Source organism: Arvicanthis niloticus, chromosome 3 (genome assembly GCF_011762505.2).
Source record: "Arvicanthis niloticus isolate mArvNil1 chromosome 3, mArvNil1.pat.X, whole genome shotgun sequence".
Classification (NCBI taxonomy): domain Eukaryota; kingdom Metazoa; phylum Chordata; class Mammalia; order Rodentia; family Muridae; genus Arvicanthis; species Arvicanthis niloticus.
Window position 1 is genome coordinate 130735714 of NC_047660.1, and position 72089 is coordinate 130807802.

At 35.1% G+C, this 72089-nt stretch overlaps 1 pseudogene; it reads left to right on the forward strand.

The window, feature by feature from the left end:
• Positions 1-29757: 29757 nt before the first annotated feature.
• LOC117705712 (ADP/ATP translocase 2-like) lies at positions 29758-42918 on the forward strand (annotated as a pseudogene).
• Positions 42919-72089: the final 29171 nt, after the last annotated feature.

Consider the following 72089-nt stretch of genomic DNA (forward strand, 5'->3'; position numbering starts at 1 on the left):
GGTAAGAAGAAGACAAAGAAGACATTGACAGATGCAGCTTGACCCCTATCCACCATGTGTTCTGACATATCCAGGATCACAGGTGAGACACCAAACCCTGCCCCAATACCTGGCCTAAGTGGGATCCCAGTTACCAGAGACCCACTAACCTTCCTGTTTATACCTGCACCCAGAACAGAAACTATACTTGGAAACTCCACCCATTCAGCCCACACTCAGATGTAGCATGTTCCACAGGAGTTCTGACACATCCAGGATTACAGCATCACAGGATCACAAGATCATAAGATCACAGACTCTCAGGCGAGACAGGCTCCAGTCAGAGCCAGTGAGGCCAGTTAACACCAGAGATAACCAGATGGCAATAGATAAGTGCAAGAATACAAGCGACAGAAACCAAAGCTACTATGCAGCACCAGAACCCAGTTTTCCCAGCAAAGCAAGCCCTGCAAACATAAGAAGAAAAATTCAGATCTAAAATTCCACCTCAAGAAGATGATAGAGGACTTTTAAAAGAACATTAATTAACTCCCTTAAAGAAATACAGGGGAATACAGGTAAACAAGTAGAAGTCCTTAAAGAGAAAACATATAAATCCCTTTAAGCAATACAGGAAAACACAATTAAACAGGTGAAGAAATTGAACAAAACCATTCAGAATCTTAAAAGGGAAATAGAAACATTAAAAAAAATGCACAGGGAGACAACCCTGGAGATAGAAAACCTAGGAAAGAGAGCAGGAGCCACAGAAACAAGCATCACAAAGAGAGTACAAGAGATAGAAGAGAGAATTTCAGGCATAGAAGTTACCATAGAAGACAATGACACAACAGTCAAGAAAAATACAAAAAGAAAAAATTCTTAACTTAAAATATTCAAGAAATCCAGGATACAATAAAAAGACCAAACATAAGAATAACAGGTACAGAAGAGTATGAAGATTCCCAACTCAAAGGGCCAACAAATATCTTCAACAACATTATAAAAGAAAACTTCCCTAACCTAAAGAAAGAGATTCCCATAAACATACAAGAAGCATAGAGGACACAAAACAGATGAGACCCAAAAAGAAATTCTTCCCATCACACAATAATCAAAATAGTAAATGCACAGAACAAAGAATATGAAGAGCAGTAAGGGAAAGTGGTCAAGTAACACATAAAGGCAGACCTATTAAAATTACACCAGACTTCCAACAGAAATTCTAACCAGCAGAAGATCCCAGACAAAAGTCAAACAGACCCTAAGAAAACAAAAATGCCAGTCTAGGCTACTTTACTAGCAAAAATATCAATCAAAAACAATGGAAAAAATATTCTAAAACAAAACTAAATTCAAACAATATCTAGCTACTAAAACAGCCCTACAGAGGGTTCTAGAAGGAAAACTTCAATACATGGAGGATATCTTCACCAAAGATAAAACAATATATTAATCATCTCACAACAAAGCCAAAAGAAGAGAACCACACAAACATAATTTCTCCTCTAGCAACAAAAATATCAGGAAGCAACAATCATTGTCCTTAATATCCCTCAACATTAACACATTGAATTCCCCAATTAAAAAAATAGGCTAACAGAATGGATACATAAACAGTACTCAGTATTTTGGTGCATACAGGAAACACACATCAGTGACAGAGACAGATACTACTTCAAAGTTAAAAGGCTGGAGAATGATTTTCTAAGCAAATGGTCCAAAGAAACAAGCTAGAGTAGCAATTCTAGTCGTCAGTAACAGTAAAATAGGTTTTGAACCAAAAGTTATCAAAATAGATGTAAAAGGACACCACATGCTCGTCAAAGGAAAAATCAACCAAGATGAGCTCCCAATGCTAAACATCTACACCCAAAATGCAAGGACAGCCACATTTGTCAAAGAATTATTACTAAAGCTCAAAGCACACATTGAAACTCACACAATAATAATAGGTGGCTTCAATACCACAGCCTCACCAATGGACAGATCATGGAAACAGAAACTAAACAGACACATAGTGAAAGTAACAGTAGTCATGAAAGAAATAGAATTACCAGATATCTACAGAAAGTTTGACCCTAAAACAAAAGAATGTAACTTCTTCTCAGTACCTCAAAATATCTTCTTAAAACTCAATCATATGATTGGAAACAAAACAAACCTCAACAGATATAAAAAAATTTGCATTAATCCAATGAATTCTATTGGATCACCATGGAATATGACTGGTCTTCAATAAAAACAAACATTAAAAAAAAGCCAACATATACATGGAAGCTGAACAACTATCTACTCAATGATAACTTGGTCAGGGAAGAAATAAAAAAAATTAAAGGCTTTTAGAATTTGATGAAAATAAAGGCACAACATTCCCTAACTTACAGGACAAAATAAAAGCAGTACTAAGAGAAATAAGCATGCACTGAGTGCCTTCATAAATAAATTTTAGAGATCATACTCTAGTAGCTTAACAGCACATCTGAAAGCACTATAACATAAAAATGCAAATATATCCAAGAGTATTAGATGTCAGGAAATAAACTCAAGGCTGAAATCAACAAGAAGAAACAAAGAGAACTATCCAAAGAATCAACAAAACTAGGATCTAGTTCTTTGAGAAAATGAACAAGAAAGATAAATCCTTAGCAAAACTAACTGGAAGGCAAAAGGACAGTATCCAAATTAACATAGTCAGGAATGAAAAGGGAGACAACAAAAACTTAGGTAATTTAAAAAATCATTAGACCTTACTATGAAAGTCTACACTCAACTATAACTTGAAAATTTAGAAGAAATGAATGTTTTCTAGACAGATACCAAATACCAAAGTTAAATTAGGATCAGATAAACCTTCTAAACAGTCCCATAACCTCTAAAGAAATAGAAGTCATTAGAAGTCTCCAAAACAAAAAAGTCCAGAGCTGTGGGAAGCCATGGCAAGGCCTTACTCTTGGCAAACACTTACTCTTGGCTCTCTTATCTACTATTCTTCTTTCTTCTTACCTTCCATGATTCACTTAGTTCTCAGAACTTCACATAAAGGCCTCATAGCAACCCACCTTAGTAATCCTTCCTCCTGAACTCTAGATTTAGCCAACATCCTGCTAGATAGATGTTTTTAGAACCCTTGGTAATGATAAGGCTTTGTGAGAACAACAGGCATAACTTAGACCCCACAGCTGAAACTAGCTTCCTTTACATGCAAAGCCCTCTTTCCTTTCCTACCCCTCCCCATATCTTGCTTTCAGAGTATATAACCTGTGTGAACAATAACATTTTTCCATCTAGATCAGACTTCTTTACTTGCTGTGCCTCCTTATATTCTCTCAGATCTCAGTCCTCTCCACAGGGTCCCACTTGATTTTCCAGCCATACTGGACACAGGGCCAGATGGTTTTACTGCAGAATTCTATCAGACTTCAAAGAAGACCTAATGCCAATACTCTTCAAAATATGCCACAACATAGAAACAGAAGGACTATTATCCAATTCTTTCTATCAATTCACAGTTACACTGATGCCTAAATCACACAAAGACCCAACAAAAAAGGAGAACTTCAGATTAATTTCTCTTATGAATTTCAATTCAAAAATACTCAATAAAATTCTTGCAAACCAAATGTATCCTATAACACTTGAAAATTACCATTCACCATGATCAAGTAGGCTTCATCCTAGGAATTCAAAGATGATTCAATATATGAAAATCTATCAATGTAATCCATTATATAAACAAACTCATATGAAAAAAAAAACACAAGATAAAAAACACATTAGCATTTCTTTAGATATTGAAAAAGCCTTTGACAAAATACAAAACCGCTTCATGTTAAAAGTAATGGAGAGATGAGGAATTCAAGATCCATATCTAACCATGATTAAAGCAACATAAAGCAAACCAATAGCCAACATCAAACTAAATGGAGAGAAACTCAAAGCAATCACACTAAAATAAGGAACTAGACAAGGTTGCACACTCCCCCCACCCATATATTCTATATAGTACTAGAAGTTTTTGTTAGAGCAACTAGACAACAAAAGGAGATCAAAGGGATACAAACTAAGAAGGAAAAATGTCAAGATGTCAGTGTTTGCAGATGATATGACAGTGTACATAAGCAAATCCAAATATTCCACCAGAGAGTTTCTACAGCTTAAAATTACTTCAGAAAAGTGGCTGGATATAAATTAAAAAATCAATAATCTTCCTCTACTCAAATGGGCTGAGAAAAATATTAAAGAAATGACACCCTACACAACAGTCACTAATAATATATTCTTTCTTGGTGTGACTCTAACCAAACAAGTGAAAAATCTGCATGATGAGAACTGCAAGTCACTGAAGAAATAAAATAAAAAAAAAACAAAACAAACAAACAAAAAAAAAACCTCAGAAGATGGAAAGATCTCCCAAGCTCATACTAAAAATGGCCATCTTACTGAACATAATAAACAGAATCAGTGCAATCCTCATCAAAATCCCAGCTAAATTCTTCACAGAGTTACAATGAACAGCTCTCAAATTCACTTGGAACAACAAAAAACTCAAGATAGCAAAAACTATTCTCAACAATAAAAGAACTTCTGAAAGAATCACCATCTCTGACCTCAAGTTATAGTACAAAGCTATAGTAATAAAAACAGCATGATATTGGTACAGAGACAGGCAGGTAAATCAATGAAATAGAATTGAAGACCTAGAAATGAACTCACACACCTGATCTTTGTCAAAGAATATAAAATCATCTCAAATTTTCAACAAATGGTGCTAGTTCAATTGGTGGTCAACATGTAGAAGAATGCAAATTGATCCATTCTTATTGCCTTCTACAAATTTCAAATTCAAATGGATCAAGGACCTCCACATAAAACTAGATACACTGACACTAGTAGGAGAGAAAATGAGGAAGATCCTCACACACACATTTTCACAGGGGAAAATTTATAAACAGAACACTCATGCTCTAAGATCAACAACAGACAAATGGGACTTCATAAATTTGAAAAACTTTAGTAAGGCAAAGGACACTGTCAATAGGACTAAACAGTGGCAATCCAGAAATTGGGAAAAGATCTTTTCCAATCCTACATTCAACAGAGGGCTAATATCCAAAGTATACAAAAAAAACTCAAGAAGTTAGACTCCAGAGAACCAAAAATCTGATTAAAATTGTGGTACAGAGCTAAACCTAGAATTAAAGACTAAGCAACCTTGAATGCCTAAAAGCACTTAAAGAAATGTTTAACATTCTTAGTCATCAGGGAAATGCAAATCAAACAACCAAGAGATTCTACCTTACACTAATCTGAATGGTTAAGATTAAAAATGCAAGTGAAATCAGATGCTGGTGAGGATATGGAGAAAGAAAAATACTCCTTCTTTGCTGGTGGGACTGCAAGCTAGTAAAACAATTATGGAAATCAATCTGGCAGTTCAGAAAATTGGAAATAATTTTCTACCTCAAGTCGCAGCTATACCACTCCTGGGCATATACCTAAAAGATACTACATATAACAAGGACTCATGCTCCACTATGTTTACAGCAGCCTTATTTATAATAGCCAGAGCTGGAAACAACCCAGATGTCCCTCAACTGAAGAATGGGTACAGAAAATGTGGTACATTAACACAATGGTGTACTAATCAGCTATTAAAAACAATGACTTCATGGAATTTGCAAGGAAATGGATGGAAATATCATTCTGAGAAAATATCATTCTGAAATTCATAGAAAATATCATTCTGAGTCAATTTTTTTGTAACAATTATTTTTTGTAACATAGTCACAAAAAAACACACGTGGTATTCACTCACTTACAAGTGGATAATAGCTCAGAAGCTTGCAATACCTAAGATGCAAGTCATAGAACACATGAAGCTCATGAAGAAGGAAGACCAAAGTGTGGATGTTCTTAGCAGTGTGGATCTTCTTAGAAGGAGTAACAAAATATTCAAGGGACCAAACATGGAGACAAAGTGTGGGACAGAAACTTAAGGAGGGGCTGTCTGGGGACTGTTCCACCTGAGTATCCATCCCATGTCCAGTTACCAAAGATAGACACTGATGTGGATACGTGCTTCTCGGCCATTCGAGTTTTCTCTGTCTAGAATTCATTGTTTAGCCCTGCGTCCCATTTTAATTGGATTATTTGATTGTCTGGAGGCTAATTTCTTGAGTTCTTTGTATATATTGAATATTAGTCCTCTATCAGATGTAGGATTGGTAAAGATCTTTTTCCAATCTGTTGGTTGCTGTTTTGTCCTATTGACAGTGCCCTTTGTATTACAGAAACTTTACAATTTTATGAGGTCCCCTTGATCATCATTGGTCTCGGATACAGGGAAAGCCTCAGCATCTCCCTACTCTGGATGATCTATGGTAAATCTTAAACTAGGTGATAGAGTCTGTCTTTGGACTCCTGGTTTAAGAACACAAGGAGCTGGGGGATTTTCACAGTTTACCTCTGGAGACATCTTCCCTGTCTTTAATTTTTGTAGCTGATTAATTAAGTCCTGATACTCTTTTTCTAACTCTATTTGTTGTTTAAGAACATATTTTTTTTTTCTTGTAACTCCCATATGGGATCTATAGCCACCTTCTCCATTGGGGGAGCATTTGGAGTCAGAGGCACACTGGGAGAGGGGCTTTGGGAAGAGGGCCTTTCAGGGTCATGATGTTCAGCTGCCTCTTCCTCTAGGTTAGCACAATCTGGCTCTGACAAATCATCATCAAACTTTGGTTATATTTTAGATCCTAATTTTGGATAAATACATTTCTTTTTGTTTTGAACATGAAAAACAGCATTCAAACAATGAAACAAAAGCAGACAATTAACACAGGTGAGCAGCAAACAACAAAACAAAAACAGAGAGTTGAGTTCAGGCTGACTTATTTCTTGCCCCATTTCCATTAACATGACTTACCTTTCTCGAAGCAGCAGATTCCTGCAGTGATCACCTTCTTTCACTTCTGAATTTTCAGATCCTTCTTCCAGTAACGTCTCTAACTGGGTCTCTCGTTCTTGCTGCCCCATATTGGGTGCCAAAAATGTTGCGGCCCGAGCTGCCACACACTTGGGCTTCAAAAATGTTGAGAATTACTCTAGCCCACGCTTGGGAAAGAAATATCTTGGACCGTTCTGTCAGTGTTGGAACCTACACTGCTAAAAGCCTTGTGGGCTAAACTGTTAGAGCCTACACTGCCCCAAGCTGCTCAGATCTGCAGGTCGGGGTTCAGCAAGAGAGAGAGTGAGGACAGATGAGGAATGGAGACCAGACAGAGTGTGATTCAATCCCGTTTATTCTTCAGTCTCTCTTCTTCTCTACAAGTCCCAAGTTCCTAGTCCAAGTTCCAAGTCTCAAGTTCCTCCAAGTTCCAAGTTCCTTCTTCCAAGTGCTAAGTGCCTAATGTCTAATTTCAAGCTGTACTATAGGTTGTACTCTCTAACCTAATTCCTAGTTCCAAGTTATACTCCAAGTTGTACTCTCTAACCTAATTCCTAGTTCCAAGTTGTACTCTCTGATGTGTCTGAATCTCTGTTACTCCAAATTGTTCAGAACTCTCCTGTCTGCCTCTCAACTTTTATATGTTTCACTTCTAAGCCACACTTTTAAGCCACGCCTTTAAGTCATGCCCTTGGGTCTTATCTCTAAATCTGATCTCTAAGTCCCACCTTTTTTTTTTCAATAGAGAAATCTTTTTTTATTTACATTTTATTTACATTTCAGATGCCATCCCCTTTCCCCATTTCCCTTCCCTAGAAAACCCCTATCCCATGCCCCTTTTCCTTTTTGCTTTTATACACTTTTTTAAAATGTTAATCAAAGGCTTTATAAGTTTGGTAATGCTCGATCAGAAGTGTAACCCAATACCCAACCTAGATATATGAACTATCTTTGACTGGTAGAGACCCATGAACATCTGCCTCCATGCCCCCACCTCTTTTTCTCTCTCATCACCTAGCTTCTTCTCTCCTTCCTCTTCTCCTCTCCTTACTCCTTCTCTTCCTCTCCATACTACTTCCCCCTTAGCTCCTCCTACATATCACCCTTTCTGTTAAAATAAAACTTTTTTTTCAAAATACAATTAGAGCATACTTATTCCTAATTGTACCAGTGAGGTACAAGATAGTCCTAATACCCAGTCCATCATTTTGTTGAATAACCAGAACCTCTGTTATCTCTTCTAACTAAAACACTTAGTTTTGAACCTGGCTTTTTTCTTGGCTTTAGAATGAAAGGCAGCTGAAAACCATCCACTCAGATCTTTTCTCTCAAAGTAAATAGCCAGGATTGGCTATGAGACTATAGATCTTCAACCCCGTCAGAAATCCAGAATGACTGAGTTAACTGAAATTATGCGAAGCACTAAACATAGCTTCTAAGACTTAGCCAATTTATAGAGACTGCTGAACACCTGGAAAGCCCCTATACTACTGAACTTTGGAGCATCAAATCTTCAGTCTTCTGGCCCAAAATCATCTGACAGACCTTAGTGATGCAGAATTATTAAGGGCTGATTACTTATTCTAGGCAGATATAATCAGTCGACTATTCTGCAAGTGTGTCCTTTTCTGGACAGTAATTTGTCTGTAGATGGAAAGAGGCAATTCTTGCCTAGTGGCTGTCACCACACAACTGGAGTAATTCCAAAGATGCTCAATTTCTTCTTAGAATCCAAGACAGGAAGCTGTCAGGAGCAGACAGGTCTCTAGTCAAATTGAACATTAATATATAAATATTTGTAACGTCAATTCTATGGACTTCTGACATTTTGAAAACTAACTATCCATGTACGGTAACCTGGACTGTTGTCTGTTCACTCCTCTCAGCTATTTCTAAATAAAATACGGAAAACACCCTAACATTAAACTAAAAGCCTTGAATATGCTCTTGTCCCTTAACTCATAGGCTAACCATCCCAAATCAGTTAAAAAAGTTAAAGAAGGACTGGGTCTAAGCCTTGTATTCCTAAATGTGTTATACAGGCACAATGCCCATGAGAGTAAGAATATTCATCTCACTTTTATATCACTAAGAAGCTCGTACCAATGAAAACCTTAAATTTGAAATCAAAGTAAATTTTGTACCATTTAAGAAATTATAGCTTCATCTTGATATTAATTATACAAATTTCTACCAATAGGTTATGGCTATGCAATAAGTCCTAGCTAGTCCTCCCTGTTCCAACAAAATCACTACTTTTCCCTAGAAAGTCAAACGAATATTAACCACCTTAGTCCCCAAGCCCAGGGAATAGGGGCGCTGACTCTTCTTTAACTTCTTCAAGCTGATTGAGGGCATTGAGATATTAGAAGGGGGAGGGGGAAGAGTAAATTGATAAGCCTCTGATGCTGTGTCTTCACTGCATCCAGATGGAATTCCAGGACATCAGAGGTTTGGGCAGGTCTGCTCAGTATGCTTGATTAGTAGATACACCAAGGCTGTGTATTCTGCAATATACAATTCTCAGAACAAGTTTTAGTATCAAGAAAAATTGTTTTTTTTCCTAGAGGGCTGACATTTTTTTTTAAGATGTTGGTTCTAACAACTTTTCTTTTTTTTTACCTTTTTAAAATTGGTTGTAATATTTACACTTCAAAATTTATCCCCTTATCCCATTCCCCCCACCACCCAGGAACCCCTTATCCCATCCCCGGTCCTTGTGTTTCTATGAGGGTGTGATTTTCCAGTTTCTATGATACTGTTTCCATTAACATAAACTGCCTCCTAAATTTCTAAATCCTTCCCTTTGTGTTATTAAATCTCCTAATTTTCTTTTCTTTCTTTCTTTTTTTGTCTTTTTTGCTTTTTCCCCCTTTTTTCATCTCTTTTTAAAAATTGGGTATTATATTTACCTTTCACATTTTATCCCCTCACCGCATGCACTTCCTCTCACAACCCAGAAACCTCCTATCCCATCCCCCCTCCTCATGCTTCTATGAAGCAGTGCCCGCACCTACCCCCCACTACTCCCTCTGCACCTTCACATTCCCCCCTGCCCACTCTGTGTTTGTTTGTTATGGGACCAAGAAATTCCTCTCCCACCTATGCCTGACAAGGCCATCCTCCCCTCATATACTGCTGGAGTCATGGGTCCCTCCCTATGTGCTCCCAGGCTCCTGGTTTAGACCCTGGGAGGCTCTGGTTGTTTTGTATTGTTGCTTTCCTCCTGGGGTCACAAACCCTTTCTGCTCTTTCAGTCTTCTCTCTAAGTTCTCCATTGGGAAATCCTTGATCATATCAGTGGTTAACTGTGAGCATCATCCTCTGAATGTGTTAGTCTTTGGCAGACCTCTAAGTAGACAGCTATATCATGTTCTTGACAGCATGCACTTCCAGCCATCCACATCAGTGTCTAGCTTAGGTGACTGTACATGGGATGAATACCCAGGTGGAATGATTTCCTGATGGTCCCTCCTTCAGTTTCTGTCCCATGTTTTGTTTCTATATTTGCTCCCTTGAGTATTTTTGTTACTCATTCTAAGTAGAACCTGGATCCTCAGGTAATGCTATGTCCAGTTTTTTGAGGAACTGCCAGACTGATTTCCAGAGTGGTTGTACTAGCTTGCAATCCCACCAACAATGGAGGAGTGTTCCTCTTTCTCTGCATCCTGGCCAGCATCTACTATCACCTGAGTTTTTTATTTTAGCCATTCTGACTGGTGTGAGTTGGTATCTCAGGGTTGTTTTGATTTGCATTTTTCTGATGACTAAGGATGTTGAGCATTTCTTAAGGTGCTTCTCAGCCATTCAAATTTCCTCTGTTGAGAATTCTTTGTTTAGCTCTGTACCCCATTTTAAATAGGGTTATATGGTTGTCTGTAGTATAGTTTCCTGAGTTCTTTGTATATCTTGGATATTAGCCCTCTATGGGATGTAGGATTGGTTAAGATCTTTTCCCAATCTGTTGGTTGCCATTTTGTTTAATTGACAATGTCCTTTGCCTTACAGAAGCTTTTCAATTTTTTGAGGTCCCATTTGTCAATTCTTGATCTTAGAACATAAGTCATTGGTGTTCTATTCAGTTCCCCAGTGCCTAGGTATTTGAGGGTCTTTCCTATCTCCTCTTCTATTAGTTTCAGTGTATCTGGTTTTAAGTGAAGGTCTTTTATCCACTTGGATTTGAGCTTTGTACAAGGAGATATGAATGGATTGATTTGCATCCTTCTACATGTTGACCTCCAGTTGAACCAGCACCATGTGCTGAAAATGCTGTCCTTTTTCCACTGGATGATTTTAGCTCCTTTGTCAAAGATCAAGTGACCATAGGTATGTGGGCTCATTTCTGGATTTTCAATTCTATTCCATTGATCTTCCTGCCTGTCTCTGTACCAATACCATGCAGTTTTTATTACTATTGCCCTGTAGTATAGTTTGAGGTCAGGGACAGTGATTCCCCCAGAAGTTCTTTTGTTGTTGAGAATAGTTCTCCCTATCCTGGGTTTTTTGTTGTTACAAATAAATTTGCAAATTTCTCTTTCTATCTCTATGAAGAAATGATTTGGAATTTTTATGGGGATTGCATTGAATCTATGGATTGCTTTTGTAAGATGGCCATTTTAACTGAATTAACCCTGCCAATCCTGGAGCATGGGAGATCTTTCCATCTTCTGGGATCTTCTATTACTTTCTTCAGAGTCTTGAAGTTCTTGTCATTCAGATGTTTCACTTGCTTGGTTAGATTCACTCCAAGATATTTTATATTATTTGTAACTATTGTGAAGGGTGTCATTTCCAGAATTTCTTTCTCAGCCTGTTTATCTTTTGAGTATAGGAAGGCTACTGATTTGTTTGAGTTGATTTTATATCCAGCCACTTTGCTGAAGTTATCAGGTTTAGGAGTTCTCTGGTGGAAGTTTTAGGGTCACTTAAGTATACTATCATATCATCTGCAAATAGCAAAATTTTGACTTCTTCCTTTCCTATTTGTATCCCTTTGACTTCCTTTTGTTGTCTAATCACTCTAGCTAGGACTTCCAGTACTATATTGAATAGGTAGTGTGAGAGTGTTCAGCCTTGTCTAGTCCCTGATCTTAGTGGGATTGCTTCAAGTTTCTCTCCATTTAGTTTGATGTTGGCTACTGGTTTGCTGTATATTGCTTTTACTATGTTTAGGTATGGACCATGAATTCCTAATCTTTCCAAGACTTTTAACATGAAGGGATGTTGAATTTTGTCAAATGCTTTCTCAGCATCTAGTGGGATGATCATGTGTTTTTTTTCTTTGAGTTTATTTATGTAGTGGATTACAGTGGTGGATTTCCAGATATTGAACCATCCCTGCATCCCTGGGATAAAGCCTACTTGATCATGATGGATGATTGCTTTGATATGTCCTTGGATTCGGTTTGCAAGAATTTTATTGAGTATTTTTGCATCCATATTCATAAGAGAGATTAATCTGTAGTTCTCTTTCTTTGTTGGGTCTTTGTGAGGCTTAGGTATGAGCGTAAATGTAGCTTCATAGAACAAATTGGGTATTGTTCCTTCTGTTTGTATTCTGTGGAATAGTTTGAAGAGAATTGGTATTAGGTCTTCCTGGAAGGTCTGATAGCATTGTGCACTAAAACCATCTGGCCCCGGAAATTTTTTGGTGGGGAGATTTTTAATGACTGTTTCCATTTTTTTAGGGGTTATGTGACTGTTTAGATAGTTTATCTGCTCCTCGTTTAATTTTGGTACCTTGTATCTATCTAGAAAATTGTCCATTTCATCCAAATTTTCTAATTTTGTTGAGTATAGGCCTCTGTATTGGGATCTGACGATTTTTTTCAATTTCCTCTGTTTCTGTTTCTGTTTCCTCTGTCTCCCTTTTCAGTTCTAATTTTATTAATTTGAGTACTGTCTCTGCTCCCTTTGGTTAGTCTGGCTAAGGGTTTGTCTATCTTGTTGATTTTCTCAAAGAACCAGCTCCTGGTTTTGTTGATATTTTGTATAGTTCTTTCTGTTTCTACTTGGTTGATTTCAGACCTGAGTTTGATTATTTCCTGCCATCTACTCCTCTTGGGTATATTAGCTTCTTTTTGTTCTAACGCTTTCATGTGTGCTGTCAGGTTATTAATGTATGCTCTTTCCAGTTTCTTTTTATGGCCACTTAGAGCTATGATTTTTCCTCTTAGTACTGCTTTCATGGAGTCCCACAAATTTTGATATAATGTGTCCTCATTTTCATTTAAATCTAAAAAATCTTTAATTTATTTCTTTATTTCTTCCTTGACCTAGTTATCACTGAGTAGAGCATTGTTCAGTTTCCAAGTGTATGTGGGCTTTCCGTTGTTTTTATCCATGTCAAAGACAAGTCTTAGTCCATGGTGGTCTGATATGGTACAAGGGATTATTTCAATCTTTTTGTATCTGTTGAGGCCTGTTTTGTGACCAATTATATGGTCTATTTTGGAGAAGGTACCATGAGGTGCTGAGAAAAGGTATATTCTTTTGTTTTAGGATGAAATGTTCTATAGATGTCAGTTAAGTCTAATTGTTTCATAACTTCTATTAGTTTCATTGTGTCTCGGTTTAGTTTCTGTTTCCACAATCTGTCCATAGCTGAGAGTAGGGTGTTGGAATCTCCCACTATTATTGTGTGAGGTGCAATGTATGCTTTAAGCTTTAGTAAAGTTTCTTTTATGTATGTGGGTGCCCTTGCAGTTGGGGCATAGACGTTCAGAATTGCAAGTTCCTTTTGGTACATTCTTCCTTTGATGAATATGAAGTGTCCTTCTTTATCTTTTTTGATTACTTTTGGTTGAAAAATGATTTTATTTGATATTAGAATCGCTACTCCAGCTTGTTTCTTGGGGCCATTTGCTTATAAGATTGTTTTCCAATCTTTTACTCTGAGGTGGTGTCTGTCTTTTTCACAAAGGTGCACTTCCTGTATGCAACAAAATGTTGGGTCCTGTTTATGTATCCAATCTGATAGTCTATGTCTTTTTATTGTAGAATTGAGTCCACTGATATTAAGAGATATTAAGGAAAAAGGAATGTTGTTTCCTGTTATTTTGTTATTGGTAGTGGAGTTATATTTGTATAGCTACCATCTTTTAGGGTTGTTGGAAGATTACTTTCTTGCTTTTTCTAGGTTGTAGTTTTCCTCCTTATGTTGGAGTTTTCCACCAATTATCCTTTGAAGTGCTGGATTTGTGGCAAGATATTGTGTAAATTTGGATTTCTCATGGAATATTTTGGTTTCTCCATCAATGTTGATTGAGAGTTTTGCTGGGTATAGTAGTCTGGGCTGGCATTTGTGTTCTCTTAAGGCCTGTATGATATCAGTCCAGGATCTTCTGGCTTTTATAGTCTCTGGTGAGAAATCTGGTGTAATTCTTATAGGTCTGATTGTATATGTTACTTTGCCTTTTTCCCCTCACTGCTTTTAGTATCTTCTCTTTGTCTTGTATATTTGATGTTTTGATTATTATGTGACAGAAGGTATTTCTTTTGTGGTCAAGTCTATTTGGGGTTCTGTAGGCTTCTTGTATATTTAAGGACTTCTCTTTCTTTAGGTTAGGGAAGTTTTCCTCTATAATTTTGTTGAAGATATTTACTGGCCCTTTAAGTTGGGAATCTTCACCTTCATCTATACCTATTATCCTTAGGTTTGGTCTTCTCATTGTATCTTGGATTTCCTGGATGTTTTATGTTAGGAGCTTTTTACATTTCACATATTCTTTGACCATTGTGTCAATGTTTTCCATGGTATCTTCTGCACATGAGATTCTCTCTTCTATCTCTTGTATTCTGTTGGTGATGCTTGCGTCTATTACTCCTGATCTTTTGCCTACGTTTTCTATCTCCAGAGTAGTTTCCCTTTGAGATTTCTTTATTGTTTCTACTTCTATTTTTAGATCCTCGATGGTTTTGTATAATTTCTTCACCGGTTTGGTTGTTTTCTTGCACTTTTTAAAGGGCTTCTACCTGTTTACCTGTGTTCTCCTCAAATTCTTTGACAGTGTTGTTTATGTCCTTTTTAAAGTCCTCCATCATCATCATGATTAGTGATTTTAATTCTGAGTCCTGCTTTTCTGGTGTGATGTGGTGTTCAGGACTTGCTATGTTGGGGGAACTGGGTTCTGGTGATGCCAAGTAACTTTGGTTTCTGTTGTTTATGTTCCTGTGCTTGCCTTTCGCCATTTGGTTAGCTCTTATGCTACCCTCTCTCACTGGTTCTGACTGGGCACTGTCTTTCCAGTCATCTTGCTTGTGTTAGAACTCCTCAGGGTCCAGATGTCTCTGTGATCCTGTGATCCTGAGCTCCAGCTGCCCTGAGTACAGTGTCTCCTCTAGGATTTCTCAGGGTAAGGTGACTGCTGTTCTGGGTCAGTGGCTCCTCTAGAATGACTCTGGGTATGGTGTCTCCTGCTCTGAGGTCAGTGGCCTCTCTAGGATGTCTAAGGATACAGTTTCCACCAAAGTGCAGACCCACTGGGTGTCTGCCTCTCTGAGGACACTGGGCTGACTCAGGATGCAGTTTCCACAAGGTTACAGACCTGCTGGATACCTGCTCCTGCCACTGGGATCTGAGAGGAGTGGAAGGGGAGTGGAATTCCACAAGGGCAGGGTTTCAGTATCTGGGGGGAGGGGGTCCTGAGAGCTTCCTACTCCCAGCTGTGGCTCTGGTGAGTAGGGTGGTGTACAGCTGGCACTACCTGTCTCCCTGAGGACACTGGCCTCTCAGAGATGTCTCAGGATCCAGTTTCCACAAGTGTGTAGACCCTCTGGGTGTCTGCCTCCCTTAGGACACTGGCCTCTCAGGGATGTCTCAGGATACAGTCTCCCCAAGGGAGCAGACCCTACTGGGTGTCTGCTCCTGCTACTGGGATGGATCCAGAGAGGAGCAGAACGGGGGTGGAGTTATGCAGGGGTGGGGTTGGATACCTGTGGAGGGGTCCTATGAGCTTCCTACTCCCAGCTGTGGGTCTGGTGCATAGGGCGGTGCACCACTGGCCTTACCTGTCTCCCTGAGGGCCCTGGGCTTCCAGGGATGGCTCAGGATACAGTCTCCCCAAGGGCACAGACCCCACTGGGTGTCTGCTCCCACTACCAGGATGGATCCGGATAGGGGTGGAAAGCTAAGTCACGCCCTTAAGTCACACACCTTTAAGTCTCACACACCCAAGGAAAGATCCTGGGTATATAAACCAAGATGTTATCAGAATGTGCTCAGCTGTTGTAGGCTGATGTAATCAAGTCACTTATCAGGGTATATGGCTCAAGATGGCTGCAAGGATGATAGCTGCCTTCTGTCGGCTCCCCACAAAATATCTTCATCCTTTACTCTTATATATTGTTTCCACTTCATAAAAATATGAAAAACTAGAATGAAATCTATTTTATGAATCTGAATATGACAAAATGATCTAAACCTTTAGCTTAGAGGTTTAGTTCATTTTGTCACATGTTAGCATGTACAAACTGGAAAAGAATTCCTTCATCTCTGGTTTTCAGAATACAGTATCATCTAGAATTTTATATAACTATCTTTTACTACTCTGCAAGCTACTGCAGTATAGTATTGACTGCTGGGGATGTTAATAATTGTGCAGAGATTTTTTTATATACCTATCTATTATGAAACACACTCTATAGAATAGAGTATATATTATGTTCTCTTCTTAGTATTCTTAGAGCAGAAAATCCATCATCAAGTCACAATGTGTATAAACTTGGAATGCACTATGAGGAAAAAATAGACTGCAGAAACAATTAGAGAAACACAAATTTCCTTTTCAAGTATACAGTTTATGAGCAACAAAGTGAAAACCCTTCCCAAGAGGTGACATTAAATAATTGTGTAAACAATGGAAAGGTTCTACAATCAAGAACTCTTAGTTTCTTTATCTGAACTGTTTTGTGAAGATTTTAATGAAAAACAAAATGTATCAAAAATGATTCATTTGGAAAAATGTATAAAATGATTTTCTAGATATAATTTCAAATGTTATCATAAATCTCTTCAAGTAACACCAGCAATTGAATGAAATTCCATAAGCCTCAATTTTTTTTTCAAATAAAAGTATCAAATCTCATGCAGAGCAAGATCCTGACCTGGTCATTGAAACTCTTTTTCTCAGCAATAATGACATGTCATAACTGCAAGTAATTGAAATAAATATAATTCTGTGATACTTTAAAACAATTATTAAGGTTTTGACATGAAGAAGGATTGCTTGTAATACTCAGAGGCACCAATTTTGTAGTTTAGAATAACAGCCTGTATTGAAGATCAAATTTTCCAAACCAGAGAAATGCCTAAATGATGGGAGGCTTTTCTTCAGATTTCAGTAAATTGAAATATGACATCACATGTCTGCATGTTTCCATTTATTTTCATAAGTTTAGTTGTATTATTGTATGGTAAATGACCTGGAAAAATGAGAAAGTTGATTGCCAAATACATCGTGTTTGTTTGTGGGCATGAAGCACTACTTAGTTGATGCTAATTTAATTAAACTCACCTAGAGCATACACTCTATCATGATACTTAATGTACTAGAAATACATAGCCAGAAATTTTGACATTATTGTGTATTCCTGATACATTCTACTCTTCACATTATATTAATATATCACTGAGACAGCTTCCAACATAGATATAAGATCAGAGTTTCTGGCTTTAATTTAAAAATGAGAGTTATTCCCAGGGTAGAAAATGTCCTTAAGACTTGAATTTTCTATTCCATTTTCTTATTTGATAGACTATGATATAGATCATGGATGAAAATTTCTCCTTTAAAAAAATCAGTATAATAATGAAGGGAATAAAAAGTAGATCATTAGAAATGAAATATTGAATATACAGTGATTAACATTGCTATCAATTTCACTTGTTCTATAAAATTATGTTATTTTTTCAGTTTCATTAAAACAACTTAATAGATTTTTGATAATTCTTAGGTGAGAGGACAGAATAACTAATTGCTTTGCAGTCACTATCTTGGCTGAAGGGTGAAAAACTGACTTTAACTAGTAATTGCTCCATTTGTGAAATGTTGCATCAAAGCCTTGATGTGTTTTACTGTAGTCTCTTGAGAAGGCTCATGTCTAATTTTTATGCTGATATTGTTCGTAAAACTGTCCTATGCCTCTTTTGTTTTCTCTTGCAATTATAAGGTTTCTTATTACATTGTGAATACTCCTCTGTACTAATCTTAACATAACTGAACTTCCTTTGAAAACTTGCCTACCCATCAAATATGTCAGACCTAATGCATTCAGTAGCCATAGAAAATCAATGAGATGCATGCTTTCTCACTTCCTGCCATAATCAATAGTGTTCACATAATGGGTGGAAAAATTTTAATCATGACAACTCAGAATCTTCTTACCATAAATCCTTCCTGAAGGATAAACTCTTCATTTACCATTTCCTGAGTATGTAGACATTGAGTAGCATCTATAAAGAAGCTTTCATCTTAGAAGTAATGCATTTAGACAACATGTCAATGCTAACAACTTCAGATGACAAAGGACTGTGTTCTGGAAAATGTGTCATTTTTTTATACTCCCTAATTTAAATCTATATGTTGAATATACTCCATAAAAATGTGAGAATTTGTTTATATCTAAGTTAAATATGCATGTATAAGGAAGGTGAAACTTTTATATTTTAATAAACTAAATTGTCAAATCTTTGAAGTTTTTAGGAATGGTTTAAACGGTTTTCTTTTGTGGTTTTTGATTTGTTGCATATATATATACATATATATATGCAACAAATATATATATATGTATATATAACAAATATATGTATATATATACATATATATGTATATATATGTATATATATGTACATATATAATATATGTGTATACCCACACAAACACGCACACACAAATACACACATACACACACACACACACACACACACACACACACACACACACACATACACATATGGTTTCAGATGGTTAGTGTTGTAATCCTTAGCACTTAGAATTGAGAATCAGGAGAACAAAGGCAAACTGTAAAACATCTTTGTTCAGAATTCTTTCTTTCTCTGTCTCTCTCTGTTTCTCTCTCTCTCTAACCATATATAATGCGTGAGCCTCAAATTCATTGTGCCTGCTGAAGAATGTCATTTTATAAATCTATCAATTAAATAAAATATCTCATCATTTCTAAATAGTCATCCATTGCTTTCTCTTTGGCTTGTACTCAGCTAGTTTCTTGAGGTACTAAGTACATAGATAGTGGAGAAACAATGTTTTTGACATAGTTCATATTAGTGGATACTTTTAAATACTGAAGCATAAAACACACTAAAATGTGGTCTTAAACATATATTTCCTACAAAATTTTAAGAGATCTATAATTGTAATATTTAATGGTGCAAAAGAAACATGCATTACAATTCATTTTTCCAAAAATAGAATGTATAGAAATGTTTAAAATTTCCATTTCATGAGTAAATATTTGTATATCTTTGTTCATTTAATAACAATATTTGGCTCTAAGTTATTTTTTACACTAGGTGTTTATTATAGTTAAAATATCTAATGAAACTACATATATGAAAATTAGACAGTATATATAATTGACCCTCACTGACATTTTAAATTCTATATTTATTATATTTATAAAATAAGATTGCTTCACCATATATTGTATCTTAATTATCATAGTACAGTTTAAGTATGAATATACTATATCCATGGCTTTGTAAACACACACACACACACACACACACACATAATTTAAAATTAAATTAATTTTTGAGCAAAATTTTCTAGGTATATCCACACCAGCAAAACTTTAAAATAACTTCTTGTGTCTTTTTACTTTGATATAGTCAGTCAAAGATTATAATTGAGCAGATACTCATGCTGTTAGATTTTCTGTTTTACAAAGAAAAAAGTAGAAATAAAATCACCCTTCCTTAAGATGAGTCAAAGCCAGGTAAATATATGGTAACTGAACCCCCTTTTGCTTTTGCTTGAAGGTTCTTTAGTGTTACTGAATTCTCTCTTGTGAGAGAATTCCCAGTGGCTCCTTCATCAGAGTTTTCATGTCAGATGATAGGAGAACGTCCCCAGGATCAGCTTCTTCTGACATCAGGCATTTCAGATACTGTTCCTTTTAGTTTAGTGTAAAACAGTTTTGATGTTGAATTTCAGGGCAACTGTAAGAGTTTAGTTCATTTGTTCCTATTAGAAAGGATTAAAATTAACCCTCTTAATACCCCCCAAAATACATATGTGTTCTTGGTTATCTTATTCTTTCTTTTGAATTATGGGTTATAGAATTTGCTTTGTCTTTTTCTTATAATGCATATATTTCACTGGATAGTCACTTCCCTTCACATTTTATGGTGTCTGTAACCTGTAGTGATAGAGAGAATTGCCAGCACATGCAAATGTGAAATATAAAAAGTTCAAAGTTGTTTTAAAATAATCCTTCTACTTGGCTTTTAAGGATACTTTAGGAAATAAGTTCTGTAACTTCTATGAAGTATTAAAAATAATAAAAGAAATTAATATCTTTACTAACATTTCCAATTCTAGGTAAACAATGTATGTCTTTTCTTTTTACTTTTATGCATTTTTCCTTTAATCATATTTCTTTCCTTTTTTCCTTCCATCATCCCTTTATGTCGATTTTCATTTTTCACTTCACTTCTTTCTTCATTTTCCTTGTTCTTCCTCCTTTATTATTATTTTTGACAGCCTCCTATTTCAAGATTGATGTCCTTGCTTTATGAAGAAGGTGACCCTAGACTAGTTACTGAGAGTTCAGCCTTCATCTAAAAGTGCTAATGCTATAGTCACATACTGCTATAATATTTTTAAAACTGTATATCTTATTTTTTTTAATTCATAGAATTTAACTCTGGAATAAAATGTTTTGTAGGCATACTATATCCCAGTTCTCTCTCACACTTCCAATATAATGAATGTATAATAAGTCTGGAATTTTTTTTCTTATTTGTGATTCTTCTTTGTGGTTCTTCTTTTTGGTTTCACAATTTTTTCAAAACCAACCCTACCACATTCCTTACTTTCTGGATGTTTGTATGTTTTTATCTATAATTATCAAAACTATGTCTTTTTGAGTATTCTATTGCTATGAAGTGACACCATGAAACATGAAAGCAAAACTCTTACTTTAAAAAAAAACAAACACTTAATTGGGGCCTATTTACAGTTGCAGAGATTATGTCCACCCTCATCCTAGTGGGAAACATGGTGACTCAGGGGCAGACCTTGTGCTGAAAAAGAGTCTGAGCATTCTATATACTCCAATCTACTCAGAGTTCTGCAGGCTTCTTGTATATTTATATGTATCTCTTTCTTTAGGTTACGGAAGTTTTCGTCTATAATTTTGTTGAAGATATTTACTGGCCGTTCAATTTGGGAATCATTGTTCTTGTCTATACCTATTAACCTTAGGTTTGTTCTCATTGTGTCCTGGATTTACTGGACTTTTTGGATTAGGAGCTTTTTGTATTTTGCATTTTCTTTGACAGATGTGTCAATGTTTTCTATGGTATTTTCTGCATCTGATATTCTCTTTTGGATTCGGTTGGTGATGTTTGTGTCTATGACCCCTGATCTCTTTCCTAGGTTTTCTATCTCCATGGTTGTCTCCCTTTGTGATTTCTTTATTGTTGTTATTTCTATTTTTAGATCCTGGTTGGTTTTGTTCAATACTCTCACCTGTTTGGTTGTGTTTTTCTGTAATTCTTTAAGGGATTTTTGTGTTTTCTCTTTAAGGGCTTCTAACTGTTTACATGTATTCTCCTATATTTCTTTAAGGGAGTTATTTATGTCCTTCTAAAGTACTCTATCATCATCATGAGATGTGATTTTAAATCTGAATCTTGCTTTGTGTTGGTTTATTCAGGACCTGCTGTGGTGGGAGAACTGGGGTCTGATCATGCCAAGTAACATTGCTTTCTGTTACTTATGTTCTTGCCATTGCCTCCTGCATTCTGGTTATCTTTGTTGTTAGATTGTTTGTTCCTCCTGCATGCCTGAGTGTCAACACTCCTGGGAAACCAGTTAGCTCTGGGAAGAATTTGGGTACAGAGAGCTATGGCACAGCTCAGGTGTGCTGACAGAAATGAGAAAGATCCTGTTGCAGGCAGTTTCTTGGTTCCTGTGTCCTGATGGTTCTGGGCAGGTCCATCTTGGGCCAGAAATTTGAGTAGAAGTGGTAGTCTCACCTGTGCTTACAGGTGTGTAAGCACTCTTGGAAGATCAGCTCTCTCACAGCAGGATTTACATATGGAGAGATGTGGCATAGGATCAACTCCAGTGCTGATGGAAACTGGAGGCATTTGTCCCATGCTGCTCCACAGTTCCTGTTTCCTGAGGACTCCAGCCAGGTCCCTTGGATCAGAAGTGGTGGTCTTACCTGTACACACAGGCATCTCATCACTCATGGAAGACCAGCTCTCTCCTGGAAGTATTTGGGTATAGAAAGCTGTGGCCAAGGTGGCCCAGGCACTGATGGGAACCATACTACTAGCTTTTTTTTTTTTAAATGGATAACATTTCCATTTTCTAAAGCAACTTTATCTTATATTTTAGTGTTTTGGTATTTGCAGAGAAGGTCTGGTCTACAGAAGGTTAGCAGGTTATTAAATGACAGTTATTATTCCATGGCATGAGATCAATATTCTGGAATATTTTTCCATTTTAGTCTAGTTTCTTTATAATTTTACCTTGTCTGATATCTACCAATTTCAGAGACTTTGTCATTCCTATCTTTCATGCCTTCTGCTGTCATGTGTCCTTGTGCCTTTCATCTTAACCAACATTCAATATGTGTTATTGTCTTTCCTCTTTCACACTGTGAAACTTACTGTTTGTGGCAAAATCCCTGTGGAATGGAATATTAGTTACAAATGGATATAGACAAATTTTCATGTACTCTATTTAACATATGTAATGTAATAAAAATTAGTTTCTATTAGATGATTAATATCAGAATAAGTTCTCAAGAAATGAATTTCTAAAATTATATTTATAGTTTTCAGTAATATATCCAGAAAATATAAACTAGAGTAATGAGAGTGGTTGAAAATTTAAAAATGTATTAAAATAAAATATCCTGGTCTATATGAGTCAGAAATACTATGAATTTATTAAATGAATTGCAGTAATATAAGCACAGGGAAATAGATGTGTAACATATAAGTAAATGTAAGGATTTTATCATTTATATAATCAAGCATAGATTAGATTTTATTAGAATTGTAAGGAGAAATAGTCAACTAATAGATGAAGAAATCTTAATGTTCAATGACATGAAATGCAACATAGTCAAGAGAATGTTCACAAATTATATAAAGAATCAAGGGGAGTTTTTCTAGTATTGCTATAACTGGCATCATTATACATACATACAAAACATAGGTAAATATTGGAGAAGGAAATAAATGAAGGAAGTTGGTGATAAAGGGAGATGGGAAACAGATTTAATTAAAACAAAGAAAAATGCGTATGCAAGTCTATTATTTGAATAATAATATAAAAATAAACTTATTAGAGCAAAAATATAAAAGAATGGGAAATACTGCTTATAGAATGAAAGGTAACATTCTTTGGTTTCTTTATATATAAATAACAAGCCAGAACTTTAGTGGATGTTTTCTCCCTGACAATGAGTTTTCATAGTTCCAGAAATTTTTATGTAAGGCACTGGGAGAGAAAAGCATCATAGATATTACAAGATGGTAGATCCTATGAACTATGCTACCAACCTTTAGGCAAAAGGTCCTCATTAATAGAATAGTGATACAACAGTTATTAGAGGTGATATTATACTTGATAATTGGATTTGATGCTTTCTTCATGGGATGAAATCCATGCATAGTACTACAAACCTAATAATACACCCATGACTGATGTGATCATAGGAAGTAGATGGGACTTGCTGCTGTTCCTAGTAAAATTGATATAGTGTCAAATTACCATCTGATTTTTTTATTTTGTAATACTCATAGGCAAATATAACTTTCAGCATTATTAAGTAAAGATTATATTTGTAGTGGACAATGGTAAGGATAGATAAGAATGTCTGCCTAAGGTGATAAAAATGAGTAATAGTTAAGTGTGTAACCATAAACCTGAATGATATCACTCCACCTCAAGGCTAGAAGAATTTTTTGTAATTGGGGGGGGTGGGGGGGTGGAAAGATAATGGCAGAAGATAAGGAGAAAGGCTATGACTTGACCCAGTCTCAGAAAGATACAACTATTACAATTACAAACTAAGTAAAAATATAGCAGTCTGAAAAAGAATGCTCTTTACAAAAGCTAGCCATAGGTAAAGGAAGGGCTCAGGGATATTCACTGATAAATTATTAACTACAGAGTGATTGAAAAAAAGCAGAAGTTATTATGTTCATTCGTGAAACCACCAATATTACTACTTTGCCCCTAGTAATAGTTTCTATCTGATAGTCATATAGATTGTATTGGTTAATGTAAACATAATAAAACTCAAAAGATTTTCTAACATAAGTCACTTAAAGAAAGGAGAGGATATGATAGGGATGGGAGTGAAGCAAGGCAGGGGAATAATGAAGAACAACAAAAATACATTATATTCATGTTGAATTGTCAAAGGTTTAGTCTTTTTAGTAAAAAAATATAATAATTAAATGTAACTCATGCTTAAAGCTCATTTCCAACATCACATGCAAATGTTAGCAATAGGTACAGTGTACTTTTTATTGAACACCTAAGTAACATGCAAAAAAGCTTAAAGATACATAGATAAAAAAGAGATTAGTTTTTAAAGTAACATGACAGAAACAAACTTCTGAATGAATTCAAATTGAAAAATACATGGAATTTTAGTTATGTAGTGCCAATATAAATGTATAGTTAAAGGTAGACTCATTTTTTTTTCTTTCAGAAGAAAACATGGTAATACAGAATGATAAATGGAGCAAAATTCAAAGCAAATCCACTGAGTCAGGACAAGACAAAGTTATCCACTCTCTCTTATCTATTCAGTATAGGACTTTAAGTTTTAGCTTCAGCAATAATAAAACTGAAAGACATCAAGGTGATAAAAACTGGAAAGGAAGAAATCAAAGTACTCTTATTTGCAGATGACATTATGCTATAGATATGTGGCCTCAAATATTTCACTAGATAACTCCTACAGCTGAAAATAAAATTTCATCAATCTGGCTGGATACAAAATTAACTGGAAAAAAAAGTAAGTAGTCCTCCTATATACAAATGATAAAAAATCTGAGAGAAAACAATCAGGAAAACAGCATACTTCACAATAGCTTCAAATGATATAAAATATCTGAAAAAACTTTAAGCAAGCAAGTGAGAAGCTTGTATTATAAAAAAAAAAAACTTCAAGACTGTCAAGAGAGAAATTGAAAAAGATATCAAAAGATGGAAAAATCTTTCATGCCCATGTATTGGTAAGATTAACATAGTAAAAGTGGCCATCCTACTAAAAGCAGTCTTACAGATTCTATTCAATCCTCATCAAAATTCCAACACAATTTTTATAGAACTTAAAAAGACTAATTCTCAACTTTATATGAAAAAAACAAACAAACAAATAACACGGGATAGCTAAAACAATCCTGAACATTAGAAGAATTTCTGGAGGTATCACCAACTCTGAAGCCAAACTGTAATATAATTGATTCCAGTGATTAAACAACATGTTTATCAACTGAATCAATTTGAAAGCCCATCTATAAATTTAAGGACTTATGAACACCTTATTTTTGATTTTAAAAAAAAGGAATAAAGAATCTGCAATAAATTGTCCTGTTCTAACTAAATATCCACAGGCAAAAGAATACAAACAGATCCATATTTATAACCTGCACAAAATTTAAGTACAATTGGATCAAATACCTCAACATAAAACTAGACACACTGAACTTGATAAAAGAGAAAGTACAGAAAAACTTAAACTCATTGGCACAGGGAACTGAACACATACAGCACAAACACTAAGATCAAAGATTAGTAAAAGAGACCTCATGAAACTTAAAACTCCAGTATGGAAATGAATACCATTAATAAGACATAGTAGTAACTACTGAATGGAATGAGATTTTTAACACTTCTACATCTGACAGAGGTCTAATACCTAAAATATATAATGAACTAATGAAAATTGATATCAAATAAACTAAGTAGTCCAATAAAAACAGAAAAGAGGTCCTGGCACTAGAGTAGTATCAGGCATTGACTCCCTTTCATGGCCTGGGTTTCAAGTTTAAAGTAAGATGACTCATTGTTTGGCCATTCCCACAAGTTCTCAAGTTCTGAGTTGCCTTTACCACACCACATCTTACAGGCAGGACAGATTGTAGATTGAAGGTTTTGGGACTGGGTTAATATCCTGGTCCCTCTAATAGAAGTCTTGCCTGATTCCAAAAGATGGCTGGTACAGTCTCTATATTTTGCTTTATGAGGAGTCTTCACATGGTTTCCTTACAGATTCCCTACATTATACTAGGTTTATACCTTGCTCCTGAACTGCCTACCACCCAATTCTCAGTTTTTGACTCTTTGGTATGCTTTTGGAACCTTTTTATTCCTACTGTGTTGCCTTGTCTAACCTTAATATGAGATGTGTCTCGTATTATTGCAACATGCCATGTTTAGTTGATTCTTCTGGAAGGTCTGCCCTTTTCTGAGGAAGTAGAGAAGGAGTGGATTTAGTCTAGATGGGAAGTTAGGGACAGACAATCTGGGATGAGCAGAATAAGGGGAAACTCTGTTTAGGTCATAATATGAGATAAGAAAAATATCATAAGATAAATAGGGGGAACAGCTCTAAGCAGATAATTCTCCACAGAAGAATCTCAAATGTCTAAGAAACCGAGAAACACTTAAATAAATGTTTAACATCCTTAGGCATCTTTGAAAAGTAAATCAAAACTACTTTGAGATTCTATCTTACACTTGTCAGAATGGTTAGGTATAATAACCAAAGTGACAGCTAATTCTGGAATAGATGTGAAGTAAGAGTGGCATTTCTTCAAATATGTATAGCTACTTTTAAAATAAATGTTTGGTTCCTAGAGAAGTGAGAATCAATTTTCCTCAAGACACAGTTATATCACTCTTGGGCATATACACAAAGAATGACTTATCCTATCACAAATAAATTTGCTCTGTTGTGTTTGTAGCAACTTCATTCATGATAGTAATTGGAAAAACCATAGATGTTCCTCAGTTAATGGGTGGATATGGAAAACATGGTACATATTCACAACAGAATATTATATAGCTATTAAAAGAAAAAATCACACCTTGAAATTTTCAGGGCAAATATTTGAAAAAAAAAATCCTTAGTAAAGAAAAACAGTCAAGGTTTGATCTATTCCTATGTATTGTAACACCAAGTGCAGGCCCCCTAAACCTGGTTGCTCCAGGTAGAAGAGAAGCCAGACATAGACCCAAGTGATGCTGTGTAACCTTAGCACCACATTATTTCTTACTGGTAAATAAAAATGACTATAGCCTACAGCAGGGGACAATTGAGATAGGTGGTGCTTGGTGTTCCTTATGTGGGCGTCAGAGGAGACCATAAGGAGAGGGAGAAGAAGAGAACAAGGAAGAGGAAGACACTAAGGGTTAGAAGTCAAGAAAGCATAGCCCTGGGGGATAGCCAAATGGAGTTAAAAGCTACTCAGATAAAACATAATAAATAATAACTCAGTGTTCTCAATAAATAGATTTTTAATAGCATAGAAGGTGGATATCTGCCCAACTCTAGTGCTGATTAAATCCTATAATAAATACAAAAGTTGTATGTGTTTTTTTATCTGGAAATTAAATGGTTAAAACTGGGGTAGAAACACAAGATTGGGATTACATATTTCTAGAAAAAAACAGGCCCAGAAAGATGAATATATTATGCTTCCACTTATAAGTAGATATTATCTCTTAAGTAAATTATAATCAAGCTACAATCCACAGAGCCACAGAGTTTAGAAAAAGAAGAATGCTCTAGGTATGATGAAAGGATCTTCCTGCGAAAAGGAGATAGAAGAATTTTTTTAAGGTGGACTAGGGGGATGTTGGAGAAAAGGGAAGTAAGAATAAGGCATTGGAGGAATGAAGAAGAAAAAGATTTCAGAGAAATACAACTTGAATTGGGGATATGGTATGAAAAACTAGAGCACTGGAATCTTTTGCTTTAATCTTTGAGTGTGACTGTCTTAAAAATAAATGAAATGACTTGTAATGCTAGTCTTCTATACCTAGAGCTTGTTGCCTATTAGATTATCATCAGAGAAGCTTCTTTTAGTTGCAAATTGGAGAAAAATTGACCAATATTCAGAGAGACAGTCTAAATTGGATGTCTCTATTGGTCTCCTCCCCTTGGAGATCAAGGCACCCCATAGAAGATGGGAAGAAAAATTGTAGGATTCAGAGGAGATGGAGGATACCAAGAGGACACAGCTCTCTGAATCAATGAAGCAGGGCTCACATGTACTCACAGAGACAGAAATATCAAGCACAGTACTTGAAGAGGGCTGTAGTATGTCCTCTGGATATATGTCATGAGTGCTAGCTTGGTATTTTTATGCGAGTCTCAACAGTAGGAACAGGAATGTCTTTTAATGGTTTGCTTGCTCTTGAGACTATTCCCTTATTGCTTTGCCTTGTTTAGCTTCATTATGAGTGGTTTTTTTTTTTGTATCTTTTTTTCTACTGTTAGGTATTCTATGTTAAAGCATTGCTTTTAATCTGAAGAAAATTGAGGGGTAGTAGATCTGTAGAGAGGAGGCGTAGGGCAGTTAGGAAGCATGGAAGGAAGAAAAACTCTGGTTGGGATGTATTGTATGCGAGAAAAATCTTTTTTCACGAAAAAGAAAATGTAATTAAACAAATTATTGGAGATGTTTATCAGGTTATGAGAAAAGAACATAAATATGTATTAACACTAGAAAATATAATTACAATATTAATTAAATAAAGTTGAATATTAACCTCATAACATTTAGGTTTTTTTAAATATATATATATATATATATATATATATATATATATCTTGTAAAAAACATTTTAATATCAGGAGTAAAGAGCTGTATAAATGAGAAATTGTTTTAAAATAAATGGATCTATAAGAAAAACTAATGCATAATTAGATGAAATTATATCATATAAAATTCAGCATCTCTATATGAGAAAATTAACAATTAGGTAAAGAAAGAATATAGTTCAATTTAATAGGTATTTTATATGAAAAATCCTATATTCAATCTCATAAAAAGGGTGCTAAAACTGAAGGGTTTTTATAAAACAGACAATATTATAAAAATATTGGTTCTTACTAATCTTAATACAGTAATAGAAGTCTTCACAAAAGTAATTTGACAAGAGATCATGAGTTTATTAAATTCAAGGCCAGCAAATCTTGGGACATGCAATGAATTCCAGACCAACATAAAACACATAGAAATGTCATCTCAATTAACTAACTAACTAACTAACTAACTAAATAAGTAAATAAATAAATACAAGGTCAATAATAATACCTCCTAAAACTGATTCACAAGTAATTCTCAAATCCCACAAAAAATAAAAGTACATATTAATTTTTTTATTTTTTAAAGAATTTGCATATTGAAATGTTCCTAGTTGCAACTTCAAAATAATGTATTTTACCACTACTCCATTTCTTTCTTTTATTTTAGAGCTTTCAAATGGGCTATTAAGTTGCTAGTGTAGGATATCTCTAATTTCTTTATGAAGGCATTTAATGGGGTCCTATGGGAAAAAGCTGTAGGTGCCAGTGGCTGGGTCACAGGGAAGTCCTCCACGATGATCGCATACCGGGCCCCAATAGACATGAGAGAGTCTGTGAGTTTCCAAGAGATTATTGTCCATGGTGAGCATAGATGTGCGAACCTCCCAGTTAATCTGTCATGGGCCTGGCTTAAATAGGGAGGAGGAAGAGGGGAGGATCTGGGAGAGAGTACCTTAATTATCTATGCCCTCTGGTCTTTAGGTAACTCATTAATATGGAAATCTCTCAAGGTTGAGGCCTGTAGCCACACCCTCTACCTGTGTCCTACCTGACTGAATGGTGCAGGTTAAATGGAGATTAGACCAGTGTCAAGACCCTGGGTTCTGGGGCATGGCCAAACACCTGTCGTTTCTCCCTTGTAGTCTTGGGGTTCTGGGCCAATGCCCACCCAGAACCAAGATATCCTTTAACGGCCCAACAGGGTCCCATAAGTTTGGGTATACTGTGCCTTAATTCTCATTGAATTGTAAAATGCCTTTAATTTGTTTTTAATTGGAGATTTGAGTTCATTTATGTTCAGAGATATTAATGACTGTTAGTTCCTGTAAAATTTTTCTTGGAGGTAGTATTATGTGTATACAATTGTCTTCTTTTAGGTTAGTTGTGAGATAATTAAGTTCTTGAATTACATTGGGTGTAGTTACCTACCTTGTGTAGGAGCTTTACTTCTAGTATTCTCTGTAGGGATGAATTACTAGAGAGATATTGTTTGAATTTGGTTTTGTTGTTAAATGTCTTGGTTTTCTTAATCTTGGTGATTGAGAGATTTGCTGGGTATAGTAACCTGGACTGGCAATTGTGTTCTCTAAGGGCCTGCATGTCGTTTGTCCAGGGTCTTCTGGGTTTTAAAGTCTGTACTGAGAAATCTGTTGTAATTCTGATAGTTTTACTTTATATCCTTTATAGCTTTGCTCTGGGAAGCAAGCACAGCCAAGAGGAATGTATGGCAGAAAATAATCAAACTCAGGTCTGAAATCAAACAATTAGAAACAAAAAAAAAACATAAACCAAGGGCTAGTCTTTAAAAAAAAAATCAACAAAATAACTAAAGGACATAGAGAGTATATTCAAATTAACAAAATCAGAAATGAAAAGAAAGATATAACAGAAATTTAGGAGATTCAAAAAATTATTAGCTCTTACTACAAAGGCCTATAGTCAACAAAACTGGAAAATTGGCATGAAATGGATGATTTTCTAGACAAATACAAAATAGAAAAACTAACTCAAAATTAGGTAAATTATCTAAACTGTCCCATAACTCCTAAGGAAATAGAATGTAGTCATTAAAAACCTCCAAACAAAAAATGTGAAGGGCCACATTATTTTACTGTAGAATTCAACCAGACTGCCAAAGAAGAGCTAATACTAATATTCCTTAAATTACTCTACATATAGAAACAGAAGGAACACAGCTTTAGCCACTCTATGAAGCCACAGTTACTCTGATACCTAAACCATACAAAGGCTCTACAAGAAAGAGAATTTCAGGCCAATGTTGCTTATGAAATTTGATGCAAAAATAATCAATAAAATTCTTGGAAACCAAATTTAAGAACACATCAAAACCATCATTCACCACTCTCAAGTAGGCTTCATGCCAATGATGCAGGGATGGTTCAGTGTTGGAAAATCCACCAATCACCAATGTAATCCACTATATAAACAAACTCAAAGAAAACAATCATGCCTTCATGTTAAAAGTCTTACATAGATCAGGAATTCAGGGCACATATTTAAACATAATAAAATTAATATACAGCAATCCAACAGCCAAATCAAATTAAAGTAGGAAATGATATCAAACACAGGCACAGAGAAAATTTTTCTTGAAATTACACCAATAGCTCAGGCTCTAAAATCAACAATTGACAAAAAGAACTTTATGAAACTGGTAAGTTTCTGTAAGACAAAGGACATTGTCAATAGGACAAAATGACAGCTATAGATTGAGAAAAGATCTTCACTAACCCTACATCTGATAAATGGCTAACATCCAAAATATACAAAGAACTCAATAAGATAGACTCCATAAAACTAAATAATTTTTAAAAGAGGTAGAGAACTAAACACAATTTTCAACAGAGAAATCTCACATGGCCAAGAAGCACTTAAGGAAATTTTCAAAGTTCCTAGCTATCAGGAAAATGCAAATCAAAATGACCTTGAGATTTCACCTTAAACAAACAAAGATCAAAAAAATCAAGCAATGCCACATACTGGTGAGGATGTGGAGAAATAGGAATACTCCTCTATTGCTGTGGGATTGCAGACTGGTACAACCACTCTGGAAAGTAATCTTATAGTTCCTCAGAAAATTGTGAATAGTTCTACCTGAAGACCCAAAAAGATATTCTACCATAATACAAGGTTTGCTCCACTATGTTTATACCAGCTGTATCCTAATAGCTAGAAACTGGAAACAACCCAGGTGTCCCTCAACTGAATAATGAATACAGAATGTGTGGTTGATTTACAGTGGAATACTATTCAGCTATTAAAAATTAAGATATCATGAATTTTGCAGGCAAATAGATCAAACTAGAAAATATAATATTGAGGAGATAAAACTCAGACCACAAAGGACATACCTAGTATGTACTCACTGATAAGTGGATATTATCCCCAAAACACAGAATACCCATGGTGCAACTCAGAGACTATCTGAAGCTTAACAGGAAAGAAATCCCAAAATATGGATACTTCGGACAGGTATAGCAGAAAACAGAAACGAAGCTGAGAGTTCCAGGAGAATAAATGGAAATATGTAGCAGCAGGAGTTGCTGAGTGGGTGAAACCTGTAGAAAGTCCCAGGGACCTAACATATGAGAAACTCCCAGTACTAAAAGGGATGACCTTAGCTGAAATGCTCAAGATTATAGGAAATGTAACTTGAACAGACCACCTCCAGTTGAGGCATTGGACCATGCACCCATCTGCCGAGGCCCGAGCAAAATGTTGAGGCTCTTACTGCAATGGAAACATGCAGATAATAAAATATGACATAAGGATCTATTCAGTTGTCAATAAATAAAAACGTGGCTGAGAAATACCTCAAAAATTATTCATCATCCTTAGTACTTAGTATATACTTAGTACAGAAAATGGAGACCATCAAAGAAATCCACAACTTTATATACTAGATCATCTGGAAACAGGCCTGAATAGCTATATCTGCAACATAGCATATGCATGTAATGATCAGAGAATATCTCAGAGGAGAAGGAAGGGCAATTATAAGAGCCAGGATAAAAGGAAATCTGCTATGACATAGTCTCTCCTTAGAAATAAATAAGATCAGAATTATATAACAATTTCACTGAAGAAAGAATTTTTCACAGTGTCTCTCTTTTAGAAGAAGACTATAGGCAACTATTGACTGCTGGGAGAAGAAGAATTAGCAGGACTCAGAGATGAAAGCTCTCCCTGAAACCATAGATTCAAAACCAATAAAATTGTACTCAATCAAATTTATGTATACATGTTTGCATATATACACATGCATACACACCCACACACACACACGACACTAATTGGTTTAATTTTTACTGTATTATTTTTACTGTTTTCATTAAATATGCAGTTTTTTTCATTGCAAGATTTAAGGTTTTTTATCTATTGTTGAGGATGAGGGAAAAATTCATGAATCAATGAAATAGAACTTTTAAATCAGCAATCAGACTCTCATCTAGAGATACTCAAGAGGTGAAATTTAGCCCCTTCAGATCCATTTTGAATTTCTAAAATCTAAGCAGAAAAATAATGAACTTCAATATTGCAAAGCATTGGGTTTATATTTATTTGTTATGTCTAAAATTTGAAAATAATGCAAAGCATATTAACAAATGTTACTAGAATTGGAATATTTAATGTTCTTAAATCTTTTTTTATCTCAATAGCAATAATTTAACAGGAGATAGTATAAAGACTTTAAAAGGTATGAAACATATTTAAATATAGCCTCTTTCATGCTAATTTTCTGTAATCAAGTTTAGTAAACTACTTTTTCTATAAGATTCTCTACTCTCATTTCTATTGAGGGTTACTATTTTCTGTCTTCTAGTGCTGTGCTAATTAGCGTGATAACTTACAAAAAATTTTGCTTAAGAGGTGGCTAGAGTAATAATAGAAATTTTGATTTCAATTTTGTTTAAATTTAATAATAAGAAGAAAGTTTCTAAGGCTCGAGTTCTTCTAAGAATGGGTACAGGATAAAGCGACCAAAATACTCCTTTGCCTTTACAGACAACTACATTTCTAAAAGTTTTCTACTTTCATTTTTCCTTAGTCTTTTAAATAAATTGATATGAAAATTATTTAAATGTAGACTTCATCAATTATTTACTGAATTGGATTTGATAAATATATTTTATCTTACATTACTTCTATTCTTTAAAACAGAAAGTTTGCAATATTGTTCTGTCAATTATTACTATTAAATAAGTTAATATTTACAGGGTTTATAAAAATTATAAACATAGTTGAAATTCTTTGGGAGTTTATAAACAAAATAAATGTGATAACGATGTCTAATCTCAAATCAGCGTGTCCAGGGCAACAGAAGGTGGGATTGGGGCACCACACATTTTAAAACTCCACAGATGATTTCAGTAGATAGGCAAGTGAAAAGTAAATGTTTATTCAGTGAAGTGATTCACTGCCCCCATTGTTTCTAGTAACTAAGATAGGTGCTATGTAGATCTTTTCTGTAAGTGATTTTGAAATGTTTTAAATTTTTTGTTATAATAATAATCTAGTATTTATGTAGAAATTTATACTTAAAATTACTGCATGTAATAAACTGACTCAAAAATTTAACATACTGTATAAAAATATATTTATCCAATTATCACCCTTGATTATCATGGATTAAGGCTTGGGTGTGCATGTGCTTTGATTCAGTGGCCTGTAGCAAAAAGTAAAGGTATATTTCTTGAAGAGATACATTTTGGGATTCTGGGATAGAGCTACAGAGAGAGAGAGCAGATTTTTATCAAAAGGAGATTTTTATCTCTTTCTTTTATTATGGATTGTGTGGTTTCTTGATTATCCATTTATCTGTTAGTTTACTTTTCTAAAGAGAAAGAAAAATATAAGTGCACACAACTTGTAGGTAGAGATGAGGGGAAGATCTGGGAGAACTTGTGGAAGAAAAACCTTCATCAGAATATGTTGTATGAAAAAATATTTTTGCAAGAAGGTGTGCAACTGTCAGAGTGGCTAAAAACATGTAAGAAAGTATCCCTCTCTGTAACTTATACCCTTAAGATATTAGTTAATGACATTTTATAAATAAATGATCTATATTTTTAATTTAGCTATATTTTTGAAATTCAACTTTTTACTTTATCTCACTTTTTATTGAAGTACAGATTATTCTAGCATACCGTATATCCCAGGCACAGTTTCTCCTCTCTCCACTCTTCCCAGCCACACCCACAGACACTCTACTCTGATCATCTACTCTGTTTCATCATCAGACATAAAAATGCCTCCAAGAAATGACAGTTAAACAGGACAGAATGAAATACAGTTAGACAAATCAAGAATGCTGTACATTTTCTGTATGTCTCAGTAATTTGTCATTGACATTTTCAGGATACAAAGTTTGACATAAGGACTCTTAAAGCGTCTTTGGTGAAAACTGACTAGATTGAAGTGCTGGATCCAATACTGGACAGCATCATCCTTTGTGGACTGTGTAAGCTGAAGCACTGTTCTCTCTCCTTTTTAAGCAATAGTTATTAGCTTTTTGTTTGTTTGTTTGTTTGTTTGTTTGTTTGTTTGTTTGTTTTAGTCTGTCTGTTTTTTATTAATGAACAAGGGATTTTGCTCACACTATTTGACATACATCAAACTGCAGTGTTAATTTTCTTGCTTTAGCAGTCATTGAAATCTCCCTTTGGACTTATCCAGGATAATCTCATATTGATTTTGCAACTATAGTTAAAATCAAAAGTAAGGAATAAATGAATGGCAGTTGTACAGGAATAGTGTGAAGTTACTATGAATATTTTCAAAGATAGATCTGTTCAATTGATAATCTATTATTAGCTGTGATTTCGATTAATTCTTATTCCCACATCTTCAAAACACATCCTTTTGTTTGTACATGAAGGACAAATCTGAGTATGAGTACTTTTTAAAAAAAATTGTGTTTTAAAACTTGTTAGTAAACCTTCCCTTTCTCTATCCTGTAATATCCCAAGCCTCCATAGGCTCCTCATTATAGCCTAAACCTCATAAGCCCAGTATTTTTTTTTCTGGTCACGTTCTTTTGACACTTTCAGTTTTAGAACCAATATCAATATTATCCACTGTGCATTCCTTATAACAATCTAAGCTTTAATGATGTACTCTGGATTCTTTGAAATCATTCCATTGAAGCAATGTGCATTATTGATCAGGTTGTAACAGCAAAAGTTTATTGTGTCAAATATTTTTATACTTTGAGCAAAACTCTGTGTAAATAAACTTATAGAAACACAATATATGTTTGTGCCCACATTTTGGAAGTATCAGTGTGTCATGTCTGAAAAGCTGGGGTAGAGAAGAGTGATTCACCCATGAAGCTAAGAAAGACAGAAAAGAAACATGAACACTTCTTTGCTTTTCCTTAGCTCCTTTTCACTCCCACAGACTAATACAAAACACCAGTCATATCCAGTAAATTCTCTTCTGGTTTAATCTTCTCTAAAAATCTGACATATATCTCTAGTGGTATATGTTATTACCATCTCAGACTCTTTGAATACCATCAAAACTAACAAAATTAACCATCCCTAACATCAGAGGTAACACCAAATGCCTGATCATTTTATGTCTTGCAAGTTCTTGATATTGTTTCATCTTTCTAGTTTTACTAAAGCTTAATTTCTCAGCAGTTTGTTTTTTTGTAAATTATATAAAAGTCTCTAATTGGCAAGAGATGTCTTCTATTAAATGTATATTATTTGTAAAATATACAGAAGATACAATATGTACTATGCGTTATGAAAGTATTCAGAAGGATCATATAAGGATGCCAAGATAAACATGCTAGATACACCACAATGTTGGGGAATTCTGTTCCCAACTTTTCTCCAAACTGGCTGATCTATAAATCAGGCTCTATTTAAGCAAGTACAATGGTTCTTTCTATCTTGCAAATATTAACCATAATTAGCAATATGTCAAATTTTAGAAATTTAAAAAAATAAAACACATTGTCTATGTAGGTCTTGAAATCTTTCCAAGTAAAAATTACAAGGTGTTGTACTTTTTAAATATTCACAAAAGATGCCATTCAAAGACAATGAGCTGTCAATTATTCTAATCTGCCTTTAGTTTGCCAGAGCTCTTAAGCACATTTCATTTTTCATTTTTTATTTGACTGATATATAAAGCTTGTGAATATTTTTCTTCCCATTTCTTGATAAGTAACACTATATGAAACTAAGTTTCACTACCACATTGTGAATTTTTCATGTAGCAATTCTAAGAAATTGCCTTATGGTTCTCTAAACCCAATATTATTACATTGATTATATTTTTCTTTTCTGCATTTGTTAATTGTAGGTTTTGAAATAAAATCTTACACTTTAGCACAAGTTACCATTGGACTCATTATTTCCAGGTATATGCCTGTTCAAACTGGAGGAAAATGCTGTCATGTTGTCATTTTAAAACAACATTATTTGTTGAAAATAATAAATTCTTTAAAATACAGCTAGTACAAGACAAGTAATCTTCAGAAAATAGAATCTTAACCTAGCATATATATAATTAATCAAAATACATAAAAATTAACATAAACAAACTTACATATATTACTAATTTATTAAACATTAATATTTAGTTTTTAATTGATTATTATTTGATTAAAATAGTTTACCTACAACAGTTTTTTAATTTTTTTTGTCTAATGATGTTTTTTATTAGATATTTTATTTACACTTCAGAAGCCATCCCCTTTCCCCATTCCCCCCCCCCGCCTTAGAAAACCCCTATCCCATGCCCCCTTTTCCTTTTTGCATTTATACATTTTTTAAAAAATGTTAATCATAAGCTTTATAAGTTTGGTATTGCTCAATCAGAGGTGTAACCCACTACCCAATCTAGATATAACAACTATCTTTGACTGGTGGAGATACATGAACATCTGCCTCCCTCTCTCCCTGCTCTTTCTCTCTCTCTCATCATCTACCTTCTCTTCTCCTTCTTCTTCTCCTCTTCTTACTCCTTTTCTTCCTCTCAGTACTCCTCCCACCTTAGCTCCTCCTACATATCACCCTTCCTGTTAAAATGAAACTTTTCTCTCAAAATACAATTAGAGCATAATTATGCCAATTTGTACCAGTGAGGTACAAGATAGTCCTAATACCCAGTCCATCCTTTTGTTGACTAACCAGCACCTCTGTCATCTATCCTAACTAAAACATTTAGTTCTGAACCTGGCTTTAGGATGAATGTCAGCTGCCGACCATCCACTCAAATCTTTTCTCTCAAGGTAAATAGCTATAAGTTTTCAAATTTTTAAAGTTTTATTATTTCATTTATTTACATTCTATCTGTTGACCCCCTCCAAGATCCTCCTCACAGTTCCTTAGCCCATTCCCCCTCTCTCTTGCCTCCAAGAGGGTATTCAGCCTCCCTCACACTTCTGAAACCTTTTCTTGGGGCCACAAATCTCTCCAGGATTAGATACATATGCTCTCACTAAGGAAAGTCCATGCAGTCTTCTGCTATATATGTGCTGGGTGCCTCAGATCAGCCCTTGTATATTGCCTTGTCAGTGGCTCAGTCTCTGGGAGCTCCCTGGGGTCTGGATTAGTTGAGATTGCTAATTTTTCTATGGTGTCTCTCTTCCCTTTTGCTCCTTTGATCCAGTTCCTCCATAGAGGTCCGAGACTTCAGTCCAATTGTTGGGTATAAGTATCCACATGTGTCCTAGTCAGCTACTCTGTAGGGCTTCTCAGAGGACAGCCATGTCTTGTCTATAAACACAGCATAACATCAGCAATTGTGAGAGATTTGGTATCCCACACCCTATGAGATGGATCACAAGTTAAGCCAGTCACTGAACAGCCTTTTCTTCAGTCTCTTCTTCATTATTGTCCCTGTAGTTCTTTTAGACAGGAACAATTACGAATCAGAAATTTTGACTTTTCTCCCACCTAAAGCCTATGTACTAGATGTGGATACTTTGAGTTTCCCTTCCCTACTGTTGACATTTTGGCTAAGGTCACAACAATTGAGTTATGGGTGTCTCTAATTTCCAAGGTCTCTGGGACTTTCTAGAGGGTACCCCCCCACTGCCCAACCTCAGATGACTATTCATTCTCTTGGCCCTCTGGGATTCTCTCCTGACTCCACTCCTATTCTAAACCTATTGCCCCTTTCACCTCCCTCACCCTTCTACTACACAGGTGCCTCACTCCTCCTCCCTCCCATAATTATTTTGAGTTTCTTATTCTAAATGGGAAGAATCATCTTCTCTAGGACCTTCCTTTTCATTAAACTTCTTATAGTATGTGGGTATCCTGGGTATTTTGTGCTTTTTGGCTAATATACAGTTACCAGTGAGTACATACCACGCATATACTTTTGTTCTGGGGTTACTTAAGATGACATTTTCTAATTTCATCCATTTACCTGCAAAACTCATGATATTCTCATTTAAAATAGCTGAATAGTATTCTATTGTATATGTAAACCACATTTTCTGGGTGACTTTTTGTTGTTGTTTGAGGAACAGCTGGGTTGAATCCAGCTTCTGGATTTACAAAGAAGGCTGCCATGAACATAGTGAAGCACATGTCTTTGTGATATGGTGGAGCATCGTTTGGGTATATTACCAAGAATGATATAGCCTGGGTCTTCAGATAGAACTATTTTCAATTTTCTGAGGAACTGCCAGATTGATTTTCAGAGTGGTTTTACCCATTTGAAATCCTACCAGCAATGGAGGAGAATTCTTTTTCCACATTCTCTGCAGCATGTACAATCACTTGAGTTTTTAATCTTTAGCCATCATTATTTTGTTAAAATGAACACTCAGTTAATTTATGATGATGATAATGATGACGATGATGATATTTGGTATTTTTTATAGTTTTTATTTTATAGGATATTTTCTCTATTTACATTTCAAATGTTATCTCCTTTCCTGCTTTCCCCTCTGGAAAACCCCTATCCCATACCTCCTTCTATGAGTATGTTCCCCCAACCATCTACCCACTCCTGCATCCCCACACTGGCATTAACCTACACTGGGGCATCAAAACATCACAGGACCAAGGGCCTCTACTCCCATTGATGCCAGATTAGGCCATCCACTGCTACAAATGCAGCTGTAGCCATGGGTCCCTCCAGGTGTACTCCATGGTTGGTAGTTTAGTCCCTGGAATCTCCAAGGGGGGAGGTCTGGTTGATTGATATTGTTGTTCCTCCTTTGGGACTGCAAACCCATCAGCTCCTTCAGTCATTCCCCTAACTCCTCCATTGGAGTCCCTGTGCTCAGAGCAATGGTTGGCTGAGAGCATCTACCTTTGTCTTTGTCAGGCTCTAGCAGAGCCTCTCAGAAGACAGCAATATTAGGCACCTTTTAGCAAGCATGTCTTGGCATCAGCAATAGTGTCTGGGTTTGGTGACTATATATGGGATGGATCCCCACTTGAGGAAGTATCTGGATGGCCTTTCCTTGTGTCTTTGCTCCACACTTTGTCTCTGTATTAGCATGAGTATTTAATTTACCCTTCTAAGAAAGACTGAAACATCCACACTTTTCTCTTTCTTCTTCTTGAACTTCATGTGGTCTGTGAATTGTATCTTTTGTATTCTGAGCTTTTGGTCTAATATCCACTTATTGGTGAGTGCATATCATGTGTGGTTTTTTTGTGATTCTTTACCTCACTGAAGATGATATTTTCTTGTCCCATCCATTTGCCTAAGAATATTTGAAGTCACTGTTTTTTTAAATTTGATATTTTATTTACTTACATTTCAGATGCCATCCTTTTTCCCCATTTCCCCTCCCTGGAAACCCCCTGTCTCATCTCTCCTCCTCCTTTTTGTTTTATACCATTTTAATTACTTTCAAGTATTAAGTTCAATTCTAGGTTGAGGAACTAGCAATACAATAGATGCAAATAGTCAAGGAACAAGCAAGACAGTAAACACAAATAGTCAAAGAACCAGCAAGACAATAAACAAAATTCCATGAACACTCCCTTGATCACTGTTTCTAAGGGTTTATTAGGATGACCAAAGTAGCTGAGCCAATTTCCTTGTCCTAGCCCCAAATCATCTTCATGTCTGCAACCTACTTCCTTGTTCTAGCCTAAAATTTAGATTCCTGTCTGAAATTACTTCTTTTTTTTTAGCCTAATGTCAGATTCCTGCCTGAAGCCCACTTTCTTGTCATTGGCCAATGTCAGATTTTTGCCAAGTAGCCTATTTCTTTGTCCTTGGCCCATGTCAGATTCTTGGCAAGCAGCCCCAAAAGGTCTCTGCATCTCCCCGTTTTTTATTTCATAAAAGACTGAGCCTGTCTTAGGTCATTCTGACAAGTATGCCTTCCTTACCCATCATGGAATATTCATTATCAAAGGCAATGCACTTATGTCTCAGGTTGGTAAGGCTCTGTGCAGAATCTTACCCATCCTTGGCTTGCTAGACTGTTATTTTAATATCTCTGTCTGGGAGTCCATTTTCAGTTTCAAGCCATGTACATTGGTGGCCAATATGTTGATGTTGTTAAAAAAATGTTTTAAAATAATGGCCAGGAATAAAAGTATTTCCAGGACAAGAAGAGCTAGCATGATCAAGCTATATATGCCATTCTTGAAGCTTGACCCAAATGGAAATACTGACCTCAAGCTATGGGTAATTTAATCAGCATTATCTGCAGCATCAAAACTCAGTAACCAGCATTCATAATCTCACTATACAAAGTTAAAACATCTAGAGAGGAAGAAGCATACAGTTGACTAAAGGGTTCCACTGCGGTCAAATGAACTTAGCTCCACTTGATGGCTGGATATACCCATGATTACATGGGCAACTAAGTTGGAATATGTGTGTTATTTTTAAAAAAGAAAAATATAGAAGTATGTAAGAGGGAAAGAAGTGGGTAATGAAATTTTGAGGTACTTGTGAAAGTTTGAAGGAAAACTTAGGGATAAATATGAATATACATTGTGTCTGTTTTTTTAAATTCTCAAACAATTTTATACAATATATTAAAAATCAGTCCTATTCTACACTCACGTACTACCAGTTCTGCCCTGCACCTGCCTGTCTCTTTCTTTTTTCTCTTTCAACACAAGAGATGCCACTGTGTCCTTCATCAAGGACTTCTTTGCTAGTGGAGTGGCTGTGACCATCTCCAAAATGGTGGTAGCACACACCAAGTGGGTCAAGATTCTACTGCAGGTGCATCATGCCAACATGCAAATCACTGCAAAAAGCAATTCAACTGCATTATAGACTGTGTGGGTGGTTTGTATGACCAAGGAACAGAGAGTCCTGTACTTCTAATCTAGTAGCCTGGACAGTGTCATCAGATACTCCCCCACCCATGCTCTCACCTTTGTCTCTAAAGATAAACACAAGCAGATCTTTCTGGGTGGTTGGACAAGAGGACCCTGTTTTGGCAATCCTTTCTGGGAACCTGGCATTAGCTGGTACCACTGGGGCCATAGCCTTGTGCTTCATGTACCCTTTTAATTTTTCCATAACTGTCTAGCAGCTGATGTAGGCAAAGCTAGAGCTAATAGGAAATTCAAAAGCCTTGGTGAATGTCTGGTTAAGGTATACAAATCTGATGGGCATAAGGGCCTGTAACAATATGTTAATGTGTCACTATAGGGCATTATCATCTACCAAGTTGCTACTTTGATATCTATAACACTGCAAAAAGAATGCTCCAAGATTCCAAGAATACGTACATCCTTCTGTCACTGCTGTTGCTGGCCTGACTTTCTATCCTTTTGATACATATATATATATATATATATATATATATATATATATATATATATAGACACATATACATAAACACACACAAAAGCATGCTAGGATGTTGTCAGATAAAGCAAGCAAGACATTTTTTCAAGGGTTCATGGTCCTATGTTCTCAGAGGCATAGGTGCCTTTATGTTTGTCTTGTACAATGAGATCAAAAATTATACATAATTATGTCCTAGGTGTTCTCCCTGAGAACAGGCATGTTGTATAATATACCATGTCTTGAACATTTCTGGACAGATTCTCATGTCTTGTCTGTTTTATCAATGGAAAATACATATATTGTAGTCATTTTTTACTATGGTATATTTCTGTAAATAAATCTTTTATTTCTGTTCCAAAATAATCACACTCTTACATAAGGTAACCTGTAGCTAGTGCTTATTAGGACCACTATTGCCTTTATATCCCACAACTGTTAGAAGGATGTCAACAGCAACATTCAAACAATCTAACAGCAATTTCTGAAGGCATTCACACTCACAGGTTTCTGGCAGATTTGTTGGGTCATTAAGTCTCAATGAGATGTTTTGTAGGCAAATGAAAGTAATTCAATTTAAAGGCTCTTGAGCAAAATATGTTTCTTAGCTCAATTGGCTAATTATCTATAAGCATGTGGAGAGCTGGACATCTCCCAAACAAGAAGCAATTCTAAATCATTTTCACTGAAGTTCTTCAATTCATAAGACAAAAATGTTGAGTCTCTAAACACAAAAAAAATTGTTACCTCCAAATGATTCATCTAAATACATGCCTGAAATCTATGTTCTCATTTTAAGGCTCATTTGGAAGTTTATGTTACTTATTAAAATATAATCCAGCCTGTGTAACTAAAATGATAAAAGCATTTAAAGTTGTGGCTTTTACCTTTGCAATTACTACATTCAAGACTCAGTGCATTGTGTAGAGATACATAGACTAAATCATTTATTTTCTTACTAGGTATTTCACTTGAATTATAGCATTAATTGAATCTTGTAGGTATGTTAATAAACCATTATGACTATACATCACATAATGGCCATTGCCATATTATATATCTATGTGTTTATTACTAAGCTACAAACTGTAAACTTTCAAAGTTTTGAATTATTTAAAGTTAAGGTCAGAGCCTATTTATTAGACAGGAAAAATCTAATGAGATTTGTGTATAGACTATATGTTTCAAATGAATAGTAAAAATAATTCTTAAAAAATTTGAAAATACTGTAGCAGTAGGTATTAGAAATGATGTCCGACTATGCTGCCAAGTTTCTGGACTTAGCACATTTTGTCTCAGCAAGCTCTCCAGCAGGGCCAGAGCTCCTGAGCTCATTCTGCCAGGCTACTCTCTCCAGCTTGCCCCTGTGGTGACCAGGCTTCCAGCTTCCTTTGCTTGTCTCTGTAGCCACTAGTTACTTCATAGCGACATGACATAATTCCCTGGTTGTCAGTGGTCCCACAAATCCAGTAACCCAGTAAATCAAAACTCTAGATGCTTAAAGTTAACCAATGGTTTTATATATATATATTAATAAAATCTCAATACTTTCCTAACCTTTAGATTTCATATCTACCTATTTACTTGAAATCACGTGAGTCTACATCCATGGCCATTTCACTTTCTTATGTCTCCCTGCATTTCTCTCTGTGTTCCTGTCTATGCCACCCTTAGTGCTGCTTCCCTTTTCCCTATGTAATCATAGGCCTCCTGCTACAAATAGATTGGATAGGAAAATTTCTGCCAAAACCAAAGAGTTTCTGTTTTTGTGTTCCCTGTTTTTCATTAAAGTTAAAGCAAAAAATATAAATGATTTTATTGACACTAGTTTTAATTTGTATAAACATTCACATGGTAAATATGTCACACACACAGGTATACTTATGATGCTGGAATGAATATGAAAAGATACATCATATACATTTATATATTTTCAAAAAATTAAACATAACAATTTTTTTTTCCTTTTAGAAAATAAGCAAGTGACTATATATACACTTTTGGCAATTGTTGTAATTTTGGTATCTATCCTATATGTGAAATCCAGTCTCTCTCTCTCTCTCTCTCTCTCTCTCTCTCTCTCTCTCTCTCTCTTTCTCATATAAGCTGTATTGTATTTACCCCCATCAGCCATCCTGTTATTGATTGTCTCAGCTCATCTGACCTCTCACCTGAGCTTCTCAGGTTTGAAGATGATAAGATCCAAGTGCCAGTCTTCATTTTTTCAAGAATTCTGTCTTTTGACATTAGTGTTTGAGTCTCTTCGGTGTTGAATTATGTTTGGTTTTGTTTATTAGTGTTAGGTTTAAACAATAAGAAGTATGTATAACCTTTCATATTTCACTGGCAAAATAAACACCAGAACTTTTGAATCTATTTATTGTTTTTAATTTTCTGTGGAAATGTGCATTCCTTTCTGAGTGATTAATTTTCAATAAATAAAAATATTAAGACATATTTATAGTAGTTCCATGGCTTTAAAACATGTCACAGGAGTAAAACATTATGCACTATTTTCTTTTCTAAAGTGTACAGCAAGCTCTAGCTCAGGAAGAGTAACTGGATTTAAGTGTGTAAAACTATAAACAGTAATGCATCACCCACTATATATTAAGAAATTAATACCTTTCCAGTAAATATACAAACCATTTACATTGCCACACTAATCTTTAACAAGATACACTAAAGTGGAACTGTTTTCTCCCCCTTTTATATAACAAAATCAGTATTAGTTCAATTTTAAAAGTCAATGAATAAAGAACAGGTCTACCTAAATCATCTAACTCTGTTCAAACTTGAATTTCATACCAGGCTTACTTTCCTCTGAAGACTTTTGTTTAAAGGTAACCTTGACTTCCTCTATAGTTTTTCTACCTTTTAAAATTTTGCATCAGAATTATTAATTATCTTATCTTTATTCAGTTTGTTTTTGGTAAACTATGGACATGTGCATGTGCAGAATTCTTTATACTCCCACATTTTTCATGATTTGAACAGATATTCTTTTTCTGTTTTTTATCCCTGTGAATTCCAATTTGCTTTAATAAAATTAATTGATTCAACAAATCTCCTTTGCTCAGCCCTTTAATATTTATGCCATGGTTGTTAACTTCATGTTTTTAACAAGTCTATGGTACTGAATAAATATAAACTTAATTTTATTAATTTGTAACAGTGAATGTCAGTACCTAAATAACAAAAAATTCAAATTCAGGAATTATATTTAATATGAAATAATAATATATACTATTCTAGAAAAGATCTGTATTAGCTTTAGTAAATACATTACTTATGAAGGATTAACAATTTTAAAACTTTAACTTCATAGATTTAATATCTATTGACAATGTTTGCCAGTAATAAAGAATAAGTATCAGATCCATTGTTTTTCTTAAAGTATTTGTGGTATATGAATGTTTGTATATATATATATATATATATATATATATATATATATATATATTTAACTAGAATACTTTATAATTGAAGCATTTTCAGAAATTTGTCTACAATTACTTATGAAGTCTACAGAAACTTGCGACATGTCTATGAAACATAAAAAAAGAAATTTTACTCTATTTTCTATAATATCTTCCTTTTACAAAAAGTGTTCTTTTTCACATTCTAACTCAGATCTGAAGTTTCTAGCAGAATAGTAAAATATTTTACTAATAGACTGAAATACCATGGAGTAGCTGATTATATAAAACATTATATTTTCTCCAGATTTTACGTTTTTAGATTCTTTCAAAAACATCTTTAAATACCTTAGAAAAGGCTTAAAATAAAATAAGGTATTTTCGGTTGGATGCACTGTCAGAGCTGGAATGTGTGATGCATCCTTGAAATTATAGGAAGTATAGGCATTAGATTGTGATCAGTAGTGATGACTTAGAAACCCAGGATAATCACAACAGGATATTGAAAAGCAAATGGATTTCATATAGCTTAACAAATGTGCCTAACACATTTACACATAAAAGTGTAATTTAACATTCTGCTTTTAGTAGCATACTAGTAAACACTGTGACCTAGAATTTAGAAGAGAGTGTTATGCAACTGTTTCCTTCAAAGTGAAACATCCCTTCTTGGAGGCATGTATATCATAAAACTCAGAACTAAAAACTAAAGGAACTTAAGAGGCCTAGGGAGATCAGGATTTTACTGGATTAATGAGGACAAAATTTTAAGAGCAGAAACAAATGCTGATGATAAGACATTCTGGGCACTAGTCAGCATCTTGAACAGGAAGTTATCAGGAAGAAATTTTACTTAGTAATGATTCCTGTGACTTTTCAGTAACATACCTATCTAAAGTCACTCATGCTCCCTTAAATAACCCTTTACTCATTTTTCTGTAAGTAACCCAGAGGAACAAGGAACAGGTTGACTCACCAAACTACATTTCAGCATAATAGTTTCTTTAGTATAGGTTGGCATCCTATCTGGGATAAATTTATATTTATTCACATTTTCCAAGAAAAGGTCAAAAACCACTGGAAGAAAACTACTTTCCCTCTTCTAACACAACAAAAATTTGTCTTGGGCTGTGGAGAGAAGTCAAACCAAGAGAAGAGTATTGAATTTTGCTGTTTCTATTGGCAGATATTAGAAATTTTACACTGTTAGTAGATGACCAACAAGGGATGAATCAGGGAACCACTGGTGGTAGATGAGGAAAGACATATCATTGACATATGGACAGCATTGATTGTAGTAAATGGATTATAACAAAGAAAGAAAGGAAAGAAGAACAGGAAGGATAGAGAAAGGAAGAAGGAAGGAAGGAAAAAAGGAAGAAAGGAAAAAAGGAAGGAAGGAAGGAAGGAAGGAAGGAAGGAAGAAAGAAAGAAAGAAAGAAAGAAAGAAAGAAAGAAAGAAAAGAGTGGATGGATATGAGTTTGGAAAGATGTGTTACTGGTGGCACCCTTAATGATGCAGGAATGGATATGGAAAGATACATGGTATACATTTATATTTTTTTTAAAAATTAAAATAAATATAACAGTTTATTTTTTCTTTCATTCTAGAAAAAAATAAGTAAATATATAAAAACATGTGTTACACAACCATGTAATAACATGAGGACACTCAATAAATATTGACAAATATTGATGAAATAAGTTAGACTAAAAATACATAGTAAGTAAAATTAGGTAAAGAACATTCTGAAAAATGGGGAGGATGAAGAATAGGGATAGCCCAGACATAAGAGAAACATGAGGCACCCAGGACCCAATGTAAATGACTTTAACTATAATGCACAGAGAAGGGGGAGATAGAACCTGCAAGACCTCCTCCAGTATATAGGCATGGTTCCTGGTCGAGGGATGGAGCCACTCACATATTTCAAAGTTTTTTAACCCAGACATGTTTTTGTCCAAAGGAAGAAAAGGGACAAAAAACAGAGTCTGAATGAATTGCTAAATGGGGAAAGGTCCCACCTGAGGATACATCATGTCTGCAGATACCAAACTCAATACTGTTGCTGTGGTCAAGAGGCACTCCAGGAGAGAAACCAAGTTTGGCAGTTCCTGGGGAGATCCATCCAGCAACCAACCAATGCAGAGGCAGATGCTTGGAGCCTACCAATATAAAAGTGAGATGAATATTGTTACTCTCATAGGCATTGTACCAGTATAACACATTTAGGAATACAAGACTTAGACCCAGTCCTTCTTTAGCTTTTTTAAAGCTGATTTGAGATGGACAGCCTGTGAGTTAAGGGACTATAGCAAATTCATGGCTTGGAGTTTATTGTTAGGGTGTTTCCTATGTTTTATTTAGAGATAGCTGAGTGGAGTGAACAGACAACAGTCCAGATTACCTTACATGGATAGTTGGTTTTCAAAATATCAGAAATCCACAGAATTGACGTGACAAACATTTCTGTATTAATGTTCATATGAAGCATTTCTATATCATTGTCATAATTTTGTGAGATTCAGAATATAATAAAATGAATATCAATTTCTTAAATGTATAACAAGAGTATTCAATATGAGCTATTATTCTATGAATTGATTCCTTTAACTTTCATTTTTATTTCAAGTCATGATAAATACATTATTTTGAAATAATAACATCAGGAAAGTTTAATGACCAGGCTTTACTTTTCTGTTTTCACAGATAGAAAACAGCATGAGAATCTAAGTTTATAGGTCAATTTTTAATCTGACAATAGATAAGGAAATGTTACTGTTTAAAAAAATTTATCTATAAAGAGAACTGTGTATGTTTCATCTTCTCATTCCTGAACATGAATTTTTTTGTAGTAAAAGAATGCCAGTAATAGAAAATTAAGCTTTTTTGCTTGCTTGTTTATTTTTGTGTTGTATGACAATTGTAGCTACTAATATTAGCAGCGTAGACTGGTTAAGCCTTCTGTTGTAATTGAAATGTCCCATGCTAAACTAGTGAATTTGGTCTTGAATCGATCTGTGGCAAATGAATACATGAAAGATGACTAGGAAGACTAAGAAATGCAATTTTTACTTCAGTGTAATCAGTTTATATGTAAGTTGAGCAGATCAAATAGAAAATTTAAAGGTTAATGATCTTGCATATCTGTGAATCATGTCACCAAAAAGAAGTAAATAATGTACCAGTGCTATGTAGGTTAAGTTCCCAACACCATAGTGGTCCATTCTTCTTGTCTTTGCTCTGCTGTATCACTGGAGGTCCAGATCATGGTGACATTTTGTACGTTAGTTTTTCTTGAATCTTTTATCTTGAATTTCACTGTTGCCACACTGATAGATTTTGAGGGTCATTGCTGAAGTCCTCTGTGATTTCTGATCACTTCTATAACAAATGAGATTAGACCCTTCAATAAAGTATTCATTTTAATTTCTGTCTTTAAAACTGAAATCTTCAAATTGTAACACTCTAGTCCTGCAATATTAGGATAGTAAGCAGTCTGTGGGTGAATGAAAAAGCAGTTGAGACTGAAAATTACTGAGGTGTATTTTCAGAGGAATCAGTTGTGTCATTTCTACTGGGTTCATCAGACAGTGATAGCAGTGGTTTCTAGAACAAATAGAATCTCTTATTGTTATAACTTCTGGTGAGGAAGAGTGTGCTCTAAGATAATACATGGCTTTACTTTGTCAATATGTGACTTGGAGCGATCCAGGCTTAGAGGTATTATCTTATGGAGCCTGACCATAACTCAAAAGCAATTGGGGTAGGCAACAGATACATTTTCTTGCAGGGCCAAGACAAGGTGGAACATATGTTTACATATTGCTAATAAATCTTCCAGACTGGAAATATTGGGAAGGCATTGATTGATTTCTCTGTAGCTACCCTATCTCATAAAGTAAATATGTAGCACATCCATTTTACAAAAAATAAAATTCTATTATAACAGTTTCATACATTTTATGTCCTCACAATGTCACAAATTATTGAGAATAAACTTAAAAACTATGTTGTTTTCAGTGGTTTCCACCTTCTTCAGTAACCCAGGTTGAAGAAGACACACATAGGTGTGTTGATTGCTAACTCATTTTCTACTATTAAGTTTTCAGATTCCTGGGACTGGAAAAGGCACCTATAGGTGGTATGATATTCGAAGATGAAGCTGCTAAGGACAGCTACATATTTCCATGAGCAAACAAAGGAACCAATGGCTATATCAATTGCAAGTCCACATATGGGATCAGTGAGCCATGCAGATGGCAGCTGAAGAGGTTACCTCAGCACTAGGGTGAAAGCCAAACAGTAGCCTCTGGATAGCCTGGGGTTTCTAACCTTAGAGTTCATACTGGTTAGTCACTGTTGCAGTAGTGTTCCACCTTTTTAAGGGATCTGATTGAAAGATATATACTCTTTATTTTCTTTGGTCTATATGTCTTATTCTTTCAAGGAAATCAGGGTTTCATTTTGTATGTTCCTTATTAATAAATGCAAAAATTGACTAAGCAAGAAAGTCCATGATTGTTTTATTAAAGTTTGGGAGAAAATAACAGAAGTGAACTGAAAACAATAGTATCCTTCAGAAGATGGAAGATAGCAAAAATTAATAAGAAAAAGACATAGTTATTGAGCTATGACTCAAGAAAGCAGGCAGCAGAGCAATGTAGGTCAGCAAACAAGCAGAAGGAGGAATGTCTTTTTTTTTTTTTTTTTTTTTTTTTTTTTTTTTTTTTGGTTTTCAAGACAGGGTTTCTCTGTGTAGTCCTGGCTGTCCTGGAACTCACTCTGTGGACCAGGCTGGCCTCAAACTCAGAAATCCACCTGCCTCTGCCTCCCAAAGGAGGAATGTCTTTAACTAAAGTGTGAGAATGTCCAGAGTGCCAAGGCCCGGTTGTTCAAGATTTTTTTCCTCATATCCAAAGAAGACACGGAGGAACTTGGAAAAGTAGAGGGAAAAACAGGAGGAGGAAATACTGTTGTCAGAATATATCATGTGATAAAAGAACCTATTTTTAAGAAAAGGAAAAACACTATTAGAAATTAAATCATGGGTTAGAGAGATGGCTCAGCGGTTGAGAGCACTGACTGCTCTTCCAGAGGTCCTAAGTTCAATTCCCAGCAACCACATGGTGGCTGACAACCATCTGTAATGGGATCTGATGACCTCTTCTGGTGTGTCTGAAGAGACAGTGTACTCACAGCATACAACAAATAAATAAATCTTAAAAAAAAAAAAAGAAAGAAAAGAAAGAAGGAAAGAAATTAAATCATTTCTACATGGTTTCTGGCCACAGCATGGACCATGGGCATGCACATGATCTAGACAGGAAGCCATTGAAGAGAACTCATAAAACTTGTGATAGAGATCTTGATGTGTCACTCTTCATAGTTTATGTGACTTCTGACAGCAATGATGGTGGGAAAAGACAAGTTTTGTTGTTGTAATTTTTGTATTGTTAATATTGTTGTTTTTATGGGGCTGATCATTGGGAATTTAAACATGCTCAAGTGAGTATATAGGTGGCAAAAATTGGACTTGTTTTTGTTTTTAGGGTTTTTTTTTTCTCCCTTTTTCTTAGGGAGATCACAAGAGTAGTCAGTGGACCTGAAAAGACTGGGAAGTAAAATTGATTGGGTTGTATTATATGACATTCCAAAATAAGCAATAAAAACATTGTGCTGGAAATAAAAGAAATGAAGTCACTTATATATGAAAAATATATTTTAAAGTTTAAATGAAAAAATGTTTTTATCTTATATGTGTGAACATTTTGTGTGTGTAAATGCACTGTGTACATGCTTAGTACATTTGAAATACATACAAAGGCATCAGATCTACTGGGACTAGAGATACAGATATTACAAGCTATGATATGAATGTCAGGAAATGAACTGTGATCTAGAAGAGCATGCAGGGTTCTTACCTCCTCAGTTATCTCCTCAGTCAAACATAAATTTTTAATAAAATAAAAGGTATTCTGAAACATAAGATTCCCTGTATGATATCTATTGTATAATTGAGATGATCAATCATTTAAATATCAGTTTATGAAACAAAAGAGAATAATTTCTTTATTATCATTTATTTATCTTTTAAAATATATTCAAATCAAGATCCATAGATTTTAATCAAAATCAGGTAACTGGAGCCAATTTTAGGTCATACCATATCTGGAAGTTCAACAAGGAATTATTGCATTTGGTTTGAACAAACTCCCTAAGGAATCTTTGATGCAATGTTATTTTATATGTTCACTACTGGTACTACTGATGGCTTGAGTATATTTTCTGGGCATCATGATTAACTGCATGGATTCAAAATGTGCAGAGCTGAAACTAAACCTTCCAAATAACTGTCATTGTGGTACAATGAATATCTATCTCATAGGCTTAAGTATTTGAACATTTGGTTCCCATTTGGTAGTGTTCTTTGGAGATGTTTTAGAAGTCTTACCACCATGCTTGAGGATTCATGTCACTGAGAGTAGACTTGGAAATTATGTAGCTTCATCCTCTTCCATTTGTGCTCTTCGTTCATACAAGGTAAATGATGTGTTCTTTCACTTTCTTGTTCCTTCATTGATTCCTTGCTGTTGCTGCCACTATACTTGCTATGGTTTTCTGCAAATAAACCCTGTTAGTCATTGTATCTTCTCCTGAGAAAATGCAGATCTCCTTAAATGTACCCATTAGTTACAGAGTAGAAGGTAAGTAATAAAACATTTATTTTCCTGTGATGAGGCAGTAATGGATCTTTGTTAAATTTCAAGTTTAAATCACATTGATGTTTACATTCAAAGTGTGGTATATTTTAATTCCTTAGACCATGAACACTAGGTGTCAAATGCCATAATATAGATGTCTATATTGCTAGAGCCAAAGTTGGTCAAGTTTACATAGTGGATGAACAATATGTTTCCAGAATTAAGTGATGGCTGTGAAGCCAATATTTTCTTAGCTGCTACAAATTTTGCTGGGAAAAGCATGTTGTTTTTAAACAAAATCGAATTATGTGAACTTTACCAATGAAAATTCAGGAGCCAGGTGCTGGTATCAAAGCCTGCTAGCTCAGAGAAGCAGAGAAAGTAACCAGATGACCTTCCTCCACAGCCAACATCACAAAAGTAGTTTTCCTTCTCCATGCAGTCTCAAAAGCCCCTCAAACTCAATGTCAGTTCTTTCTCTTCCTGTGTATTTTTGTATCCATATATCCTGATTTCCTCTTACTCTCTCTTTTTTCCTATGTCCACTCCATGTCAACTAGTTGCTTGCTCTGCCTCTATGCCAATGTTTAATTTTATTTAATCCAGTTTATAATAAACAGAAAGGTCTTGAGTTAAAGGTGTGTGCTAGAGCTAAACCACACCACAACAAAAAACATGTTTTTTTCCAGTAAATAATGCAATCTTGGGGTTCACATTATGACCAGATATCTTGTAACATTTCCCCCCTTTGTCTAAATAGAAAGGAAATATTTTAACTCTAACATAGTAAGACTTTTTACAATAATAAAATGGTTTCTGCCAACTTTTATACAATGTTCAGCTTGGTGGTATTTGGCAGTCTGTAGATTAAGTATTTTTGACTTTAAAGTTATGTAAAGGATAAGTAAGTTCCCTATCAACTCAGCCATTTGAATGTCCAGAGCAGTTTCTAGTCTAAAGTTGATTTTTGGGTGGTGTTTGTCATCATAATGGCCATTCTGGATAGGTAGAACACAGCAGTCAATCTGAAAGCATCCACTGTTTGCACAGAACATGGCTGCAGAAAGTTATGGGGCAGGATTTTTTTTCAGTGGTTAGTGTTACCACAATCCAGATGGATTCTCCAGCAGGATTTATCATGCAGGGCCCTGCTGTCTTGTAGACCATAACAGTTACCATAAGGAATGGTAGAAAACATAAACATTTTAAATACCATATTTAGCAAATCTTAGAAAGGTTTGAGGACCAAAATTAATTAATTGGATCCAAGGTACACAAAATTTACTCTTAATTACCTGAGCTGAGATTACTTAAATCTAAAAATATACACCAAAACCTACATGAAACTTAGTATTCTGTATGATTACTAGTATCACAACAAAAAGTTTATATATGCATAATAATGTCATAGATTTTGAGATAATATTTATTCATTATGAAAGGTATTAAAGAGTCAAAGGAAAACCAAAAGTTTGTGAGACTGATGGCAATAGAATAGTCTCCCTTTTTTCTATTGTCTTTTTCTTTTTTAATTTAATTATTTCATTCATTTACATATCAAATGTCACTCCCTCCTGTACCAGCCCCACCAGTACAAGGTCAAACCATCTTCTTTGTGTGTGTAGGGGGGAGGGGGGTAGTTGGGATGATTATAGAAAAGACAGAATATAGGAAAGACAGGAAAGGAGACTCAGAGACAAAGGTTAGAAATTGGGAGGACTGTCCAGTGAACACTGCAGTATCCCAAAGTTTAATTCTCATAGGCTTTATAGTATCATGGAAAACAAAGTCACAAGCAAGCAAAGACAACAGTAGACCTACAATCTATTACCTTCAGGAGGCCTCCCTATTTCTTCTCTAGTATTAATACAACATTCAGCCTGTCACCTATTCCCTTTTATTATTCCATGAGTCAGCAGGCCAGGAAATATGTTTGCAGACCCTGGCCTAACTTGACTCTGCCTGACAAGCCGGATTTCACAGAAGCAGGCATAACGGCTCCTAACACCTTTCTTGTACCTTCTTCCTGAGTTCTTCAACCCATTCCACCTCTCCTTTGCTTCTAAGAGGGTGTTTCCCCACCCAACCATCCAGCCACTCACCCCCACCTCACCCCATGTCAACATCACCCTTCCCAGGGGTATCGAGTTTCTCCAGGATTAAGCACATCCTCTCCCACTGAGGACAGAAAAGACAATCCTCTACTACACATGCGCCAGGGGTCACAGACAATCCCATGCAGGCTTTTTGCTTGGTGGCTTAATCTCTGGGAGCTCTGATATGTCCAGTTTAGTTAATACTGTTGTTCTTTCTGTAGGGTTGCAATCCACTTCAGCTCCTTCAATTCTTCTCCTAAATCTTCATAGGAGTCCCCAGTCTCAGGCCAATGGTTGGCTGTAAGTATCTGCATCTGTCTCAGTCAGTCTCTTGTAAAGCTTCTCAGAGGACAGCCATGCTAGTCTCCTATCTGCAATCACAGCATGGCATCAGTTATAGTGTCAGGGATTGTTGCCTGCACATGGGATAGATCCCAAATTGAGCCAGTCACTGGATAGCCTTTTCTTCAATCTCTTTTCCATTTATTTTCCCTGCATTTCCATTGGACAAGAACAATTCTGGGTCAAAATTTTGAAGATGGGTAGGTGGCCCTATGCCTCAACTGGGGGTCCACATCTTATCTACCTGACATTGTCTCTACAGTCTCCATCTTCCCACTATTGGACATTTCAGCTAAAGTAATCCTCATTGGCTTACAATATCCCAGGTTTCTGGGACTCTCTAGAGGTTCCTCCTCCCCCTACCCACCCACCACAGCTGCATATCTCCATTCATTCTCCTGGCCCACTGGGCTTTTCCCTTGTTTAACTACATTCCTAATCCTAATCCCATTTTCCTGTCCTCTACCCTACCCACCAATCCTGATGTCCCTCCTTCAGTCTACCTCCCAAAACTATGTTATCCCCTGGTCTAAGTGGAATTTAAATATATACATTGGGACCTTCTTGTTAAGCTTCATATTGTATGTGAGCTGTATTATAGATATTCTGTGCTTTTTGGCTAATATACACTTATGAGTGAGTACATATCATGGATGATGTCCTTTTGGGTTTGGGTTACCTAGCTCAGAATGATATTTTTATTTCCATCCATTTGCCTGCAAAATTCATGACATCCTCGATTTTAATAGCTGAATAATATTCTATTGTGTAAGTAGACACACAATAGTAATACACACAATGTTTTTGGTTAACAGTTATCATTGAATAGAGAATTGTTCAGTTTTCATGAGTAAGTGGGCTTTCTGTTGTTTTTGTTGGTACTAAAGTCCAGCTTTAGTCCTGGTGATGTGCTAAAATGCATGTGATTATTTCAATCTTTTATCTGTTGAGGCCTGGTTTGTATCCAATTATATTGTCAACTTTGGAGAAGCTTCCATAAGATACTGAGAATACTCAAGTATATTCTTTTGTTTTAGGGTGGAATGTTCTGTAGCTATTGGTTAAATCAATTTGGTTCATAACTTCTGTTAGTTCCATTGTGTTCCTGTTTAGGTTCTGTCTCAGTGACCTGTCTATTGGTAGGATTGTTGATGTCTCCCACTGTGATTGTGTGTGCTTCAATATGTGTTTTGAGCTTTTAGTAAAGTTTCTTTTATGAATGTGGGTGCCTTTGCATTTGGGGCATAGATGTTTAGAAATGAGAGTTTCTCTTGGTTGATTTGTTTTTTGATGATTATGAAGTGTCCTTTCACACCTCTTTTGGTAACTTTTGGTTGAGTGTATTTTATTGGGTATTAGAAAGGCTACCCCAGCTTGTTTTTTAGGACCATTTGCTTGGAAAACTTTTTCCCAGCCCTTTACTCTGATGTAATAACTGTCTTTGTCACTGAAGTGTGTTTTTGTTAGACTGTGTCTTTTTATTGAGGAATTGAATCTGTTGATATTGAGAGATATTAAAAACTAATGATTGTTAGTTCCTGTTATTTTTATTGTTAAAGGTGATAATGTGTTCATGTGATTGTCTTTTTATGAGATTCTTGTGAACTCACTAATTTCTTGTGTTTTCTTGAATGTAGTTACCCTGTTTGCTTAGGAGTAACTACATTCCTCTGTAGTCTTGATTAGTAAAAATATATTATTTAAATTTCTTTTTATGAAATATCATGGTTTCTCCATCTATGGTGATTGAGAGTTTTTCTTAGCATGGGCTAGCATTTTTGTTTTCTTAAGGTCTCCATAACATCTATAGAGAAAAGTCTGGGTTTTAGAGTCTTTGTTGAGAAGTTTGGTATAATTCTGATAGGTCTGCCTTTATCTGTTATTTGGTCATTTTCTCTCACAGCTTTTAATATTCTTTCTTTGTTCTGTGCATTTAGCATTTTGATTATTGTGTGACAAGAGGATTTTCTTTTTTGGTCTAATTTATTTGATTTTCTGTGGACTTTTCTACATTTTTTCTCCATCTGTTTCTTTAGGTTATGGAAGTTTTCTTCTATGATGTTATTGCAGACATTTTCTAGCCCTTTGTACTGGGAATCTTCTTCACCCTCTTCTATTACCAGTAATTTTAAGTTTGGTCTTTTCACTCTGTCATGAATTTCCTGGATGTTTTGGGTTAAGATCTTTTAAAGCTTTGTATTTTCGCTGACCAATATGTCAATATCTTCTGTAGTATCTTCTATGTCTGAGATTTTCTCTTCTATTTCTTGTATTCTGTTTGTAGTGCATGTATCTGTAGCTTCTGACATATCTCACTGTCAAACACTCTCTTTTTAATAAAACATCTTTAATTACAATATTTGTAGATATTTGAGGTTTTTAAAGTTTATCTACCTGTAGTATATCTGAATAGGCAAATGTTGCTTGTTTTAACCTATTTGCTATATGCTAACTGAAAACATCTTTTGGAGACTAAATAAGGCTTATTTCTGTAGTTAAACTAGGACTAACATTACCTTACATTTGATTGTCTGACTACAAAGTTAGATTATTTAATATCCTAAACATATTGTAATAGTGGGCTTTAAAAAGACTGGAACCTCGCATGGTATTTTAAAATGTGTGGCATAAATACAACATCTTATACAAGAGTTGGCACATATATACATTGTTTGTTTTAACAAAATATAATCCTAAATTTATATCAATATGCAAAGTCTATACTGTATAATGTAACTATTTAGGTTGTTAAAGCTTTTGTTTTAAAAGTAGATTCAATAATCTACCATCTTATCCTATTATTCCTATGTACCTCCCCCTGTTTCTTCCTAACACTATATATGAAAGAAAGAAGGAAAGAGAAATGAATTCCCTTAATACAACATCCCTTACTTTGGTTTCTCCCTGACCAAGACCATTAATAGTTTGTGAACACCCCTACCCTTAAATAATAACAAACTTCCATCAGCCAACAAAGACCGAAAACTACCCACCATATTTCTTGGAAATGAAGTCTTGTTCTCTAAAATTATTTTTCCCACATGGAGATTACATCACTTCTAGGGGACCTAAAATAATTAGGATATTGGCCTATCTTAGTAAACTAGCTGTATTATTTGCTGTCCAGTCTCTTTTTTATTTGAAAGGACAGGGCTTAACTGGACTACAAGTCCTGACTGGAATAGTTCTAGAGGCTTGAACAAATGGGGTCAACTATTGTGAAATTGTCCTGAAAGAAAGTTTTAGTAAAACAACGCATTTCTTGCCTTCCATTCTGAAGTTAGGACTTCCTTAAAATAGATAGGCTATTCTAATTTGTAAGGTTGCCCACTGAAATCCTGAATATGTATCTATGGTATGTGCAAATACTTTAATTTTCCAAATTGTGGAATACAAAATGCATCCAATCATTTGCCAAATTTCTTTGCATACTTTTGGGTTACTCCTTGCATTGCATGGAATTTCACTATACAAAGAACAAATAGAACAGTTCCATATAATTTTCTTGTTTTGTTGTTTTGTTGCCAACTGACAGAAAAATCTTTCTTTGAACCTTTGTTGTTAACATCATGAGTTTTATGAAATTCTAAAGTTTCCAGCACATTTCTTACTAATAGCTGATCAATTTCATCATTGCCTTGTTCCTGAGGACCTGGTAGATGCCTATGGGATCTGAAGTATGCTACATACAATAGATGATTTCTACTTTAGATTACTTGTTGTACTTTAATAAATAGTGAAATTAATTCTGAATCATGCTGATTAAGTATAGAACTTTCAATATTTAAAACAACTCTTTATATTGAGAGTCAGTAACTTTATTAAGAGATTCTGGAAAAACTTCCATAAATCATAAGAATATCATAGAGCTTTGAATTATAAGGGCTTTAAGCCACCTTATTTATTTTATTTCTGACTTATAGACTGCATTTCATGATTTGTTTGCACCAGTATAGATTATAAAGGCTCCACAAACTTGTGTGTCCTTCACTATAGGAGAGAGAATCCAATTAGTTCTTTTAGGTTCATTTTATAAAGTGAAGGTACTTGCTTTTGTGGTGCTTATTATTAATTTCTCCAAAAATATTGTAAGCTGTTTACCAATATTCACTTTCTGTCTATAATGAGGCAATCTCTGCAATAATAAAAGGTATAATTTTTGCTGGTTCTTGTCTTGTTAAGTGATGAAGTCACATTTTTTTTTTCAAAATCTATTCAGAAACCTTTTCTTCACAGGCCTTTAATTTTTTGTAATCTGCTTATATACCAAAAATATTCATTCTAATATATTATCTTCTCTCTGCATAAAAATTTCTGTGGTGTAATGAACAGAAGGCAAAATAAACAAAATACAACTTTTTTCTATCTACCAGGTCCACATGTATATCCTGTAATTTCTTTTCTACCAGAGCTAATTCTCTCTCAGCTCCAACTGATAATATGCTTGTACTGTTTACATCATTATCACCTTGGAAGGTTTGAAGTAAATTAGTCAGGTCTTAAATAGTTAATATATTTATGTGTATTAGCCAATTAATATCTCCCAATAATATTTGAAAATCATTAAGATTTCTTAATTGGTCTCTCCTGGTTTCTACTTTTGTTGGTAAAATCTTGTGTAGACCTTTCTTATAGCTAAGATAATTAATAGAATTACCTGTTTACATTTTTCAGAAGCAAATTGTAATCCTTATCAAGGAAAAATTCTCTTTATTTCATCAAACCTTTTTTTTTTTTTCTAAATCAACCAGTAATATGTAATCCATATAATAGTGAATTGTGGACTGAGGAAAGTCCTTACAAATTATTTCTAATGGCTGTTGTACAAAATATTGGAATAAGTTAAGACTGTATAATTTGTGACAAGATACTCCAATGTTTTCTTTTTATTGAACAACTATTATTATAAAATAGGTATGAAGAAAGCAAACTCTTCCTTATCAGTCCCATGAAAAAACTTGTGAAAAATCAATCTTTTAAATCAGTCATAAAAATAGGCCATGTCTTGGTAACAAGGAAGGCAATAATATTCCAGGATGTAAAGGTCCCATTGACTAAATATGTTTATTGATTGTTCTCAAATCTGTCAACATCCTCCAATTTTGAGATTTCCTTTTTTCAACAAATATAAGAAAATTCCATAGTCTGGTGACCTTTTCTATATGTTGAGTCTCCCGCTGCTCTTGGATTAGCTCTTCTAGTGCTTGCCATTTTTCTTTTGTTATAGGCCATGTTCTACACAAACATGTTTGTCAGTTTGCCACTTTAGTAGCAGGCAGCTTGAATCTATCAACTGTAGCTCCCCCACATAAAGTTGGAGAGTCAGTCTCTCCTATATCCTGCCTATGGACAGCTTGCTTGGATAGTCTCTATCTGTTTTTTTTTTTTTTTTATCACATTTCTTTATTTCCTTATTAGAAACATTTTTATTTTATAACTTTTAGCTTTAAACCTAGAGTAATTTAGAACTAGACAAGTGTTAATCTGTTTTTCCTACCATTGTAATGAAGGTTCCCCCATAGATTTATGGCTATACTATACATATATAGCTTTATTTTCATATTTGACCTTGTGGTCCTGTGCATTTAACTCAATTTTAGACTTTGTTTTACATAAGACAATGTTCCAATTGTCTTGGCTCATTTTCCAAAGTTACTTCATATCTACTTCCTAGCAACAGTCAATCAAAAATTAGTCTGATTGTTTAAGATGTACTTTCAAACCATTGGCAATTTTTCATTGTCTTGCTTATGAGCACCTATCTGTCAGATTACAATTATCATTTTATTAGATCCTTGCCAGGCTGGATACACTCTTATTTGCACTTATTTTCCTATAAAACCCTGTCTCAATGGGGGTTCAGATCTGCTTCATGAAACTGTCCTATGTTTTGGGGGTGAGTAGGCCCAAACTCAAGTTTTTAATGAAGAGACTCTAATGGGATTATGATGGAGTCAGCTCCTTGGTGGTCTTACTTGTTCATGAATGCTTGCAGGCACAATAGAGGAAAGCTCTTTAGTCAGTGTTTCAACATTAAATCATCTCAAATATCTTTGAATTGCCTCCATTTATCACCATTATGTCTGTTTCTTCCACAACTACATTTCATAGGAAACTTTCTTACTGGATGACTATTAGTATAGAAGAATTTTTCCTTAGAAACTGTTCATCTTTAATCCTATAGGGAATGACCTGACATTCCACAGCAATGAGCACTTTGTGTTTTCTCCATTTAATTGTTTGAGCAACAACAACTGAATTTTGAGCATTATATTCTATGTATGCAGTAGTTTTGAGCCATTCATAATGAGGTACAGATATACCTCTGAAAGGTCTAATAGCCATTTACACTCTACATTAGCCTTTTTAAAAGCTAAAGATTCAATTAAAATTTGTCTAGCAGTTCAATGAGATATTGCTGTATTTAGAGCTGTATTCAATCATTCTATAAATTTGGGAAAAGACTCATTTGAGCCTTGGGTTATCTTCGTAAATGATTCAGCTCATCACTGATGTTCAAACTTGTCCCAAACATTTAAGATTATTGTATAACATTGTTTTAAGATCTAAGATCATGAAGGGTGATCTATACTCTTAATTCAGAATACAAACTTTTATCTAGTAATTGATCCTTGGCAGTATCAATGCAACTAGTCCTATTTAGTTGTTTCATGACTGAAGCTTGTACTTTCTACTATGCTAGGCATTGTAATTCAGGGCCAGTCTATAAGATGTCTATCGTCATATCTCTCTAATCATTTGAAATTATACAAATTTGAGTGACCCACTTATTGAGTATATTTTTTACATTTGGTGAATATAAACCAAATATCATCATTGTTTTTGTAAATCTTTTTAAATCTTGTTCTTCTTTCTATAGCTGCCATCTGAATTCTTGACTACCCTGTGGATTTATCTCATCTCCATATAATTCCCTTATTAAGGCTGGGAGTATCAATTTAGATTTTATAACAGATATAGACTGCCTTTTGGCAGTCTTATTACATAGTGGCACTATAGGCTTTAGATTGGAGTCATTTAAAATTTCTTCATGACTCAAAGAATTGTGTAAATTTTGTTCTACTGTTTGTAACTTAGCAGAGATTTTTTTTCATTCCCTTCCATATTTAAGTCTGCCTTCTTTGATCTCTGTTACACACACACACACACACACACACACACACACACACACACACATTTATAATCATTCCTGAAAAAAATCTTATGTTTTTCAGGTACATTGTATCATTTATGTTTCTCTAGATTTTTAAACATAATGTTTTTTTTTTAAATAAAAATAACTTTAATACTTTTTTTTCTTCAAAGACCATCTTCTGATGGCTTTCTATACTTCTTTTCTTTGTTTCTTTAGCATTTAGAGTGATTTCAAAGAACTTAGTAGGTCAGAGATGATTGTTAGGACTTGGATTTCTTCTTCATGTTGTTACTGGTGCTATTTCTGCAGTTCAGCTAGCACCTGGTATTGGCAGATGATTCTGCTTACTCAGCTTGCTCCAGCAGGCTGCCCCACCCATTCTGCCTTCTGCTGGCCCTGGCCAATCCTCTTTAACCTGCTGTATTTCTGCAGAGCTTCATGCCTTCACTTCCATGCACCCACTGGTAATAATTTCAGGCCCATGTGTCCTGACTTACATGGCTGGGCTGGTGCCTCTCAGTGTACACAGGGCTAGAGATGCAGTGGACCAGGACCAGGTTGCTGTTTTGTCAAAGATTGCCTTGTACCTATCTGAGCACTGGATTCCCAGAGAAACATGTGGCTTGTGGGACTGTGCCTTGAAGCTGTGGTTTTCTACTCTACTATCTGGTTCCAGGCCTCTACTCTCCCCAGAGGCTAGCCACACTGCCCTGTGTGGAAGTAAGGAATCTGTACTTCTGCACTTGGCCTCTCTACAGTTTCTTGCTCCCACTGTTTGAAGGCTTATGTGGCCAACCAGACTCCAGCTGCCTAACTCAGAAAGCCAGAGCACCATGTTTCACTGTTCTTTCCCTTGAATTCATGGGCTCTAAGGCTTGATTCTAAGAGCATTTATATGGGGCAACATTTATAAACATAGGTTTTTCTACCAATGTCCTGGTTCCCAAATAACAACACAGTCTTAGTATTATCAATAAATGTCTAGACCATGATTTAGACCCATTTTGTGACTGACTCTTCACTCATTTTAAACTGAATTCAACAATGTGGCTGGTTTTCTTTCCTCTGCTTCTTATGTGTGCTCCTTTGCATCTCAATGGGAAAAATAATACTCTTCCCACCTGACTCTCTCCCAACCAGAGTCCCATCTTTTAATCATACCTCAGCTTATTGTATTTTAGGTTTATACTGAAAGGTGACTTTTCCACACAGTACACAGGAGATTATTTCTACCATCAGCATTATGTCACTCTCAGTAGAGTCATTTATATTTTCATTCTCTACTTCTATTTTCAAGTGCTAAAGTAGCACTATTGAGAGTCTTAGTGTCTTCAATTTTGGTGTTTCATATCCTTAGTCCTCTCCTTAAGAACTTTCCAGGTAACTTACCAAATCTGATGGTTTCTCAATTTGTCTGCAGCTGGTGTGATTTCTCTGTTTTTGTGGTACTGCCATGCATTGAAGCACCAAATATTCTTTTAACAAAATTCTCAAATGTTCAATTTTACCAATAAACTTATGCCATTTGCTGGGCTGAAAACCTACTAGCTCAGAGAGGCAAAGACAGCACTCAGTTGACATTATTCCACAGCTGACATTCCAAAAGGAGTTCTCCACAAAGTCTCAAGAATATCTTAAACTCAATGTCCCTCCTGTCCCTTCCTGTGTATTTCTCTTTCTTTCCTTCCTCCTCTCTTAATCTCTATATTTTTTCCTATGTTTACACCCTTACATCCATGTGCTTGATCTGTCTCTTGACCTATGGTTGACTTATTTAATACTGTTTACAATAAAGAGAAAACTTGTAGATTAAAGATGTGAACTAGGGCTGAACCATACCACAACTAGAAACAGAATTTTCCAGTAAATAACACAATCTCAGAGTTCATAATGCGATCAGATATCCTGCAACAAAGTAACTTGGCTTGAGAGGTTGAGGGTTTTGTTTTGTCGTAAATTCATAGTACATAATTCAAAGTATCAAAGATTATTTCTGCTGCTCTGTTTTATTCTTCTTTCTTTCATTGGGTCATAATATTTACCAAATCTGGCTGTGATAATACAGGTACATACACAAACACACACAATGATTTTTGCTTTTTATTTGCAAATGTGGGATGAAGACAACGGCTTTCTATAAAAGTTATCATTGCTTAAGTTGAGATACAGTTCTACATATATGTTATTAACAACCACTTAAGTTTCAAAACTAGTCACTATTGTGTATCAACGTTCCATGTTTAACTAATGATCAAAATTCTTACGTTCATTTTCATTCTTTCTTTTTCTGTGTTTTTGCCTTCTTTTCTTAGTCTAATTTAATGGTTTGTTTTTATATATTAAAAATAATATGCCTATAAAATATTGTTACCCAGAAAATTGGACTGCCTATTTGTGGTCTTTTTAGAGAAAAGCCTCACCTCCTTGTGATGGTTTCAATTATGATAATACAAAGTTGGCCACTGGAGACCTGACAATGAAGTATTATTCTATTCATTGGACATATAAAGTGTTTACTGATTTTAATCATGATCCAGATAAAAATATGACTTAAATATTTGATGTGAAAACGTGTTTCATTTCTATTTTCAATATGTAAAATGGCAGGTGTTTATTATTTGGCAAGAACTACTTTCTAATATTACTTGTTAAAAAGATAATTACTATTCTGACCTCTAAAATGTCATGTTTTAAGGTTAAAATGTCATTTCTAATTTGTTTTAATGCAAGATACTCACCTTGCAAAAGGCAAACAACTGTAATGTCTGACCCTGTTCATCCTGACCCGAGACCTTGGCAATGTTTGAAAATGCAATAAAGGTGGAAAGGGAATATGGTAAGATTGCTAGTTTCCTGGATATCACTCCTACCTTATACAAAAAGCAGAAAACAAAGAACAGAAAAAATCCAAACAAAATGTATAAATTTCATCAAGCTTTAGAATGTTGCTGTGATTTTAATTGCTTAAGTTTTCAACTTTATATTAATCTATTCTCAATTTCTCAGTCACATATAGGCAAGCAGAGGAATTCAGTAACTGCTATTACAATGTTTTAAATAAAAAGAAAAATGCATATTTTACTGTTTATTAAAAGCTTTTAAGTCAAATTCCTACATTTTAAGTGCTTATCTACAAAGTTAAACATACTACACAATTTTTAGAAGATAAAAAAATTAATGAACATCTCATCCAATATTATTTATCTCATCTTCTTAGAGTGCAGACAAGGATTTCTAATACCTTGTGGTTGAGAAGAGGTTAAAAAGAAGGAAAATTTAAAGACCTTTGTTTCTCTATATAAAGTTTTACTCTAAATTTTTATAAAGCTAGAAATGTGACCATGCTGCAGCTATTATAATCTCAGAGACATCATGTGTTCTCATTCTCAGAAAATGATTCTATCTCAGTAGTTTTTGTGACACATTTAAGAATGGAGGAAACAATTGAAATCTCATTGCATAGTTTTCTCATTTCCCATGTGTTACAGCAAGAGAAGAAGAATGTGTGTGATATACTGCAATCTTCAGATGAGAAAACAGCATGATTCTCCTGCTTCAGCCTCTGTATCAAGTATCAGAGCTAGTCATTCCCATAACTTGTTACCTTATCTTGAAGTAAAAATAAAAATGATGTATAAACATCGATCTCAAAATGAAAGTAAAATAACATGGCACCTTGTACAGGGCAAGATATAGGTAAGTTTTCTGATGATTAATTAGTAAAACCAATAGAACATTTTGGAATTCTTCTGACATTTATTTCATCTGTATTGGATATACTAAGTTGCCAGGAATTATTTTTGGTTTATTTTTGATTGATTGTTTGTTGTTATTTGTTTTCATTTTGTGGTTGTTGTTCTTTATTGTTATTTGTTTGTTATTTAACTTATTTTCAGTTTCATTGAAGAAATTTGAATAATATTGACTAAGCAAAATATTTACCACAGATTCATTAATATTACATGAGTTTCTGATACATATAACTAACTGAAAATTACAATAAAATGCTAATCCAGATTTAAACATAATGGACTAAGGATAGAAACAGACATATAATCTGTATCTCTTGAGCAAGATTAATCAGTAGAAGACAAGCTTATATTCATAATAATGCACACTGAATCAAAGAAGCATCAAATGGCATTTATGATTTTAAGAGCAGAAGTTCTAAGAGAGAATTGATAATGGTTAGAGAGAGAGAGAGAAGTATTAAAAAATACAATCAATGTGAATTAAAACAAAATATTAAATACTGATGTCATGGGAAACAGGCTACATTGTCCCTTGTCTTAGTTAGGGTGTCTTAGCTATGATGAGATACCGTGGTCAAGGCAACTCTTATAATAGAAACAATTTAATTGAGGATAGAAATGGTTGGAAGCTACACTGCTCTTTACCTTTCTCCTCCAGTTTTATTCAGAGTAATTTCCAAAAACACTAGTTGTTATGGTAGAAGAGTGTAGGCAGGCTTGGCATCTCAGTATTCAGTGAAATATTTATGTGTTGTCTTCAGCAATAGGGTCTACTATCACTTTGTGAAGAATAACCAATAGATTGGTTGTTTGGGGGGTTTTTGTGGCACCCTTTGTCTAACAACTCAATTAAGATATAGCCCAATCCCAGTACTGGAAACATCATTTGGTGACAAGAGGTATTCAGTTGGGACTTTGTCTCCCTCATCATTTGGTAATTTAACTTGATTCATTTGTGGGTGTATTTTAAGAATTTTCTGCTGTACTAGGTTTCCATACTCCCTTTCAAATGGCCACTAAATTTAGCTGTTTCCTCCTGTCCTATCTACATATTCATCCATAACTATGTGTTCTATCTTTTTTCCTAGCAAGATTTATCTGTCTACCTAAGTCCCTTATTCTTTATATAAAGTATATTGACTGCAGCTTGATGTTGGTCTATGGACTTAACAGTTAATAACCACATATATAAGAGAACACAGTTTATATTCATCTTTCTGGTACTGATTATAAACCTCTTTCCTTGTTGTTAGGAAAATCACAGCAACCTGGGACAATTCTCTAGGTAGTGGACTATGATAAAATGTTAATATATGGCATTTAGACTATAATTTATCTTTCTTGTGTCTCAGTTCACATTGACAGCTAAGCTAGCTGTAGCTTGTCAGCTAGAAAACAATAGGCAACTGGATCTTTATCTCAAGGTTATCCACTGCCATGTTAGTTCATTAGCCAATGTATTAGTCAGGTAAATATTCTAAGTCTGTTACTAAAAAGGGCAAATTGGTTTGCCTTGCATACAGAATGCATGATAAAAGATAAATAGGTTTCAAACATAACTTTATATTATTTCTTAATCTAAAGGATCTTGCTTTGCAGCGACTACTCCCAGTGATGAGTCACCTGTGTCCCATGATCAATAATTGGATATGAAAAATATGTAATATTTATGTAAAGTCTGAGGATATGAAAGCTTAAGTTATGAAGATATAAGAAAGTGTCTTAGGATCTAAGAAGGTGTTTTAAGGTGCGTAAATGTAGATCAATGGAATAGAATTTAAGACCTAGAAATGAACTCACGTATCTACAATCACTTCATTTTGACAAATGAGCTAAAACCATCCAGTGGAAAAAAGACAGCATTTTCAACAAATGATGCTGGTTCAAATACCAATCAGCATGTAGATCCAAGAGTCTAAAGGCCTTCCTGGAGATCTGCTGCAACCAGGGCAATCGACCCCATCATCAGAAGGCCTCCCAGGAGATCTGCTCAGCCAGGCCAACAGATAATCAGCATGCACACTCTTCTGAAGACCCCCACATTCAGAAGGGCTCCCAGGAAATCTGCTATATCTAGGATCACAGGTCTCCCAGAAGACCTGCAGCAACCCAGGGCCACAGGAGGTAGGCTCCAGACAGAGACACCCAGGCTAGTTAACAGCAGAGATAACCAGATGGTGACAGAGAGGCTCAAGAACATAAGCAACAGAAGCCAATATACATAAACATCATCAGAACCCAGTTCTCCAACCACAGCAGAAACTGAATATCCCAACATACCTGGAAGAGAGGATGATAGTAAGCTAAAATTTTATCACATGAAGATAATACAGTCCTTAAAAAATGATATAAATTATTCACTGAAAGATATACAGTAAAACACATGTAAACTAGGTAGAAGCCTTTAAAGAGGAAAAAATAAATCCCTTAAAGAAATATAGGAAAATACAATCAACATGTGAAGAAGTTGAACAAAGCAGTCTAAGGCCTAAAACTGGAAAAACAAAAACATTAAAAAACACAAATGGAGGCAACTCTGGAAACGTAAAACCCATGAAAGAGGTCAGGAGCTACAAATACAAGCATCAACAAGAGAATACAAGAGAGACAAGAAAGAATCTTAGGCATAGAAGATACCGTATAAGATATTGACACAATTGAAAAAAAAAACAAACTACAGAACAGAAAAACTCCTAAAACATCTAGGAAATCCAGAATACAATGAAAAGACCAAATATAGGAATAATAGGAATAGAAGAGAGTGAAGATTGCCAGATGAAAGGACTAGAAAACACCATTAACAAAATCATAGAAGAAAACTTCTCCACCATAAAAGGATGTCCATGAATGTACAAGAAGCCTACAAAACACCAAATATATTATACAAGAAAAAAAAATCCTCTCATCCCATAATAATTAAAACACTTCAAAACAGAAAAAAAAGAATACTAAAACTGTAAAGGAAAATGACAAAGTAACATATAAAGGCAGACCTATCAGAATTACACCAGACTTCTCAACAGTGATCGTAAAACCCAGAAGAGCCTTGACAGAGGTCATACAGACCTAAGAGAACATAAAATTCAGCCCAGGTTAATAAACTCTGCAAAGCTCTGAATCATCATGGATGGAGAAGCCAATAGATTCCATGAAAAAAAAAAAAAACAATATGTATCTACCAATCAGACCTACAGGGGATTCTATAAGGGAAAATCTAACAAAAGGAGGGTACCCACACCAAAAGGGGGAAAAAAGAAATTAGTCATCTCACAAAGAAACCAAAAGAAGAGAATCATATACACATAATGCCACCTACAAGAACAAACATAACAAAAACTAATAATCAGTTGTCTTTACTATCTCTCAACATCAACAGTCTCAATTACCCAATAAAAAGACTAGACTAACAGACTGGATAAACAAATAGAATCCAACATTTTGCTGCATATAAGAACACACCTCAATGACAAACACAAAAACTAGTTCAGAGTAAGAGGCTAGAAAAAATTCTTGCGCTGGGCGGTGGTGGTGCACGCCTTTAATCCCAGCACTTGGGAGGCAGAGGCAGGCAGATTTCTGAGTTCGAGGCCAGCCTGGTCTACAGAGTGAGTTCCAGGACAGCCAGGACTACACAGAGAAACCCTGTCTCAAAAAAAAAAAAAAAAAAATCTTGCAAATAAATGGTCCCAAGAAACAAGTGCGACCTGCCATTCAATAAAAATAAACCTTTAACCAAAATTTATCAAGCAAGATGGGGAAGGACACTTCATATTCATCAAAGGAAAAATCCAAGAATAAATGGTCTCAATTATGACCCAAATGCAATGGTACACACATTTATTGTTGATGGCTCTGTGCTGCCTGCATTTTGATATTAACTTCTGCTCTCCTGGAAGGGACTGCAAACAAGGAGTGAGTCATACTCAGGTGACTTCTTGTGGACCAACTCCCTATAAATAAAGGAGCCAATCATTGGGAGAACTCTCAGAATGGGACTTTCAGGATGAATAGAGGAAGAGAGGAGGAAGAGAAGATAGAGAGAGACTTTGGATAGTGGGTGAGACCTGTAAACATCTTATCTTAACCTTGTACTGACTAGTCTTTCCAGAACAGCAGGTAATTTCCTGAGGCTCTCTTAGAACAGCAGGAAATTTCCTGGGTTTGGTTCCTGGCATTTATTAAAGACCAGCAGTGATTAAAAAAAAAAAAATGCATGTTATTGGTACAGAGACAGACAGCTAGATCAGTGGAATAGAATTGAAGGCCTAAAAATATAAGCACACACTTACGGACACTCGATCATTGACAAAGAAACTAAAAACATACAATGGTCAAAAGAAAGAATGTTCAATAAATGCTGCTGGACTAAGTGGCATTCATTATATACAAAAATGAAAATATATCCACATTTGTCACCTTGGACAAAGCCCCAGTTCATGTGGATCAAGAACAGAAACATAAAACTAGATACACTAAATCAATTAGAGGAGAAATTGAGAAAGAGCCTCAAACTCATTGGCAAGAGGAGAAAGTTTCTAAACAAAACTTCAATGGCTCAGGCTCTAAGATCAAGAATTGATAAGTGGGACCTCCTGATACTGAAAAGTTTTGGAAGGCAAAGAAGGTAGTAAATAGGACAAATTGATAACCTAATGATTGGGAAAATAATCTTCACTAACCCTGCATTTGATAAAGGGCTAATATTCAAAATGTATAAAGAACTCAAGAAGCTATCCTCCAAAATAAATAAATAAATAAGTAATAAATACAACCCAATTCAAAAATGGGATTTACTACAGAGGAATCTATAATGGCCAAGAAGCACTTAAAGAAATACTTAAAGTGCTCAGTCATAAGAGAAATGCAAATCAAAATGACCCTTACATTCCACCTTACACCCATCAGAAAGGCTAAGATTAAATACTTAGCAGACAGCACATGTTGGAGAGGATGTGGAGAAAGAGGAACACTGACTCATTCCTATGGAATTGCAAACTGGTACAACCACTCTAGAAATCATTCTTGAAGTTCCTTAGGGAATGGGAAATAGATCTACTTGAAGATACAACTATACTATTGGGAGCCGACTTTTAGCAGAAAGCAGCTATCAGCTTTGCAGCCATCTTGAGCCATATACCCTGACATGAGACTTGGATTACAATAGCCTACAACAGCTGAGCACACTCTGATAATCTTGGTTTAGATACCTTGGGTGTGTGAGATTAAAGGTGTGTGAGATTAAAGGTGTGTGATTTAAGAGTGTAACCTAGAGATCCAGATTTAGAGACAAGACCTAAGGGCATGATTAAAGGTGTGACCAAAAGGCATGGCTTAGAAGTGAGACATATAAAAGGCAGAGACACTTTAGAGAGAATCAGACACTTCAGAGAGTACAACTTGGAGTACAACTTGGAGTAGGGATTAGGTAGCAGGCACTTGGAAGAGAACTTGGAAGAAGTAACTTGGAACTTGGAGGCACTAGGGACTAGGAATTTAGGACGTGGGACTTGGAGAGAAGAAGAGAGACTGAAGAATAAACGGGATTGAATCACACTCTGTCTGGTCTCCCTCCATTCTTCAAGTCCGTCCTCACTGTCTCTCTTGCTGAACCCCGACCCGCGGACCGGAGTGGCAGCTTGGGCCGGGACACAGTGGCCGCCAAACGGGGCAGCCCAGGCCTCAACATTTTGCTCAGGCCAAGACATTTTTGGCCACCCGAACGTGGGACTAGTGCGGTTCGCAACACTATACCACTTTTGTGCATATACTCAAAATATGCTCCATATTACCATCAGGGCATGTGATCCACTATGTTCATATAGACCTTATCTGTGATAGCCAGAAGCTTGAAACAACCCAGATGTCCCACAATGGAAGAATGAATATAGA